Source organism: Ranitomeya variabilis, chromosome 8 (genome assembly GCF_051348905.1).
Source record: "Ranitomeya variabilis isolate aRanVar5 chromosome 8, aRanVar5.hap1, whole genome shotgun sequence".
In the NCBI taxonomy this organism is placed as follows: domain Eukaryota; kingdom Metazoa; phylum Chordata; class Amphibia; order Anura; family Dendrobatidae; genus Ranitomeya; species Ranitomeya variabilis.
The window spans coordinates 68,266,949-68,339,037 of NC_135239.1; the positions used below are offsets into that span (position 1 = coordinate 68,266,949).

At 43.9% G+C, this 72,089-nt stretch overlaps 1 long non-coding RNA gene across 2 annotated transcripts; it reads left to right on the plus strand.

The window, feature by feature from the left end:
* The first annotated feature begins 415 nt into the window (after positions 1–415).
* LOC143788477 (uncharacterized) lies at positions 416–31,122 on the plus strand. 2 transcript variants are annotated; one of them, XR_013218641.1, is made up of 8 exons: positions 416–697; positions 791–858; positions 1,025–1,163; positions 3,829–4,000; positions 5,739–5,797; positions 6,160–6,246; positions 20,292–20,468; positions 26,496–31,122. It is a non-coding gene; the product is annotated as an uncharacterized LOC143788477 (long non-coding RNA). The 2 variants fall into 2 exon arrangements; XR_013218642.1 differs by lacking the exon at positions 20,292–20,468.
* Positions 31,123–72,089: the final 40,967 nt, after the last annotated feature.

Below are 72,089 nucleotides of genomic sequence, written 5' to 3' on the forward strand. Positions count from 1 at the left end.
GCTGGTCGTTTTTAGTATTTGGTGAACATGGTAAAAAAAAAACCACACAATTGTGGAATTGCACTATTTTTGCAATTTCACCATACTTGGAATCTTTTTCCATTTTCCAGTACATTATATGGTAAAATCAATGATGTCATTCAAAAGTACAACTGGTCCCACAAAAACCAAGCCCTCACACAGCCATATTGATATAAAAAATAATGGCTCTGGGAAGAAGATGAGCAAAAAATAGAAATGTAAAAATGGAAAATGGCCCGGGTGGGTGAAGGGGTTAATATATAATAGAATTGACATCACTGGTTCGATTGCTTTAGAGCAGAGAGAACAGATTTCAACCAGTTTAGACTCACCAGCTGTTCTACTGCGACATCACTAAGCTCTGATGACATCACCACTGGGTTCTAAACTGGCACCAACATTCCGACAGTCTCATTTTCTGTGCATACAGAAGGCGTTCACAAGCAGCTTCGTTTGTTAACACAAAACTTCATTCTATTTTCTTCATTTTGTTTGATTTTTTATTTTCTTCATTTTATTTAATTTGTTTATTCTCATTTTATTTGTTGTTCATTTTTCCTCCACTGATGGAGTTGAAAGGCCTACAACTTCTCCCAATACTGTTAGTATTGTGGACAACAGCTGGCCTGGTAATATCATATACGCTTAGATATCTAAGAATCTATACTGGCGTCAGGTAAGTGGAATACAATGTTCAAAGGTATTAATGAATTTAGGTGCAATATGATAGAATAATGTAACATTCACAATATTTTGTATTTTTTTGCAGTTTGCTGGGGAGCTACTTCCCCAGATCCCCTTTCCTAATTGTCACCATGGTTGTATGTGCGATACTATGTAAGTAGAACTGAATTTCATAGACATAGGCATATATTTTGGATTTTTTTTGTGCTCGTGCCACTTTCTTTCCTCCCTATCAGATGTGATGATATGTGGTCTTACATGTTCTCGTTTATGACTCCTGTTTTGGGTCTGAACCAATCGTTTTTGTTTGTTGTTTCAGCCTCTGTCATGGCACTTATTGTATATAAGTACCAGATGCTCCATCCAGAGATTCCAAACACAACACCTGGTACCAGAGGGGACTCCTGGCCATCGGACTCACCGCCTGCCTTGGATTGACCATCACTGTCCTAACTCTGGTTAGTAAATAATAAAAATAACTTTAAAAGAACAGTTATTTAATGCAAAGAATCAGATTTGTTAGGTAAAATGTTTGCATTGGATTGGTTTGCTTCTTAAGGACCATTCAATTCAAACTTCCTGATTTAGGTGTTTTAGTATTTCAGTGACATTTAAAAACTGACTGGTTGCTATGGTAGCTATAGGGGTGCAGAGTTTTAACCCTGTCCCAAAGTGAGACGTACATGTATACTCTGCAGTGCGTACATGTGTGTGTATTTCAGGGCTGAATAAGTGTGTAGCAGGGCTGAGTGTGTAGCAGGGCTGAGTGTGTAGCAGGGCTGAGTGTGTAGCAGGGCTGAGTGTGTAGCAGGGCTGAGTGTGTAGCAGAGCTGAGTGTGTAGCAGGGCTGAGTGTGTAGCAGGGCTGAGTGTGTAGCAGGGCTGAGTGTGTAGCAGGGCTGAGTGTGTAGCAGGGCTGAGTGTGTAGCAGGGCTGAGTGTGTAGCAGGGCTGAGTGTGTGTCAATCAATGATGATTGGGTGTATGGCAGAGCTAAGAGTATAGTAGAGATGAGTGACAATATAGCAAAGATGTCTGTTTGATACTGTATACTGTTCCAGCATTATACCTTGTGGGGGGGCATCATATTGCGTGATGGGGGTTCTGTGGGGGCATCATACAGTGTTTTTGGAATTTGTAGAGAGCATCATACTGAGTGCAGGGGTTTATGATGGCATCATACTGTGAGAATAGGGAGGGCATCATAGAGTGTAGTGAGAAAGTTTGTGGGGGCATTGTGAGCAGGTTGTGGGATACAGTAACAGACAACAGACAGAGCAAAAGTTAACTTGGCTTCCTGGAACAGGGGTATACTTCATGCAGGGAGGAGGTAGGGTAAAACTGGGGTTTAACAGTTTGGTATACGGTGTGGGGTAAAGTGGATAATGGAGATAACAACAGTTCTCAAGAGTTAACTTATCAGTCTGATGGCTTCCTGACTGAAGAGTCTACAATAGGTACAGTGGTCAGCGCGGGATGGATCCGGTATTGTCCTGTACGTGTCCTTGAGTCGAATCCCCATGGCAGCAGCTTATCGTCGACGTCTTTAACTGGCTCCTTGGTGTGGGGTATGCTGCACAGGGTGCAACACAGTCCTCAACACTAATGGAGCCTAACGTAGCACGGGAGATGTATACCGGGGGTTGAGCGCACAGTTGTTGATGAGTCACCCGGTCTTTCCTAGGCGGTGCGCGTATGTTAAGGCCCCGTCTCACATAGCGAGATCGCTAGCGAGATCGCTGCTGAGTCACAAGTTTTGTGACGCAACAGCGACCTCCATAGCGATCTCGCTATGTGTGACACGTACCAGCGATCAGGCCCCTGCTGCGAGATCGCTGGTCGTGTCGGAATGGCCTGGACCTTTTTTTGGTCGTTGAGGCCCCGCTGACATTGCTGAATCGGTGTGTGTGACACCGATCCAGCGATGTCTTCACTGGTAACCAGGGTAAACATCGGGTTACTAAGCGCAGGGCCGCGCTTAGTAACCCGATGTTTACCCTGGTTACCAGCGTAAATGTAAAAAAAAACAAACAGTACATACTCGCCTTTCAGTGTCCAGGTCCCTTGCCGTCTGCTTCCTGCTCTCACTGACTGCCGGCCGTACAGTGAGAAATGAGAGCACAGCAGTGACGTCACCGCTGCGCTCTGCTCTCGCTGTACGGCCGGATCTCAGTCAGAGCAGGAAGCAGACGGCAAGGGACCTGGACACCGAAAGGCGAGTATGTACTGTTTGTTTTTTTTGGTAACCAGGGTAAACATCGGGTTACTAAGCGCGGCCCTGCGCTTAGTAACCCGATGTTTACCCTGGTTACCCGGGTGCTGCAGGGGGACTTCGGCATCGTTGAAGACAGTTTCAACGATGCCGAAGTCGTTCCCCTGATCGTTGGTCGCTGGGGAGAGCGGTCTGTGTGACAGCTCCCCAGCGACCACACAGCGACTTACCAACGATCACGGCCAGGTCATATCGCTGGTCGTGATCGTTGGTAAATCGCTTAGTGAGACGGGGCCTTTACTCACAGGCCCAGAGCGTCTAGCACCTCGGGTCGCAGGAGCCAGCAGGCACACGGCAAGATACTGGTCACAGTATTTGTGAGTTACTGCAGAGAAGCACGAGCGCGTGCCTGTGCTATTCCGGTGCTCAGTAGTCGGAGCACCCTCTTGTCCCTGCCGCGCACTGTCTCTTCCCACCAAGTCTGTCTGCTTATACGTGCGCTCAGGCTTTTTCTTAGTAGCCAAAGGTCATGCAAAGGTCAATCCGGGTCTCTAAGTTCTCCCCCGGACAACAGAGGAGACAGCCCCGACAGTTCCGGACCCGGCACATGACAGGTACCCCCGGTCTGGTACTTCTTCTTACAGCATCATACAGTATGATCGACACTATGGTGGCATTATATTATGTGTGGTACCTTGCTGTATAGGGAGCCCTGTGGGGACAATAAAAGTGGTACAACTTGTTTTAAAAGTTGGTTATGTGGTTTAAGCCCCTAAATGCTTCCAGAATTGTGGGTTTCTGATGGGTCGCAATGGAAGCCATAGATTGCTGCCATTTTTGTCCTCCTGTGAAGCGCTAAGGCTTATGTTTGATTTTCTTTTAATCTAATATACTGTACCTGTTTGTTTTGCAGACAAAATCGCTTCTGATGATTAACCTGCTGGCAGTGACCATAACATATACCTTTGGAGCCATTTACATTCTGTTCCAAGCTATTTGTTTGCTAAGTACATCTTGCAGCTCCAGACATGTTAATGGCGTCAGACTGGTCCTGGCAGTAACATTCAACATTGCGTTACTGTTATGTATCCTTTTTATATAATGCACCTGTACAATGGTATTCTTAGTCAATAGCCACATATCTCCCATGTCCTCCGTCAGGGTAAATGCACACATAATAGAAATGCTGCAGGATACTGTGGGTTCAAAGCATACCCGATTGCAGGGGTGGGCACATAATTATCCCAAAGGGCCACATGACAGACCATGAATGTTGTGGAGGTTGTGGAGGTCCAAACCAATAAACTGAAATTAATTCTGCTCAATATTCATATTAACATATTAATTATGTTATATTAATATTAATTGTATCACTTAATATTGAGCATCATTAAGTATATTGATATCCATCTATATACCCTATGAGCCCACACTTAACCCTCCTATATAATGTATCAGCCCACATATAGCCTCTTATATACAGTATGAGCCCACACATAGCCCCTTATATACAATATTTTGAGTTTTGATATCTAACCGGTTATGGCACGTTTCATGAAAGTGAGTGGGACACATTGTGCGGGAGCAAAGGTGGCTGGCGGGATCTGGACAATCCCAGAGTCTCTACAGTTGGTGGTGATCATCTGCCAGCTGCATTTCCACAGACCTTCAGCTTTGGGCATTAGACATATGCACAATTGCCCTGCATTTACCAGAACTTTCACAATCTTTAGGGTACAAAATTAGGCTGTCTTATGCTAATATGGGGGTGGTTTACATGGGAGGACCCACAGATTTGTGCCCATTCCTGAGCAGGGTTTGGGGGGTGCTACTGAAACATCTATTGTAGATCAACAGTAGTGTTGGTAAGTATACCTATGCCAAGATCATGTGTGATCTGACACTAGTGATCCTCTGAGTAGCATTAAGGCCCCGTCTCACTAAGCGATTTACCAACGATCACGACCAGCGATATGACCTGGCCGTGATCGTTGGTAAGTCGTTGTGTGGTCGCTGGGGAGCTGTCACACAGACCGCTCTCCCCAGCGACCAACGATCAGGGGAACGACTTCGGCATCGTTGAAACTGTCTTCAACGATGCCGAAGTCCCCCTGCAGCACCCGGGTAACCAGGGTAAACATCGGGTTACTAAGCGCAGGGCCGCGCTTAGTAACCCGATGTTTACCCTGGTTACCAAAAAAAACAAACAGTACATACTCGCCTTTCGGTGTCCAGGTCCCTTGCCGTCTGCTTCCTGCTCTGACTGAGATCCGGCCGTACAGCGAGAGCAGAGCGCAGCGGTGACGTCACTGCTGTGCTCTCATTTCTCACTGTACGGCCGGCAGTCAGTGAGAGCAGGAAGCAGACGGCAAGGGACCTGGACACTGAAAGGCGAGTATGTACTGTTTGTTTTTTTTTACATTTACGCTGGTAACCAGGGTAAACATCGGGTTACTAAGCGCGGCCCTGCGCTTAGTAACCCGATGTTTACCCTGGTTACCAGTGAAGACATCGCTGGATCGGTGTCACACACACCGATTCAGCAATGTCAGCGGGGCCTCAACGACCAAAAAAAGGTCCAGGCCATTCCGACACGACCAGCGATCTCGCAGCAGGGGCCTGATCGCTGGTACGTGTCACACATAGCGAGATCGCTATGGAGGTCGCTGTTGCGTCACAAAACTTGTGACTCAGCAGCGATCTCGCTAGCGATCTCGCTATGTGAGACGGGGCCTTTAGTATTGGGTAGGTTTAGTTTAGTCATTAGATAAAGCTCCATAGGTATAGGATGACGTTACTTTTCCTTTATACACCCACATTCAGTTTATTCCATCTCTATGATGCTGCTATTCTCAGTATGTAAAAACCCCAGATGCTCGTTGGTAAGTTTATTTTAATACTGCTATATAATCCATATATGTCTTGTACAGAACTTTTGTATCTAATTTGTGTGACACTGTTTAGTAGCTGCCCGCCGCCACTAGGAGGAGCTCTCTGCATGCAGAATTTTACAGCACCCCATATATGCAGTTAGCTCCTCCTGGTGGTGGCTGCAGGTTGCCACTATTATTTAATTTTTGAAGCTAATAAAACAGATCTTACCAATATAGCTATAATAAAAAATAAAAATGTATTCCTCTAAAACCATTATAAAGCATCCACATTTGTTCCATCCTCCAACCAATAACAAGAATAGCTATGAAGTCCCGTATGTAACTGTATCTACTGTTTTTAAAAATTTTAGATCTTTGATCAAGTTTTAAAATATCTATGGTACATCGCTTTTGGATGTTTTGCGCTGTGTGTGTTAACATTCTATCAAGATTTTCAGGTTAGTTCTCATAAGCTATGTTGATATAGATAATGTATAGTTACTAGTGATGAGTGAACATGCTCGCCACTACTCGTTACTCGCCCGAGTATCACTATGCTCGGTGTACTGGGCGAGCAGCGAGCATTTCCGGGATCATTCAGCGGTAACTGGTGTCTCCACCCAGCATTTTTGGCTGACTTTAGAGACCCAATCACGGTGCAGGGATTTTCTGCCAGGCCATGAAACACCGCAGCCATCTTTGTTGTGGTCGTGCAGTGATTGGCTGGGCTGCACAGCATCATCGCGAGTATAAGAGACCTGGCGCCGCCCTGCTCGCCGCATTCTGTTCCTTTTTCAGCCAGAGTAGGGAGAGCTGGTGTTGAAATAGGGTCAGAATCGTGGTTTTAGAGTTAGTGTAAGGGCTACTTCTCACTTGGGAAAAATAAGTGAGAGTCTCGCATGTTAAAACCAAGCTCTGGCGGCGGCACTCTGGAGCAGAGCGTGCGGCTGCATAGCAACACATGCAAGATCTTGGTTTTAACATGCAAGACTCGCACGTATTTCTCGCAAGTGAGAAGGAGCCCTAAGTCTGCAACTCTTACATCCACAACTCCTGAGAAACCAACAGTCCTTTTTAGAGCTAATTCGTGGGTCCCGATATTACAGCGCTAGGCAGGCAGGGCACAGCATATCCACATCAGTGCAAGGCCTGCAGGCACTGTATGTGCGTCCATTGCTCCCACTGCATCCCTCCCAAAGCTGCATAACTGTCTGCTGCTGCTGCAGCTTCTTTACTATATACCTAGTTGGATTTTTTTTTTTCTTCCAAAGATTCACCCCCCCAAAAAAAAAATATATATACAGTCTGTTCTGTCAGACTGAGGCCCTGACATAGTTTGTCAGGCATACGTAGCATAGTTGTGTGTGCTAGTCTCCTGCCACATTTTTTTTTGTGTTTTAAATTCACCGAAAAAGGGCTCATATATTTGTGTTCTCCAACTTTGGGCATTGTAGGCCAGTGGACCCCTTTTTTTGTTGTCTGTTACTGAAATTATATACAGCACTATTTAGCATAAAAAAATATTAAAAGGGCACATATTTGCCAGTGTGGTACTTCCGTGAGAGCCCTCATATATCTGCATGCTCCAAGTTTGGCCATTGTAGGCCGGGGGACCACTTTTTTTGCTGTCTGTTACTGAAATTATATACAGCACTATTTAGCATTAAAAAAATATATAAAAAGGGCACATATTTGTGTTAGGTGTCGAGTTGCCACCTCTGCACAGGGGAATCTCAAGCTATCTCTGCTGCGGTTTCCTATTCCTCTCCAGCTGCACTGGAACCTGCTCAGCGGAGACATCGGTCCCAGCGTCTGACTCAGGGCTCATTTCCACATGCGAGTCACACGTCCGTATCTCGCATGTGGAAACCAAGCTGTGGAGCCGGCACTGAGGAGCGGAGCGTGCGGCCGCATAGGAACACATGGAGCTGCACAGCTCCGCTCCTGAGTGCCGGCACCAGGGCTTGGTTTCCACAAGTTCCAAAGTTGTGGGACACGTGCCTGTGTAATGCCGGGACGGCACTCCGGTACAAATAGACCCGCATGTTCGGGGCCTCGGGGTGATCCTCGACTCTGCCCTCTCTTTCAAGATACATATCCAAGCCCTTGGCCACTACAACTCAAAAACATTTCCAGGATCCGTACATTCCAAGAAACTGCAAAAATGTTTGCGTACACCCTCATGATCTCCCACCTACACTATTGCAACCTTCTACTCTCTGGCCTCCCCTCTATCACTCTTGCACCACTCCAATCTATCCAAATGTCTGATGCCCGAGTAAAACAACTGTCCCTCTGTTATTCCCCAGCCTCTCCTCTCTGCCAGGCCCTTCATTGCCTTCCATTTGCCCAGAGGCTACAGTTCAAAACCCTAACTATGACAGACAAAGCCTTCCACAACCTGTCTCCATACATCTGCAACATGGTCTCCCAATGTCCGACTGGGTCATGGCTTCCTCTACGCTAATCCAGTGTGCCGTCAGTGAGATGTTCTATCCCTGCCCACATGCACTTGTCCAAGTGTCCGTGTTTAGGTGCACTTTACCTGTAACAGCATTGTAGAGGGCCGGGGTAATGTTGTGGGATATGTGCTTGCTTGTCTAATGTCATGACGGCAGACAGGGAAAAATTGTGGCAGCTGAGTAATGAGTACCTTGTGATGGTAACCACCATAAGGTTACTGAAAGCTTAGGTCTCACACGGGCATAAAATGCAACATTTCGAGTGCAATTAGATGAGAAATGTGTGAATTTAGTACTGTGGCATTGGCTGCTTATTTCCGCTTGCGTTCCAAAGAATGGGGTATGGACAACTGAACGCTGTGCTGGGACAAGGACGTGGGCATGCTTGTTGATGGTGCTAGTTGAGTTTATGTGCAACTGCAGATGCACAGCATGAGGCATCTTTGCATGCACCATGGACCAGGGGATTTGTTTGCAAGCACAACATTGGAAAAAGCAGTGGTATCACCCGCAGACACTGTTCATGGAGCCTTGTGTTCAGCCAACAAAGTCGGGTGCTTTGCTGCCATGTGCCTGATCATGCTTGTGGTGCTGAGGATGGGAGTTTTGCTACCCCTGCTGATGCGGGCCTGGCCATTGGTGCAAATGGCCTTCTTGGGGTTATAGGCATAGTCTTTAAAAAACAACCAGGGTGTTACGGGGACATTCAGTGTCTCCTGTTGTGAGTTCTGCTCTTGGGCTCCTTCCGGTGGTTTTAAGTGGTACTGCTGCTCCTTGGAATTAGCAGTCAGCAGCTGCTTCCACTGATTGTCTTTCTGGCTCGGCTATTTAACCTGGTTCTATCCTTCAGCCTGTGCCAGTTGTCAATGGTTCCTGCTTGGATTCACATCTCTGCTTGGATTTCCCTGATATTCTGACCAGTTCAGCAAAGATAAGTCCTTGCTTTGTTCTTTTGCAGTCCACTTGTTCTGGACTTAATCGTTCTGCACTTTCTATGTTTTTTCTTGTCCAGCTTGCCAGTATGGATTTATTCAGTTAAGCTGGTAGCTCTGGGAAGCAGATTTACCCTCCACACCTTTAGTCAGGTGTGGAGATTTTGTATACTCTGTGGTGGATTTTTCTAGTTTTTTAATACTGACCGCACAGTATTCTGTCCTGTTCTATCTATCTAGCTAGACTGGCCTCCTTTGCTACATCCTGGTTTCATTCTGCGTATGTCATTTCCCTCTCCACTCACAGTCAATATTTGTGGGGGGCTGTCTAATCTGTGGGGAGTTTCTCTGAGGCAAGATAGCTTTCCTGTTTCTATCTTTAGGGGTAGTTAGTCCTCCGGCTGTGACGAGGTGTCTAGGGAGTGACAGAAACATCCCACGGCTACTTCTAGTGTGTGTGTTAAGCTCAGGTAGGCTCAGGTATTGCGGTCAGTACAGGTACCACCTCCTCCAGAGCACGTCCCATGTTGCTCCTAAACCACCAGGTCATAACAGTCTCCCTCTCCCACACCACCTCCTCACCTCGACCACGGTCTTTTCGGTGTTCCCCAAGGCTCAGTTCTAGGACCCCTACTCGTCTCCATCTACACCTTCAGCCTGGGACAGCTGATGTAATGGCATGGTTTGCAATATCATCAGTACACCGATGACATGCAGATCTAACTATCTGTACCTGACATTACGGCCTCACTGACCAAAATCACACATCTTGCCGCTATTTTATCCTTCTTTTATGCTCGCTTTCAAAAAGTGGACATGGACAAAACAGAATACATCATCTTTCAACCATATCAGGCTAAATAGACATGAGAGCTGTGTATGCATCATCCGGTACCACTTTAGTAAGAGGGAAAGTTTTCCCAAGAGAAAATTATTTTCCAGACATTCACGGCCTTTTTATGCACGTTTTTTGCAACTGTGATCTTCATCTTCTTGGTGTGGATGTGGTAAATTAATTTCAAAGTCGTCATCAATACCGTCATCGTCCATATCTTGTAAAGAGGAAATCTGGTGTTTCCCAGGGTCGTGGTTATCTACGCTTAGTGCCATTCCTTTAACAGTGTTCATTACACTACAACAAATAATTTTCGACTGTGACATTTGGATAATATTGGTAATATGTGTGGGTGAAGATAAAGAAGCTTGTGCCACGGGTGTGTTTATAGTTACGGACAGTGCACTCCTCTTTTTTAGAATCAAATCATTTTGTATTCATTTTATGAAAACAGGACCCTTACCCCATAACCAACCCTCCCTCACCCCAGTCCCTTACCCATTATCCAATACAACCAACTGACAACATCACCTCTTGAAAATTGTCCAACAGTACATGTAAAAGTCGCTCCAGAAGCAACTAAACGACCCTCATTCTACTCTGCAATAACTCAGCAGACGCCACGCCTGGGTAATCCATCCATCCGCCCCACACATTTTCAAATTTTGTATTCTGACCTCTCTTGATGTAGATATTCCTTTCCATAAGTAAAATAAAATTAATTTTATTAATAAATTTCTTTTTCCCTGGCAGTTTTTCATCCAACCAGTAAATCGCAATAAGTTTTCTCGCAGCATACAACAATCTTGCAATAATCAACCTTACACATTCATCCGTAGCAATATCATCCATACAACCCAGAAGGCAAGTCAGCGGGTTACACACCACATTTACCCCTGTCACCTCCTGGATCAAGTTAAGCACCTTCACCCAAAAGGGTTGGAGGCGAGCGCACGACCACATCATATGTATCAAATCTGCATCATCCTCAACGCACCTAGGGCATTTTAAGTCACCTCTCAGTCCTGCCTTCCTCATCCATGCCGGGGTACTGTACACCCTATACACAGGTATAACTCCGACACCCTCTTAGCCCCACTCAAGGACACCCTGGGGATGTATTGAAGTATAGACTCCAACTGGGACTCCGACAAAGGACCCACGTCCGCCACCCATTTTTCCTTTAGCCTTAACAGATGTTTCAATAAAAAGATATCCATCAGACCCCTGTACATCAAGGTAATGAACCCCCTCGTACTCCTCTGAGGCCCGATAAGATTCAACAAGCTATCGGACTGCAGAATCACGCGCGACCCCTCCTTTTGACAATTTAAGGCGTATCTCAACTGAAAATATTGAAAGAACATCTTCTGGGACAAAGGAAACTCAGTCCTAAGTGTCTCGAATGTTTTAATAACATCCCCATCAAGCTACTGAGACACAAACCAAATGCCAATGCGCCTCCACTGACTGAACCCCCCCAATCTCATGAGCTCTGCCAACCTAGGATCAAACCAAATCTGCGTATATCTCATAAATTCTGTTACTCCCTTCCAATACTTAATTTTCTGCCAGACTTTCCCCATCATAGCTATTGTTGGGAATTCCTTGGGGTTAATTCTAAATCTGCCTGCTTCCAGAGTGGCTAACAATGTGCCTTTCCCTACCGCATGTTCAATGACTATCCCCGCTTAAGTGCTCTGTTCCGGTTCTCCCCAACCTTCCATATGCTGGCATTGAGATACTATATAGTAAATCCATAGATTGGGGACCGCCAGACCACCCTCATCCTTTGCCCTTTGCAGATGTTCCAATTTGATGCGCGCCAGGCTACCCTTCCAAATTAAGTCCCTAAATAGAGTAATGATCCTATAAAATTTACTCTGAGGCAGCCACACTGGAGCATTATGCAATATGTAGAGGACCTGAGGCATAAGTGTCATTTTGATCAAATTTACTCTTCATGCAACCGACATAAATAGTTTCTTCCAGGCCCCAAATCTTCTGCTAGAACTTCCCAAGCAAGGGAGTCAGGTTGAGCCGCAAATAGTCCTCTATTTTGCCCGAAACCACGATGCCCAGATATTTAAACTCATGTACCACCCTTAAGGGAACCCCAGTGTCTAGTGTCAGAGGAGCCGCCGCGTCCATTGGCAACAACACAGACTTATCCCAATTAATAGATAATCCGGAAAGAGACCCAAATTTTTTAATGCTGTTCATAACAGCCCCCAAAGACTACTGCACATCTTTCATGAACAGTAACACGTCCTCCGCGTACAGGGAAATCTTTTCTTCATAGTTTTCGTATCTAAATCCCTTTATGTCCCTATACCTCCGTATCGCCGCCGCCAAGGGCTCAACAGCCATTGCAAACAAGAGAGGAGACAAGGGGCACCCATGCCGCGTCCCCTATTCAAAGGGAAATCCCTCGACAAGAGCCTATTTACGCATATCCTGGCTCTTGGAGAGGCATATAACAATTGCACCCAAATTATAAATCTCTCGCCAAAACCCATAGCCTTTATAACCACCCACAAATGCCGCCATTCCACACTATCAAAAGCCTTAGTGGCGTATAAAGACACCACAACCCTCTGACCCATATTGTCTGACTTTACCTGCATATTGAGAAACAATCGTCTAAGATTACATGCTGTAGAACTAAACTAAAACCAGACTGATCCCAGTTTATTAGTGTCGTTATCACCTTGTTAAGACGATTAGCCAAGATTTTGGCCAAGATTTTGATATCTATGGTTAATAATGAGATTGGGCGATAAGAAGCCGGATCCGTCGGATCCTTACCCTGTTTTGGCAACACTTCAATTATTGCCTCAGGCATGGACCGCGACAATTCCCCCTCCACCAGACCAGCAGCATACACCTCCAACAAAGCGGGAAGCAATACCTCTTTACATTTTAATTACACCTCCCCTGGGATACCATCCACCCCTGGGGCTTTATCATTAGGCATAAAGACAAGTGCGGCGTCAAGCTCCTCCAAAATCTCTTCAAGAATTCCCTGACAACCGTAGAAAGTCTAGGAAGCTGAACCTCTGCTAGAAAACCATCCACCTCCTCCACCGTTGGTTGTACCAGCGATTTAGAAAGATCCGAATAATACTCCGTCATCACCTCCAAAATTTCCATGCAACCAGTATGCTCAGACCCATCCTTTCCCTTCAAAGCAACTATATATGTGGAGTCTCTCTGTGCCGCCACTATTCTAGAAAGGAGATGACCCGCCTTGTCCCCCTCCTTGTGCACTCCTCTTTAAACATAGTTTTTCACAAGCATTCATAAGTTTGTTTGGTTTTCCTCCAACACTGATCTGCTTTCTATAATTCAGCATATCACGAACATGTTGCACTTTGCCCTTTAAACAGACACATGCGTCTTTTGTTTGCCAACATATTTTTGAACGACTTTTTTTAGGCCGAGTCAAACACGCGCATCTGTTACACCAATCTTCTGATGGGCATGAAATGCATTCTGGTAATTGGTGGTGACTAAACGATTAATCATTGTAGGCTGTATCCTGGATCTCATACCTCCCATAGTCACCGCTGTTATTAATCATGTACGTTCCCATTCCTGTCATCACCATGCCCCTTTTCCTGGTCACTTCCTCCAACGATTCGTCCACCATATTTTTACTACAAACCTGCACCTTCCCAGCAGCAACTGTGTAGGAAACCACTTTACAGTTTTGCAAGGTGTTTATGATGCCTGTAAACAATTTTTTTAGAAAAATCCCCCCCCATGGGGAAATGTTTGTCAGCCCATGCACTTAGTGTTTGGGCATTACAAGTGTAGGAGACACAATCCGTTACATTGGGCCTAGGATTTAATGAGGCCTTCAGCAATGTCTCCTCATATTCCACCACTAGAACACCAGGGTTCACTTGTTCCCTGCTGCTACAGAAAGTCAATTTTTGGGAAAGGGTGTCTAGGATCCACATGAAAATTTTTTAAATAATTAACCACCTATGAGCGAATGCTTATCAGGCCAGGCACTCCTTTACAAGTCTAAGAGACGCACACCCCTACATTGGGCCTATTTCTTAACTCTGTCTCCTACAATGTGTCGTTTACCTGCCACTAGATGACCAGGGTGAACGTGCTCTTGCAGCGCCCCAGAGTCCTGGTCGTTGCAGTAGCATGGTTCAGCCACTAAGGGGGGCCATGCTGCGTTCGATGGCACGGAAGGAGTTCTCTGAGCAGGTATCACAGTCACCAATACATTTCACAGCTGGGCCTCCGGGGGGAGCTAAGGGTGCTATTCATTAGGCCACTCCCCACCATAGTGGGTAAACTGGGGGTCAGGCAGGAAGTTAGGGAGAACGCTGACGGGATTGAACGGAGCAACACCTGGTGGCAGAGGGTGTTGTGAAGGGAGAGACTGTAGGGTCTCTGCCAGGGGTGGGATCCTGGCAGAGGCTTGGCATGGAAAGAACGTAAAGGGACCGTGCCTGCTCAGCATAGCGGCGGTGCCCAAGGAAGGACTAAGAAGCGAGATAGATTGTGCTGAGTGAGAAACGAAATCAAGCGAAAGGAGATACCAGTGAGGGTTGTGCTGAAAGAGGCAGCACCTTACTGAGGCGCACTACCGGTGGCCGGAACGCCGAGGAGGTAAAGAGTTTCAAGCCATACCTCAGACCTACGGCAGGGCAGTTAGCTTGAGGCGGACTGTCTCACGCATCACCCAGGAAGGCAAAGGGGGGTACCAACAGGAGAGGGGCGCAGATAGAGTCCCGGAAGATCTCCGAGCCTCCCCGTCATACGGGTGCGTTCCTACCATAGTATCTGGAGGGACGAGGAAGATCATTGCGAATTAAGTTGTTGTGAGGGAACACGAGAAACAGACACAACAGTTGTGGGGTACTTTCCGTAAGCACAGCAGGGAAGGACTGCAACACATAGCGCTAGAAGGAAGGCACCGATTTCCACCTGCAAGGAGAGCTCTGGAAGTGCCATTGGACCGGCCGGACTTGCGCAGCCTGGTGAGCCGTATTCCGGACTGAGGACCCAGAGAGCTTCAGTAAAGAGGTAAAGAGACTGCAACCTGGTGTCCTCGTTATTTACCGCGACCTGCACCCCACAACTGCACCGCTACAACATCACTTATTGCACCGGACGTCCCCCACTGACAGACAGGGCCACGGACCGGGTCTAGCTACCGTGACAACCCCAGGACTGAGACCTAGAGGCCCGGCTCCGGGTACCCCTCGGCCCTGCGGCGGTGTGGGGGCGCTCCAACTTGGCGTCACGAACAGGATCTACTTAAGCCTGAAGAATCAGGTCATGTGTGCCTAGAGACTGTGATTTACTGTACTTTATTGCAAGATTGTGCTGCGCCATTGGCCGCCAGAAGTTCCCGCCAAAAGGCGCCGCCATTGCTACACCCCAGGAGAAGGAGGGTGTGTTATGGGCGGAGACTCTCAGTGTGGCGCGAGAAATGGCTACCGCCCCCTGCACTTCTGGCTGCAAAGAGATGACCTGCCCCAAAACAGAAGACAACCCCCTGAGATGCAACGGCGGGAAGCGGGTGATGGAGAAGCCCGACCTCAGAGAAATGGCGGAGTCAGGTGCATGCACTGCCACCGACTATCAGGCAGCGATGATGAACGGCGAGTGCCTGAGCGAGGAAGAAGTGGTTCAGGCCTGCCCTTCTTCACCGGAGATGGACCGGAAGCCTGCGGACCCGACAGCGGAGTTACGTTCACCAATCCCGACCTCGGAGTTAGAGGAGGAGGAACCACAGCCAGCGGAGCCGAATCCGAGCATCCCATTGGAGGAGCCCCGGTCCGGGCTGCAGCAGATTCCAGCGTCTTTGTTAACGGACCGGAGCGGCACCGATGGAACCACATCAGGCGCAGGTATGGGCGGCGCCCCTACTCCCCTGGACGGTTCTGCTCTCCCGACCGATCCTCCCCACAACAGTAACCCCGCGTTTACAATCGACCGAGCGGTTCTCACCCCCGGTGCGTTGGGGAAGTTGTTACCACCATTGACAACCAGGTGGGGAGAGCCCATAGAAATGGACCCAGGAGGGGTGATGTTCCGATGGGATGTTCCCTGGGTCGAGCAGGATGGGATTCCAATGGAAGGTCTCACTATTGCGATACTTACCTGGGACCAATACAAACAATGCGTGCTCCAGCATTGGGGACAGCGCACCGAAGTTAAAAGACGGGAACTGCAGAGCAAAAAAATGATCTATGATGGGACGGATGCTGTCAGGCGAGGGACGGTGGCGGCATTCCACCCAAAGAAGGGGTGGGGTTCCATTTGGGAGTCGGGTCTACCTACTGGCATCTTCGTTGCCGGCTACGATGTGGAGACCCCCTGCTGTGATCGAGAAGGTGAACCACTCCGGGAGGGGGATCAGGTGACATATACCCGCCACTGGAACACACAAGGATGGCGTGCCCGGAAAGTTCAGCGATGCGAGTCTGAGAGAATGGCACCTGCGGCCCCAACTGTGGTCAATCCAGGGCTGCCAGATCTTGTTACTGTTTCTACTGTACGCTTTGTAGCAGCTCCTGAACTTGCCGACAGAGTTAGGCTTCAAATTCAGACAGCAGGTGACCAGGTGGTCCCTGCGGAGCTTGCCGCTGGTGTCCGTGCTACAGTGGCCGGGGTTCAGGAGCCCGAGCCACCAGAAAAAGAATAAACCTCGATACCATGGAAAATGTAAATAGTTACTGTTTGTCTTTTATTCCTTTAAGTTGCTGCTAAACCCGCCCAGGGTTAATGGATCCCTCTGTTCACCCGGGATCCTCTTTGTTTGTTTTCCTTTCCTAAAATTTTTGCACAAGTTTAAAGAACTGCAGAAATCATGGACTGTGCATGATTCGAACTTCCCTTGTAAATAGTTTGCACCTTCTTAAAGGTGCTCCCTACTGGTTTTAGCCAAAGACACTTTGCGAAGATATTTGCCCTATTTGTTTGAGCCAAAGACACTTTGCGAAGAAACTGTTCCTACTGGTCCTAGTTAAAGACACTTTGTGAAGATACCGGACCGGAACTTTGCATGGGACTGGTAGGCTGAGAAGACGAGCTACCTTAGAAAGACTTGGTCTCCTCTTAAAGGGGATGTGAGAAACTGAACTTGAGAGAGATACTGTTGCAGAACAGTAATGCCATAATGATGCCTTGAAAAGAAATGTAACTGTTTTACATGCTAAGTTATATGTGTTGAATTTGTTAAAATGTGAAATTTGAATAATGTTTTGAAGACAGGAAAGATGCAGAGAGCCCGTAGGGGTAGAAGTAGAGGTCTGCACAGTTGAAAGTAAGAGAAGTAATAATGAGGGTGAGGATAGAAGGTAAACCCTGCGTCCCCATTGAAAAGTTACTTTATTGCTAAGGACAGAGAGTGAACCCGTAGGGGTTAGAGAGTGAGTCCTTAAAGGGGCCGAGTAGAGCTGGCTCAGAGTTCTTCAACCGAAAGGAATGTTATGTCTATACTGTGTATAGTAGCGAAAGGCAGTAGGCCCTGGCTGAACAGGGCGGTCCTGTAGAAGAAAGGAGAGGCAGTAGGGCTGGTGCCGTAGGGACAGGCGGTCCTGCAGGTTCACAAGAAGGAGAATGTAAAGTTGAAATGCCTTATAATGTGATTATAGGAAGGCCTTTGATAGACTAAGAGTGTGAGTTTCTTAAAGGCAATGTTAAGTTATTATTTCAAAAATTGCACTAAATAGAATACCCGGTTGGGTAACAGAAGTTATTTATACTCTGTAAATTATAAGGTTAATTATGTTTGTAACGTTACAAGTGTCCTCACCTCCCATAAAGGGAAGCCTACTTAAGTATACTTATTGTTATTTGCACTCAACAAAATTGTATGTCTTTTTGCTAACCTGTATTGTTGTTTTTCTTCCCAGTCCCGGAGTACTGTGTTTAACCAGGGGGGAGTGCAGCGCCCCAGAGTCCTGGTCGTTGCAGTAGCATGGTTCAGCCACTAAGGGGGGCCATGCTGCGTTCGATGGCACGGAAGGAGTTCTCTGAGCAGGTATCACAGTCACCAATACATTTCACAGCTGGGCCTCCGGGGGGAGCTAAGGGTGCTATTCATTAGGCCACTCCCCACCATAGTGGGTAAACTGGGGGTCAGGCAGGAAGTTAGGGAGAACGCTGACGGGATTGAACGGAGCAACACCTGGTGGCAGAGGGTGTTGTGAAGGGAGAGACTGTAGGGTCTCTGCCAGGGGTGGGATCCTGGCAGAGGCTTGGCATGGAAAGAACGTAAAGGGACCGTGCCTGCTCAGCATAGCGGCGGTGCCCAAGGAAGGACTAAGAAGCGAGATAGATTGTGCTGAGTGAGAAACGAAATCAAGCGAAAGGAGATACCAGTGAGGGTTGTGCTGAAAGAGGCAGCACCTTACTGAGGCGCACTACCGGTGGCCGGAACGCCGAGGAGGTAAAGAGTTTCAAGCCATACCTCAGACCTACGGCAGGGCAGTTAGCTTGAGGCGGACTGTCTCACGCATCACCCAGGAAGGCAAAGGGGGGTACCAACAGGAGAGGGGCGCAGATAGAGTCCCGGAAGATCTCCGAGCCTCCCCGTCATACGGGTGCGTTCCTACCATAGTATCTGGAGGGACGAGGAAGATCATTGCGAATTAAGTTGTTGTGAGGGAACACGAGAAACAGACACAACAGTTGTGGGGTACTTTCCGTAAGCACAGCAGGGAAGGACTGCAACACATAGCGCTAGAAGGAAGGCACCGATTTCCACCTGCAAGGAGAGCTCTGGAAGTGCCATTGGACCGGCCGGACTTGCGCAGCCTGGTGAGCCGTATTCCGGACTGAGGACCCAGAGAGCTTCAGTAAAGAGGTAAAGAGACTGCAACCTGGTGTCCTCGTTATTTACCGCGACCTGCACCCCACAACTGCACCGCTACAACATCACTTATTGCACCGGATGTCCCCCACTAACAGACAGGGCCACGGACCGGGTCTAGCTACCGTGACAACCCCAGGACTGAGACCTAGAGGCCCGGCTCCGGGTACCCCTCGGCCCTGCGGCGGTGTGGGGGCGCTCCACTCTGTATGGTGAATTTTTGGCACGGGGGCTGTGATGGCACAATTTTTTTTAAATAAAAAACAGGAACCCACTTTGGGGAATTGGGCATGACAATACATTGGGCCTACTTCTTAACTCTGTATCCTGCAATGTCTCTCCTTTAACTGCCACTAGATCACCAGGGTGAACGTGCTCTGTACTGTTATAGGCCGGTGAATCCACTTCACAATATTCATTTTGTACTCCCGTACTCCTTTGTTTTACACATTGGCAGCAAGGCCAGCCCTGCTGCATTGTCATATGCACCCCATTACGCCTTGTAACCCACATACTGGATGGGCCCATGAAAATCCACTCATATTTTTTAATGGTATGATGGTTCCCTCTTTGCAGAATTATTTACAGGAGAATTTGGCAATTTTATTTGCCATGTTTTGAACACTAAGGTTCAGATACGGCTTTAATTAAGGCTAATACTTGCAATACAACGCAATTTTATTGCAAACTACAAAATTCAAGGAATAGTATGATTGAATAGTGTGAGTACACTTTTGTATATGTTAACATACAAAGGTTAATAAGTACATATAAGGATTAAATACATATAGTGATTACGTATATATGAAGATTAACTACATACAGTATACTTAGATCATCACCAAGAGGCTTTTAAACATCATCCGTCTGGAATATCAGAGAAGCAACACCAAGACAGAGAACCCCTGGGAGATTACCTATACTGCATGGACATCCCCAATTATGCAGGTATCAGCACACTGTACATGTACATGTACCCCAGTTTTGGCATCTGTCTTAGTCATGTTTCTCTGGTCTTATATAGTGATTTACACTATGTAGTAACTCTAGTTTCACCCACACCTTTAAGTGGTCAGGTTTCAAGGTTGTATGAAGCTGAGATATCATGGAGTCATCAGAAGAGGGGCCATAAACCCCTAGAAAATAAAAGCCACAAGGATTTAGATCAAACCACCACAGGCAGAGTTTCAGTAAACCTTAATGTTTTACAATGACAAACAGCAAACATATAGAGGCTTAGAACTGTTTGTGAAGTGAATAAACAAACATTTCTCAATATTGTGTCACTATGAGCATTGTCTGTCACATCTGTAAATGTTTTACAAGAAATGCAGCTATGTGATTGTCTGAATGCATTCGGTATACAGTATTTTAATCTGAATTCCAAATCGCCAATTGTATATTCACCATTTGTATATTTTAGGTAGCCAAAGTTATCGTTCTCAAGGAGAGGAACTAATATGGTGGACAAAGCTGTATTTTTAATGAACTACTGAGCCAAACTAACAGCAATGCTTTATCAACTTTATATGAAGTCTATTGTGTCCAATATGAGCAACCAGGCAACACAAAAAGGAGCTTTTCAACTGAGCTCTTTAAGGTACACAAATGTTGTGAAGTCTTTGCCAACAAGGATCTGGTTTCACCAATGGGGGGGTACCTTTTTAAAAAATATACTATTGCCATCACAGCCCTCCTTGCTCAAAATTCTGTGGCCTATAAAAGTACAGAACACATTCACCCAGGTCATGTCGTCGGAAGTAAGGAAGAAATACTGCAGGAAACAGAGTTAAGAAGTAGGCCCAATGTAGGGGTGTGGGTCTCTGAGACTTGTAATGGAGGTTACGAGCTGACAAACAATTCCCCAATTTGGGGTCCTTTTTTTACTAAATAAAATAGTGCCATCACAGCACTCTTGCCCAAAATTCACCGTACAGAGCACGTTCACCCTGGTGATCTAGTGGCAGGTAAAGAAAAGACATTGCAGGAGACAGAGTTAAGAAGTAGGCTCAATGTAATGTAATGCCCAATTCCCCAATGTGGGGTCCTTTTTTTACTAAACAAAATAGTGCCATTACAGCCCCCTTGCCCAAAATTCACCATACAGAGCATGTTCACCCTGGTGATCTAGTATCAGTTAAAGGACACATTGCAGGAGACAGAGTTAAGAAGTAGGCCCAATGTAATGTAATACCCAATTCCCCAATGTGGGGTCCATTTTTTACTAAATAAAATAGTGCCATCACAGCCCCTTCCCCAAAATGCACCGGCCTATAACAGTACAGAGCACGTTCACTCTGGTCATCTAGAGGTTCTGGATGATGAGGATGAGGATAAGGAGGAGGATAACACCAAACAGACCAAATCTGGAAGTGTATACCCATGTGTGGTTGTGAAGAGGTGCATGGGAATACACCTCCCCAAAAGAGAGAATGTGTTTGAGGTTATGTTTTGTTGTTTTCACTTGGTGGTGTACAGAAGTTTTTTCCAATCCAGCCCTTGTTCATTTTTATAAGAGTCAGCTTGTCAGCATTTTCAGTTGACAGGCGGATGCGCTTATCTGTTATAATTCCACCAGCGGCACTAAAAACTCTGACGTCTGCTGCTAGCGTTCTCACATGGGATTTTTCTAAGTAATTCCACTACAATGGCCCTCTGGTACGGCAACATTTTAGTACACCTCTCTGCCTCTGGTAGAAGAGATTGAAAGTTCTCCTTGTAGCGTGAGTCTAGAAGTGTCACCAACCAGTAATGAGTGTCATTCAAAATTTTTATAATACGAGGGTCACGTGAAATGCAGCGCAACATAAAGTCAGCCATGTGTGCCAGACTGCTAACAGGCAAGACTTCCGTGTCCTCACCAACAGGATGACTGACCATGCTGTCCTCCTCCTCTTCATCCTCCTCTTCCCTGTCCTCAGGCCATCCCCGCTGAACAGATGACTTGACACCTGTGTTTGTAGTACCATCTATAGCGTATGAAAGTAGCTCCTGTTCTTCCTCCTCCTCCTCCTCCTCATTGACTACCAATCCACATTGAGAAGACATGAGGCTGAGCTGAGTTTAATTCCTCTGTATGGTTCCTTGCTCTATGTACTCATGCTCTGCCTGCAATGCATCCTCTTTAATTGTGAGCAGAGAGGTTTTCAGAATCCTGAGAAGTGGGATGGTGACACTAATTATGGGGTCATCGCCACTCACTATCTTGGTGCAGTCCTCAAAGTTTTGGAGGATGGTACACATGTCGGACATCCATGTCCACTCCTGAGGTCTTATGTGTGGAGTCTGAACTGAATATCGATGGCCTTGTTGATGTTGGTAGTCAACAACTGCCCTCTTCTGCTCACAAATCCTTTCCAACATTTGCAAAGTAGAGTTCCAGCGTGTGGGGACATCACACACCAGCCGGTGAGCTGGAAGCTGCAATCGCTGCTGAAGCATGGCAAGGGTAGCTGAAGCTGTAGCTGACTTTCTAAAATGGGCAGACAGATGGCGTACTTTCTCTAGCAGATCCGGCAGCTCCAGGTAGCTTTTCAGAAAATGTTGAACCACGAGGTTAAGCACATGGGCCAAGCAAGGTACGTGTGTGAGCTCATCTTGCCTCAGAGCTGCCACCAGGTTAGAGCCATTGTCACACACGACCATGCCTCGCTGTAGGTTCAGCGGTGTCATCCAAACATCTGACTGCTCTTTCAGCGCTGTCCACAACTCTTCTGCATTGTGCAGTTTGTCACTTATGCAGATTAGCTTCAGCACAGCCTGTTGCCGCTTGGCTGAGGCAGTGCTGCAGTGCTTCCAGCTTCTGACAGATGTGTTGATTTCACAGATGGAAGATGAAGATGAGGAGGAAACGGAGGAGGAGGTGCAGGAGCTGTAGACTGTGGGGGTAACCTTGATTGACGTAGGGCCAGCAATCCTCGGCATGGGGAGGATGTGTTCCATCCCAAGGTCCGACTGGGTCCCAGCTTCCACTATGTTAACACAGTATGCCGTCAGTGAGATGTACCGTCACTGCCCACAAGCACTTGTCCATGTGACCGTGGATAGGTGGACTTTCCCTGTAACAGCATTGTTGAGGGCATGGGTAATGTTGTGGGACCCATGCTGGTGTAATGCCGTTACGGCACACCGGGAGAAATAGTGGCGTCTGGGGACCGAGTACCTTGGGATGGCCACCACCATCAGGTTTCAGAAAGCTTTCTGTCTCAACGAGCCTAAAATGCAGCATTTCTAGCACAAGCAGAAGAGAAATATTAGAATTTAGGACTGTGGCCTGTGGGGCGTTGGCTGGGTATTTCCGCTTGCGTTCCAAAGACTGGGTTATAGACAACTGAAGGCCGTGCTGGGACAAGGACATGGACGGGCTTGATGATGGTGCTGCTTGACTGTGGGCCACAACAGGTGCAGGGCTAGGGGCATCTTCACATGCACGGTGTACTGGGGATTGGCTTCAACGCAAAACAGTGGAAGAAGCAGTGGTGTGACCTGCAGGCAGTGGTCCTGGAGCCTGGGGTTCGGCCCACAAAGTCAGGTGCTTTGCCTGCATGTGCCTGATCATGCTGGTGGTGGTCAGGCTGGTTGTTTTGCTACCCCTGCTGATGCGGGCATGGCAGGCACAGCAAATGGCCAGTTTGGGGTTATCAGCAGAGTCTTTAAAAATTAACCAGACTCAGGAAGATCTAACAGTTGGAATGGCAACTGCCCTCATGTTGGTGTTACGGGGAACGGATACACGCCTTCTGTCTGTGGCCACCACACTGCTTCCTGTCTGTTGGGGTGATATGCCTCTTTCCCCATGTGTGCTGCTGCCCTCGCTCTGCATGCCCTCCTGCCAGGTTGGGTCAGTCACATAGTCATCCACCACCTCGTCTTCCACATACGCACCCTGCTCCTCCTTCTGACTTTCTGGCAATTGTGTCTCATCATCTTCCACCTCTTCTGACACTTTCCCACCATCGCCTTCACATGACTGGGGCTGGTCAAAGCTTTGGGCATCTGTACATGCGATCTCATCTGTCCCTACTCCAAGTTCACCGGCCGAGAGTTCTGAATCTTGAAATGGAAAACTGAACAGGTCTTCAGAGTATCAAAGTGTGGAACCAGTTGTCTCAGGGCACTCGGCATGGTGGGAGGAAGGGGGGTCAGGGTGAGGAATATCCGGACCACACTCACGGCTACTCAGACTTGACCGTGTGGAAGCGATGGTGGTGGTGTGGTGACTATGTGACTGTAAGCGTTATCTGCTATCCAACCAACAACCATTTCACACTGCTCTGGCTTCAATAGTGGTGAGCTGTGGTCCCCTAGAAACTGGGACAGGAAGGTCGAGCAAGAAGATGTGGGTCTTTGTTGTTGCCCACTTTCACCTTGGCCACGGCCTCATCCTCTGCATGCACCATCATCATCACGTCCACTTCCCTGTCCCTTGTCCCTTGCCTTGCCCATTTTAAATGGACTACTGCACTATTTCAAATGCTCAACACAAATATATTTATTAGTAGCAAAATAAAATCTGATCAGTATGCCTGCAAATCTACGATTTTTCAAACCCAAACACCAGGCAGGCCTCAGCCTGACATAACAGACTGTTTTCAATTTTTGGGGGCTTTTTTGTGAAGTTAATTAATGCAAAATAGTGCTGTATATAAGTAGAGTAGCAGACAGCATAAGTAGAGTAGCAGACAGCAAAAAAGTGGTCCACCTGCCTACAATGTCCAAACTTAGAGCACGCAGATATATGAGGGCTGTCACGGAAATACCACACTGGCAAATATGTGGCCTTTTTATATTTTTTGAAGCTAAATAGTGCTGTATATAATTAGAGTAACAGACAGCAAAAAAAGAGGTACACCAGCCTACAATGCCCAAACTTGGAGCACACAGATATATGAGGGCTGTCACCAAAAAAAACCACACTGGCAAATACGTGCCCAATTTATATTTTTTATGCTAAATAGTGCTGTATATAGTTAGAGTAACAGACAGCAAAAAAAGTGGTCCACCGGCCTACAATGCCCAAACTTGGATCACGCAGATATATGAGGGCTGTCACGGAAATACCAATCTGGCAAATATGTGGCCCTTTTATATTTTTTTATGCTAAATAGTGCAGTGTATAATTAGTGTAACAGACAGAAAAAAAGGTGGTACACCGGCCTACAATGACCAAACTTGGAGTACACAGATATATGAGAGCTATCACAGAAATACCACACTGGAAAATGTGTCCTTTTTATATTTTTTATGCTAAATAGTGCTGCATACAATTAGAGTAACAGACAGCAAAAAAAAAGGGGTCCTCCGGCCTAAAATGCCCAAACTTGGAGCACGCAGATATATGAGGGCTGTCACGGAAATACCACACTAACAAATATGTGGCCTTTTTATATTTTTTATGCTAAATAGTGCTGTATATAATTAGAGTAACAGACAGCAAAAAAAGTGGTCCACCGACCTACAATGCCCAAACTTGGAGCACGCAGATATATGAGGGATGTCACGGAAATACCACACTCGCAAATATGTGGCCTGTTTTTTTTTAAATGCCAAATAGTGCTGTATATAATTAGAGTAATAGACAGCAAAACAGTGGCAAAACGGCCTAAAATGCCAAAACTTGGAGCACGCAAATATATGAGGCCTTTTTTTTTGGTGAATTTAAAACACACGCACAACTATGCTACATATGCCTGACAAACTATGATTTTTTAACAGGCCTCAGTTTGACAGAAAACACTGTATATTTTTTTGTTGTTGGGGTGAATTTTTGGGAAAAAAAAAGGAATAGGTATATAGTAAAGAAGCTGCAGCAGCAGACAGTTATGGAGCTTTGGGAGGGATGCAGTGGGAGCAATGGACGCACATACAGTGCCTGCAGGCCTTGCATTGATGTGGATATGCTGTGCCCTGCTTACCTAGTGCTGCAATATCGGGACCCACAAATTAGCCCTAAAAAGGACTGTTGGTTTCTCAGGAGTTGTGGATGTAAGAGTTGCAGACCTACACTAACTCTAAAAACCACAATTCTGACCCTATCTCGGCACCAGCTCTCCCTACTCTCGCTGAATCCGGAGAAGAATGCGGCGAGCAGGGCGGCGCCAGGTCTCTTATACTCGGGATGATGCTGTGCGGCCAAGCCAATCACTGCACGACCACAACAAAGATGACTGCGACATTTCATGGCCTGGCAGACAATCCCTGCAGCGTGATTGGGTCTCTAAAGTCTGCCAAAAATACTGGGTGGAGACACCAGTTACCGCCAAATAATCCTGGAAATGCTCGATGCTCGCCGAGTACACTGAGCATAGTGATACTCGGGCGAGTAACGACTAGTGGCGAGCATGTTCACTCATCACTACTTCTTACCTATGTAGCCGGTCACTCTAAGGCTGCAGAGTGTCGGATAAAATAGGCAACAAACTATAGAGCGTTCAAGTAAAATCCCTCCATTCTTGAGAATGGAGAGGATTTTTAATAGTAGGTAAATTGCAACTGCATCTGTTTTTATAAGAACTTTCTAATTTTAGCCATTTAAAAACTTGAGACAACCCCTTTAAGTGTTCCTTCTTTGATAAACCTTATGGCTTAAAAACTCAAAACTAATCTTGTGTATTTATGTTCTTTTCAGACATTACAATTAACCATCTCAAAAAAAGAAATCACCATCAAATTCAGGGAGAGCATCCCAGAAAGCATCATATAACTTACTGTACAAACCAGAAAATAGATATGTATATAGTTTTCCTTATCCACTCCCTTTCCAACTCCCTCTCTCACCTTATCCACTCCGTTTTCAACCCCTACTTTATCCTTTATCCACCTACCTCTTTGTTCAACACCTTTCCAACCTATACTTGATCCCTCCCACTCCTAACCTTGTTTAGTTAGGATTATCCAATACCCTTTTCCCACTATTCATACAAAAAAATATAAAAAAAATATAAAAAAATATTTACAAAAATATATATATAAAAAAAACATTAAACATTTAAAAAATAATATTTTAAAAGGCATGGCCCACCATGATCCTGAACACTTTCAGACACAAGTGTCAACAAGCTCCTCCAGTGTGTGGACATCTGATGAAGACTGATTACCATCTCAAATTATGTAGTATGCTGGCTAATGAAGACCTAGCTAAAGAAAAACAACAAAAATTGATTTATTTTCATAGTCTCCTGGTCATAACCCCTCTGGACACAGCTTTAAACAGGCTTCTATGTTAACATCTGATGAGTACGGAATAACCATCTCTGCCCTATAGCCTGCAGGACAAAAATGTCTTTTATATAGTTATGAAAATCCACATCCGTTTTTCCCACTGTTAACTGTTAAAAAAGCAACCTTAAAACATTAAACATTTAAGAATACTTAATTTAAAAATCAAGACCAACCATGATCCTGCTGGTCATAACCCCTCTGGACACCACTTTAAACCAGCTTCTCTGTTAACATCTCGTGAGTACAGATTAACCATCTCTGCGCTATAGTGTCTGCAGGAAAAAAAAATTACTTGTTTATAGGGGTAAAAATCCACATCCCTTTTCCCTACTGTTAACTACAACGAAAAATTAAAAATATTTAAAAAAAAATTAAAAAAATAGAAAAATATTAAAAATTTAACAACAATTCATTTAAAATCATGGACAACCATGATCCTAAAAATCTTCATACTCAAACATCTGATGAAGACTGATTAGATTACCATCCCAAAATATGTAGAATACTGGCCATTGAAGACCTTGCTAAAAAAAAAAAAAAAAACAGTGATTTATTTGGAAAAGCATAGTCTACTGGTCATAACCTCTCTGGACACAGCTTTAAACAGGCTTCTCTGTCAACATCTCATGAGTGCTATCTCTGCTGCATAGCCTGAAGGATAAAAATAACTTGGATATAGTTATGAAAATCCACATCTCTTTTTTCACTGTTGATTACAAGAAAAATAAAAAAATTAAAAATTAAAAAATTTAAAAAAATTAAAAAAATAGAAAAATATTAAACATTTAACCATAATTCATTTAAAATCATAGACAGCCATGATCCTAAACATCTTCAGACGCAGACATCTGATGAAGACTGATTGCCATCCCAAAATATGTAGAATACTGGCCATTGAAGACCTGGCTAAAAAAAAACAACAAAACAGTGATTTATTTGGAAAAGCATAGTCTACTGGTCATAACCTCTCTGGACACAGCTTTAAACAGGCTTCTCTGTCAACATCTCATGAGTGCTATCTCTGCTGCATAGCCTGAAGGATAAAAATAACTCGGATATGGTTATGAAAATCCACATCTCTTTTTTCACTGTTGATTACAAGAAAAATAAAAATATAAAAAAAGTATAAAAAAATAAATAAAAAATCTTGAATTAAAATAATTTACAAAAAAATTAGTCCTAAGACCTGTGGACTAAAATGTAATTAGTCTTCTCTAATAGGATAACTGATGAGGACTGATTGTCCATCTTAAGTTCTGCAACATACAGGCCAGAGTAAACATGAATATAGTCATAATTCATCACCATTTACCTTCCACTTGTCTTCACCTCTCCCACCTGTGCATTTCCTCGCTGTTGTCACAAAAAAAAAGTAGACCAACATGAAAAAGCCCTTATTAAAAATAGATAAAATATAACCTTTATTAGTATTCCTAAAACAAAGGACAAACAAATACTGCAAACACCACACTAAAAGTGCACACTGTGTTCACCCTGAAACAATCTTTCCCTGACTTAAATGTCTGCCTAGCCTGCGGAGGTTGGCACCCTAGATCCAACCCATACGAGAATGGCGCCCCCGCACCATGATGGCTGACCCTATAGTCCTGTTGTGCCATATAGATAAGTGCCAGCTGATACACTTTCACAACATATGAGGACAGTACCCAATAGGACAGGTAGGAAAACAACAATATATATATAGTCAGGAAAGCGGTGAAACACAATGCCTAATGGATCTATAATATACTCAAGAAATTGTTATGATAAGTATAAAGTATACTCCTCTGATCTGCACCTGCGCTGTACCCTGCCTATACAGCAGAGGTTGGCACCCTACTTGTCAGCGGAAATGGCATCCCCGCTTAACGGTGGCTGACCCTGGGAGACCCTAAATCCATGAACCTTGGGATTCAGTAATTATATTTAAAGGGTGCTTAAAAATCAATGATACCATCAGACATATTGATAATCCATAGTTTCAAATGATGCAGTCATTTAGGTATTCTTGAAGGGTACTTATCATTTTGATGACATGTGACCTCTATGCGTTTCACCACACGGCTCATCAGGAGGCTGGATAAAATGATATTGCATGGTGTTCAAACAGGCTCCGTGTGCCCTACATATAGTGCAACCTCATCAGGGGAAACCTTCCCCCTAATTAAAAAATATAGGCTACATACATATTAATCAATGTCCCACAGAAAAGGATAGGAGCTTTATACAATGTAATGCAGCAAGACTCCTAGAAAATGGCGCCCGAACTACTCACAGGTAGAATTTCAAAGGTCAATATCTCATACAGAGGGGGAGGAAGATCCGGCTTCCATAATGACCTCGTGTGCATGTGTTACAACATGGAACGCACACCGAGGCATATACATCGTCAGGTTTATTGTCCATGACCTGGAAAATACCCAGGATCACCTGACAGGAAGTGATACCTCTATTAACACGCATGCTCTGAAACTGTAACCTGGATCACAAGGACCTCCATACGGCGCATGCGCTACACCCACATTCATGCGCTAGACCTATAAGTGCTCCACATGAAGGAATGCAAGGCTACATCATTGCGCATGCGCTTCCTCCATATTTATAATTCAGGCCATTCACCGTATATATGATACTAGCGCAAATGGCCCATTGCAAATGGCTGACTAAACGCATATTAGAACATGATAATTTGATACACACACACACCATGTAACCATAGTTACTTTAACCAATAAACTGGAATGATAAGAAAGAGCAAGGATAGAGCACACTATGTCAAGATATTTTAGGAGCCAGTGTCTATAAATTAAATTCAAATTAATCATCCCAGCCAAAATAATAATAAAAAGAAAATGGTCACCATAATAAGTGAATATCCCAAAACAGAATACTTAAAGAGCCATGGCTAAATATATTCAAATTAGCGGGCCTTATGACATTGGTTGTTCAGAGAAACAGGCATGAGATTTGTTCATTTAAACCTGAGGGGGTCAATGATCCCATACGAAAGATCCGTTCACTCTACTTCTGAAGTAAATGTCTATGATAATTACCTCCCCTTGGGTTAGGTTTCACCACCTCTAAGATGCAAAAGGAGATCTCGCAACGGGGGTTGTCCCGTTTGTGTCTCTCCAATGTGCCCACCCGCCTTCTAACCTCTCTGCTGGTATTGACCAAATAATGGATTGGGCATGTACACGTGGCCAAATATATCACTCCTGTGCTTTTACAATTAGAAAAATCACGTTGATGAAATATTTTTCCAGATGAAGACCTACAAATGGATTTACACGGATACATCCATTTGCAATTTACACAGTTGCCACACTTAAAAAATCTGCATATTTTTCGATTCAGCCAGGTGCCCTCTGGAGTGTTCCTCCTAAAGAAACTATGCACCACATCGTATCTAATTGACCGCCCCTTTCTATATGTGATCATAGATGTGGGTCCCACCATATATTTCAAATTGGGATCAGCCCTTAAAATGTCCCAATGTCTGTTCAGGACCTTTATGACACATCTGTTTTGACAATCAAAAGTGCCAGTAACACAAATGTGTTCCGGGGCATTTTCAGTGGGTTTAGTACAAGTTTGAAGCAGTCTCACCACAGCCTCAACATAGCCTCTGTAACCTTTGTGCCATTCCTAGATTGCACCACGGCCTCTGATTTCTCCTGAGCTTCGTTACAGCCTCTGCCTTGCCTGGGCCATACTACAGCCTCTGCAGCCTTTATCCTTTCCTAAGCCATGCTACAGCCCTTACAGCCAACAGCTTTTCCTGGGCCACCCTACAGCCTTTGACATGTCCAAATTCAAACTACAGCCTCTACAGCATAAGGCTTTTTCCTGACCTTCCTTTGAGCCTTCACAGTCTCACCATAGCCTCATCTCAGCCTCTGCAGCCTTCAGTCACTAAAGCCTCTGCAGCCCATTGTCTTTCTTGGACACATCACAGCTCCTGCACCTACAGCCTGTCCTCATCCACACTACTGTCCCTTCCCTTATACCTGTTCTACAACCCTTCCTTTCACTTCTACTGTTAAATTATCAAATTAAATATAAATAAAGAAAAAAATGTAGTTTTTTTTTTCAGTTTGGATCAAAAAGGAAAATGTAGCTTCATCATTATGAACTGCAGTGCTGTAGATGTATTGACATATCCTATTGTGAGATAGTAACTTACCATTGGACAGGTAGGGTACAATATGATCCCTTTCTAAAAGTATGTTCACACTAAGATCATACATTTTTGAGAAATCTAAGAGAGATGTGACAGTTATAGTTCATAAGGGCAGACTGTATGGAGATTATAGTTCATAAGGACGCTCAGTGTGGAGGTGGAGATGAGCAGAAAGTTTGAAATTTGAAATTGCAAATTTTCTCAAAAGAAACAATTTGTATCGAGTGCATTTTCTGCAAATCACAATACTGGAAAGTGACGAGAGAGAGTGAGAAAGCAGCAAGCAGCACCGACCATTGCAGAGCAACCAGTGGAAACAGCAATGCCAGTAAGGTGGATTGTGACAGAAAGGATGAATCCAGAACCACAATAGGGGATTACTCAGGTGATTCTGATTCCTCCTCCTAATACGGTACTCGTAAGTGGAGAGTGACTACCATGAAAGTTCATTTTGCAAAGGTTTTTTTTTTCATTTTCCCTGTTATGTAATCAGAAAAACAAAGGAGAAAATGGAATAGCCATGAACCACCAATTAAATAATTAAAAAATATATTTATTTAGTCAAACAACTGCCTTAAATAAGTTACAACAAATTTCAAATATATTAATTAAGGAGGGATAAAGGTGGAGAGCAGCAAACAGATCCAGCATATCAAACAGCACTCAATGTGCAGAGCCTATACACCTCCCCTTGAGAAAGCTATACTTGAAACGCGCGTCGGAGCAGTGGTGGCAGGCTAAACTGATCCTCCCCTACCTTGGGTAAGCAGCATAATTTATAACCTATTTTCTCTGTCTCATGCTATGTCTATGGCTATTTTGCTCTTCATTATACATGGTGGTTGAGACTGGTTGTATAGGTGTTCTGCACATTAAGTGCTGTTTGAAATGCTGGATCTATTTGCTGCTCTCCATCCTTACTCCTCCTTATCTGACATATTTGTAATTTGTGGTAACTATTTTTAAATGAATTGTTTCAAAAATTGTTTTTCTTATTTCATTGGTGATTTATGGCTACTCCATTTTTTTCTTTTGTATTGCTCATTATGTTCGGAGTACTCCACCACCTGATTCTGCGGTATTTACTATGGGAGGAAGCTAAACTCTACTCTTTTACTTTAATAATGATGATGTGCATTTGTCAGTTAATCCTCCTGATTCAGGTCCTGGAGGATAGAGTAATTTTAACCCATTTACTTCCCAGCATGTTTTCACCTTTATGACCAGGCCAATTTTTTCAATTCTAACCAGTGACCAGAACGCTTCAATGGATCCCAGCGATTCTGAGACTGTTTTTTTCATAACATATTATACTTAATGTTAGTGGTACATTTAGGATCATATTTTTTGTGTTTATTTGTGAAAATTTTGTAAATCTAACATACATTTTGAAAATTTCACAATTTTCAAACTTTGAATTTTTATGCCCTTAAAGGGAGTCTGTCACCTACTTTTTTGTATATAAGCTTCGGCCACCGCCATCAGGGGCTTATTTACAGCATTCTGTAATGCTGTAGATAAGCCCCAGATGTAACCTGAAAGATAAGAAAAGCAAGTTAAATTATACTCACCTGGGGGGGTTTGGTGCGGTCCGGTCCTATGGGCGTCACGGTCCGGCATCTCCCATCTTCATGCGATGATGTCCTCTTCCTTGCTTCCTTTCCCAGCTCCTGCGCAGGTGTACTTTATCTGCCCTGTTGAGGGCAGCATAAAGTTCTAAGAGCGCAGGGGTTGGGCTTCTCAGACCGTTCCCGTCGCCTGCGCACTGCAGTACTTTGCTCTGCCCTCGACAGGGCAGATAAAGTACGCCTGCGCAGGAGCTGCGCCGTTAAGCAAGGAAGAGGACATCATTGCATGAAGATGGGAGGCGCCGGACCTGGACCGCGATGCCCATTGGACCGGACCGCCCCCCCAGGTGAGTATAATCTAACTTCTTTTTCTTATCTTCAGGATGCATCGGAGGCTGATCTACAGCATTACAGAATGCTGTAAATAAGCCCCTGATGGCAGTAGCCGAAGCTTACATACGAAAAGGTAGGTGACAGATTCCTTTTAAACCAGTTATGTCACACAAAATAGTTCATAAATAAAATAACATTTAACACATGTCTGTCTGCTTTACATCAGCAAAATTTTTGAAACATAACTTTTTTGTAAGGAAGTTAGAAGTGTTAAAAGTTGATCAGCAATTTCTCATTTTTCCAACCAAATTTACAAAATCTTTTTTAGAGACCACTTTTGAAGTGACTTTTCCCCACAAAAATGTTGTTTTAGCTTCAAATTTTGCATTTTCATAAGGTTAACAGGAGAAATTGCACTATACAATTTGCTGTGCAATTTGTCCTGAGTACTCCGTTACACCATATGTGGTTGAAAATTACTGTTTGGGCACACGACATGGCTTGGAAGGGAAGGAGCAGCATTTAAATTTTGGTGCGCAAAATTGTCTGGAATAAATAGCAGAAGCCATGTCATGTTTGCAGCGCGCTTGATGTTCCTAAACAGTAGAAACCCCCATAAGTCACCCATTTTGGATACTAAACTCCTCAAGGAATTTATTTAGATATAACATAAGCACCTTGAACCCCTAATGCTTCACAGAATTTTTTAACGTTGAGCCGAGAAAATAAAAAATCATATTTTTCCCACAAAAAAGTTGTTTTAGACCAAAATTTTGCATTTTTAGTAGGGTAACAGGAGAAATAGCAAAATACAATTTGTTGCGTAATTTCTCCTGAATACACTAATACCGCATACATGGTGGAAAACTACTGTTTTGATGCACGGCAAGGCTCTAAAAGGAAGTGTGACATTTTGGAATGCACATTTTGATGGAATGGTCTGCGGGCATCATGTCATGTTTGGAGAGCCCCTGATTAGTGATGGGTGAACCCAAACGGGGTCCATATCGAACACCATACTGAACACTTTGATTTCGTGCTTGGACCCCAAAAGTGGACTTTTCCAGGAATGTTCTGATTTGGCAGCCCAAACATTGGGTGTTTCCCACGCTATCATCTGTGTGACAACATGAGAAACACCAGTTTTGATCAGTGGTAAGTTTGTTACCACCAGTCAGAGCACTGCAGTTCCCATGCTGTCATATAGATGACAGCGTGTGAGGCATCACTTGCTGTGACTGGCTGTAAGAAGGTTACCACCGGTCACAGGTGTTGGCTGATGAGAGTATTGCTTTCATCGTCCTATGCCTGCTCTCGAGGTGTACAATGATGGGAGTATTCACCAGGCGAAGCCAGTGCGATAAATTTAAAAAAATGGCATGGGGTCTCCTCTATTTTTGACAACAAGCCCAGATAAAACCAACAGCTGCAGTCTGCAGCCCTCAGCTGTAGACGTTTTATTGGCTGATTATCAAAAATAGAGATGAGCAAACCACAGATTGCAATAACGCAAGATCAATGTAGTGTCATAACACTAAAAACAACACCATTGCCTAATCTGCCCAATCTACGACTGGGGTGTAACAGTCTTGGGATATCCATTACTTGTTCAGTTTAATGAAAGTTAGGCGGTGTACACTTTAAAGGGACAGCTGGATGCACTTATTCATCAAGACACCAGCAGCAGTGCTGAAGACACGATCTGAGAGAACCCTGGCTGCCGGGCATGACAAAACATCCAAAGTGTAACAGGCGAGCTCAGGCCACTCTTCCATTTTTGAAGACCAAAATGTAAAAGGGTCCAAACCCCCCCCAATAGCATTGATATTGAGCTTCAGATACTCCTGCACCGTCCCCTCCATTCATTCACAACGTGACAGACTTCCACTCTGTTCTGCTGGTGCACGGGCTGGTCTAAAAAATGTGTTAAGCGACTCACAGAAATTGCTTATGTCACTTACACTGCTGCTGCTGCTAATGTTTTGACGATGACGTCTTGATGTTCCCGGGGTTGTACATCTACAACTGGAATGCACACTATGCCTCACTGCTGTCTTTTGGAAATCCACTCTTAAGATTGTCTACAAGCGTATTTCGATACTCCAGCATGCGCGCATTCCTTTCCGGGAGGGGGGGAGCATCTGGCTATATTTACTCTTGTACCGTGCATCTAACAGAGTGGCAACCCAGTAGTCAGTATTATTTCTAACCCTAAAAATATGGACATGGTGTTGAAGATGCTGTGTTGGTGGTGGGGTCACATTCAAGGTTGCTTCCTCTGTCCCCTCCCACCAACCACAGAAAATAGAGAGCATATCATTATTCTTTTCATCTCCTTACTGTTGAACGTCTATCACCTTGTCCTCCTCAATTTGTTCCATTGCTCCTGTATCTTCATTAACACTTTGTCTGGTATATTGAGCCCCCCTTGATAGCTGTAAGCCACTCTCCTATGGCACGTACCTGTGCGACGACAGTCCAGAAATTTGAGGTATTGTTTTCCCTTTTACATCCTTTTCTGATCCCAACTCTTCCCCTGGGACCATCACCTCCTTACACAGACTATTTAAAGTGTGCTCCAGCATGCAGATGACCGTAATAGTGATGGTGATGATGGCATCATCAGCACTAACCATCTTGGCAGCCATTTCAAAACTGTGCAGAAGGGTGCAGAGGTCCTTCATCTGTGCCAACTGCGCAAACTTGTTTTGCACCATGTCCGGACTGCGTTGGCCCAGGCTATGCAAAAGGACATACTGCATCAGAGCTCTTTGCTGCTGCCACAGCAGCTGCAACATGTGAAAAGTGGCATTCCACCATGTCGGAACATCGCTAATCAAATGGTTAATCGATAGGGCGAAAGACCTCTGTAGAGATGCAAGTCGATGACCTGTGGGGTGCGATCGTCGGAGGTGAGCACACAGCGACCATTCTTTTGCATCAGCGCCTCCAGGCTGGGATACTGGTGGAGAAATTGCTGTATCACCAGGTTGAGGACGTGAGCCGTGTAACGCACGTGTGTGAGGTTGCCACAGCTTGGACCGCCACCAGGTTTGCACCATTAAGGAACACGGCCTTCCCTGGCTCCAGGTTCAGTGGAGACAGCCATTGATCTAACTCGACCTGGATACCTGTCCTCAACTCTTGAGCTGTGTGAATGCGATCTCCAAGGCATATTAATTTAAACACTGCCCGATTGTGGTGAGCCTTGGCTGCACAGTACAGAGGTGGGTGAGATTCTATCTTCACTGTTGGAATGATATATTATTATGACCCTCACAGTGAAAACAGGTGTCACTGCATAGACACCACCCCATAAGGCCTGATGACACATGCCCCATTGATGCTACAGGTAATCAACTACCACCAATATATTACTTACTTATTAATCCTTTCATCTGAAGCCTATTGCCTTATATGAGGTACCAGCTCATTCCCAGCGTATCTTTACTGCAACTCACTCAAGCCTGATGCATTTTGGAAACAAGTCAGACAGATGAGGTTAAAATAGAACTCTTTGGTCACAATGATCAAAGGTATGTGTGGCAAAAGAAGGGCACAGAATGTTAGGAAAAGAATATCTCGCCAACCATTAAGGATGGGGGTGTATCAATCACGCTTTGGGAGTTGAGTTGCAGCCAATGGCATGGGGAACATTTCACGAGTAGAGAGAAGAATGGAGTATTTGAAATTTCAACAAATTCTTGATACAAACATAACACCATCTGTAAAAAAGCTGAAGTTGAAATGAGGATGGCTTCTACAAATGGATAATGTTCGCAAAGACACATCAAAATCCACAATAGACTACCTTAAAAGACGTACGCTGAAGGTTTTACAATGACCCTCACAGTTCCTTTAACTTTTTTTCCTAAAATAAAAAGGAAATGTGTCATCTTTAAATTTAAGCCTTTTACAGATCATTTCATCTTCAACAGTAATTTTGACCAGCGGTGCCACCAAAGCTTTCACATGTCACTGTATATGTTCACTTTTGGAATTTGTTTTGTAGTTTAACTAGAGAACAAGTTAATACATAATCAATACCTAAATTTGAGTAACTTTTGCAATACATTGAAATACTGTCATTGTACTGATCATGAGGTTTTCACTTTTAGGCTAGTTTCACCTCAGGTTAACACACTAACATAGTAACATAGTTAGTAAGGCCGAAAAAAGACATTTGTCCATCCAGTTCAGCCTATATTCCATCAGAATAAATCCCCAGATCTACATCCTTCTAAAGAACCTAATAACTGTAAGATATAATATTGTTACGCTCCAGGAAGACACCAAGGCTTCTCTTGAATCCCTTGACTGAGTTCGCTATCACCACCTCCTCAGGCAAGGAATTCCAGATTCTCACTGCCCTAACAGTAAAGAATCCACTTCTATGTTGGTGGAAAAACCTTCTCTCCTCCAGACACAGAGAATGCCCCCTTGTGACTGTCACCTTCCTTGGTATAAACAGATCCTTGGAGAGATATTTGTATTGTCCCCTTATATACTTATACATGGTTATTAAATCGCCCCTCAGTCATCTTTTTTCTAGACTAAATAACCCTAATTTTGCTTATATCTCTGGATATTGTAGTTCCCCATCCCCTTTATTAATTTTGCTGCCCTCCTTTGTACTCGCTCTAGTTCCATTATATCCTTCCTGAGCACCGGTGCCCAAAACTGTTCACAGTACTCCATATGCTGTCTAACCAGGGATTGGTACAGAGGCAGTATAATGCTCTCGCGGGCAGGGTCCTCTCTCCTCCTGTACCAGTCATGACTTGTATTGTTTAAGATTACTGTACTTGTTTTTATTATATATACCCCTCCTCACATGTAAAGCGCCATGGAATAATAATAATGTCAGATTTACCCAGGTGTTTCCAGTTCAGTGTGTAATGGTGATATTGATTCCTTCTTCAGGTTCCTTTTTCCTTTAATCAGGGTCTTCTGTCTGAAGCCCAAAAATACATTATTCAGACAGAATCCCAACTAAACCATTGAGTATAATGAGGCAACTGAGTCCAAAGTCTATAGTTTACTGCACTATTCTGTCTGGCATAAATGACCGGCACTCTTGAAAAAAATGTCAAGCAGAATCCAAAGTTGAAGATTTTGGATTCAGTCTTCTCCATCACACTCAATGCCTCTGTTGGGGGGTCTGTTTGAATCCCATTTTTCTGGGGTTTAGATGGAATCCCCCAACAGAGGCAGTAAATGGGTTTGAAACATAGTATGAAATTTGCCTTATTATAGCCCTTAGCTCCATTTAAAATTCTGCTGATTGTTAGTGGGCACTCTGTAGCCGTTGCTCAGCTGCTTTCTTGGAAGTTTTTGGCATGCTCAGTAAAATAACATCTTACTCCGAAGGGTGGAAGTTGAATTTAGCATCTTACCACAGGTAAGAACCCTGCAATGTCTCGGAGGGAATGGCACTGTGGCAAGAAGCCAAAGGCAGATGTCCCCTTTGTGACTATTAAAACCATCCCTCTGTAGAAGCTGTATGGCACTAGTTACATAGACCCTTAATAGAAGGCAATGACAGCCTGCTGCTTAGTCTTACAGAACCAGAACACATATTTGAAAAGAGGGGCTGTCAACACTAGGGTTGAGCGACCTTGACTTTTTTAGGGTCGAGTCATGTTTCGCGAAACCCGACTTTTGGAAAAGTCGAGTCGGGCGAAATCGGCCGATTACTGCGCAAAGTCGAGGATCGGCCGGAACACGAAACCCTATGCATGTCAATGGGTATTTTTTTTTTTTTTCTCTCTCTCTCTCTCTCTCTCCTCCGTCCCAGCACAGAGAATTTCGTTTTACACATTCCAAATCGCTACTGCGCACAAGCGATAAAATAATGATAGGCGTGCACGCCCTAACCCCTATGTCATCACCCTGCCCACGCTCCTTCATTGGCTGAAAAAATGGCGCTAAATGCGTCATACGAAACGCGACTTTGGCGCCAAGATCGCGTACCGCATGGCCGACCCCACACAGGGATCGGGTCAAGTTTCATGAGACGCCGACTTTACCAAAAGTCGGCGACTTATGAAAATGAACGATCCGTTTCGCTCAACCCTAGTCAACACTAAATAATGAGGAGAGACCCAAAGCCTGGAACAAAGGCAACCCACTCCATACTCCCTTGAGAAAGCACATACACCAGAAGCGAAACACGCGTTGGGGGTCTCTCTTTGCCACGGTTCCAGCCCAGTGTGTGTCTCTGCCCATCCTTCAAGTGGTAAGCACTGCTCAATGTTTTCTAACACCCTATTTAGGACTGCTGACTGTTTGTAGCAGCTGCCACTATGAACTATTTTACATTGGCAGCTTTACGTTCTCTGATCGGCTTATAGATAGGGCTTTGTGCACACCTGGGGATACCTGTCCTTTTTAATCATCCTTATGCACCCTATACTTCTTGAACTTTTGTATTTATTTATATTATGTATTAATGCTTTGTGTACTTAAATAAAATATTATCTTTTTAACCCAATTTACTCCTTTTTCTCCTTGCATTATTCTGCTTCTTAGTCTGTAGCAACACCCTATGCTATGGTCTCTTTGCCTCACCTGCTAGAAAATTGTCACGGCTTGCCTTCTGTTGACTAAGAGCAAGGGTATCCCCTCACACCAAAGACCAATGTCTCTAAACTGGTAAAAGGAGCAGGTTGCCACATTTCACCTTTTTAGGGCTTCAGTGTTCAGAGCCTTGCAGGTCATGGCTGATGTTAACAGTTACAGAAGGGACATCTGCCCGTGGTACTGCCACACAGCTGGCCATGGTTGCCGCATTGCTGTAAATTATCTCATGGTGGATGCTGCCCTAGAGTCTGAAGTTATGCTCCTGGGCATGCTGACATTTCCTATGAGGTTGCCTTCTATTGACTTTGGAAAGAAGACATTATAAATTGCATTTTTTCTTTCATTTTTAATTACTTATAAATTCACAGATTATATTACTTTTTATTAGATATCATTATGTTTAGATGTTTTGGTGATAATTCTACTTTACACAATAGGACCCCAATACAGCTTCACAGAGTAGCCATTCCACCAATATCGAGAGTCTTCATGTCCACTGTCCACAACCTTCTAAGTCAGACAATTGGGAGAAGCACATTGCAGTTTGGTAATCATTTCCTAGTAGTTTGAGGTTGCTGATGCTTGTTATCTTTTATGAGCATTGTCTCTTACCACCTTTTCCCTATCATAGCCTGGAACATCTAATTGGCAGTGATTGAAGCAGAAATCAGTTTATACAATGCAAATTCAATGTATGAGAACCAGAGTTCTGGATAGAAAGAAATGAGACATCTGTCATTCTTCAGTAAATGGCACCAGGACGTAAAGCAGACAGTCATGAATGGTGAACCTTTATGTTACTCATTGAACTGTGGGTGAGAAGCAGTGTGACTTCTTATCGTTCAGTTGTACAGTAGTTTCACACATCATATTTATTCTTTATTTATTAGCATTCAGTATGTTCCCAGTATTTCTCTTCCAGTAAAGCCAACTATATTTACAATATTAATCAAAGCTCGGAGAAGTCTGATGTGCCTAGACTTTCTTCTTTTCTTGTTTATAGATTGTATTATTATACCGAAATTTTCAAGTCTTACTAGCCATGTAATAAATAAAGGCACCATTTTATATTGTCTTGGAATTAGTATGATATATAAAATGGGTAATAAAATGTTATTGTTATAATACAAAATCAGCTACGAGAAAGAATAGGCACAGAGGTGCCAATGGAGAAGGCCTGAAAGGAATCTTGGGGTAACATTTCTCCTTGTGGAGATTAAGGCTTGCATTCCAGTGCAAGGAAGCTTATACGCCTTGCAATGCTCCTCTGGGAAATTAAATATTCAAATTGCCTGTTCAGGGAGGAAGAGGACTAGAACTCTAGTGCCACCTACTGGAAGTAGCAATCTTAAAAGTCAATATCCAACCTTTAACGAGTATTGCCACATGACATAGGATAAAATAAGTCATGTGACAAGGCTCGTTAAAGGGTCACTATTGACTTTTAGGATTGTTACTTCCAATATGTGGTGCTGGAGTTCATGTCCTCTTCCTCTCTGAAGAGGCAATTTGCATAAAGGTAATCTTTACATTTTATTGTTATTCAATTTTTAGGTCCGAAATGTAATTATTAATACATCCTAATCATGGTCAGATTTTGTTTTCCTAAACATATATTTTAATCCCCTGCATTGACATAGTTGTAAAGGATTATGTTCTTGACTCCATTCAACAACCTTTAGCTCAAGGAGGATGCAGGCGGCCAAGACATTAAGGACCAACATTGTCTAATTTTTATACAGTGTTACCTTAGACAAGAAATTCTAAAAATAAATCAAAATTATCAAAGCCGCTCAATCTGTTTGATACATTGGTTCATCTTTCTGTCTAGTCTAAGTTTTCACGTACTAAAAGTTGGCCTACTTTTGGCCAATATACAAAAACACTGGCGTAGCATTTAGGGGCACAGGACTGGTTGCCCTGGGTGTCAAGTTCTAATGTATTGCAAATGTTTTCCGCACTCGCTCATCCTCGCAACCAAATGAGCCAGGACTCCACTGGACTGAGACGCTTCTTCTTGGAGCAGCACCCTGGAATTATATCAACAAAACTCTCAATATAATAAAACGAGCCTCGTCATCTTTGTTGCTGACTATGTAGAGTTTAACCGAAAAAAGGAGAATAGGTGACAGGGCAAAATTAAACAAATAATGAGCTAAAAAAAATGTTTAAACTTTATTGAATTCAATTGATAAAACAGCAGTACTTAAGTAAACCTGGCAATGCAGGCAAGGATAAAATTGGTGTTTGAGCACCTGTGGGAACCAATAAATGCAAAATAAGTTGCGTAGAATGCAGTTAAATAGTGAGTAACAATACATGTTAAATACTAACATATATAAATATTCAAACGATAATAATATTACACCATAAATAGGTTTCAATACCATACAATGCAATTATTACGCAAAGGGAGGTAACACAGATAGTAGTTAGTTAGGCTAAGCTCAAACACCCAACACACATTTCACAAATGCTTCGTCAAGGGTTGACCAAAAGCCAAGTGATCTGCCGAATTTGAATATTCAAGGTCCCACACGGCTTCTTCATCTGGAGTTTTTGTCCTGATGAAGAGGTCATGTGGTATTTTGAAACGCGTTGACCTGTAAACCAATAAAACTCCTTTGATTTTATCCAGCCATCGAGCTGTTATCAGCAGCGCATTGAATGACCCTTCCTGCTCTTCATTTTCTCTGGGTCCATTTGTGACCAGTGTCCCGCAGCAGCTGTAATACATGCTTATCTCATGTTGCTGAATTGCAACCATACCAGGTGAGTGGTCTCACTTTTCTCACTCTTCCGTATCATCGGATAAAACCCTATTGCGCTCTTTTGTCTCCTAGTTCATTCCTTTCCTCCCTATACATACACAGCCTGGCATGCTCCATAGACACCAGCAGACAGTGAGTGCATCGGCTACCTGGAGTAGTAGTACGATGTCCGATAGAAGACCGTAGCTTCAATGTTCAGGGTCACATGACCTGGACCATGATAAATATATATAAATTAACACATTAACAGACCAAATAACCAACCAACCACGTAACAAATACAAAATGTTGATTGATGGAGATTAATTAATATATTTCTGACCTGGTGATTAAAATTATGGACAGGAAAGACTTCCCGAACAGCACAGAAAACATTATATTAAAGTAATGTTCTATGTTCTGTAAGATATATAATAATAAGATAAATATACAAACTAAAAACACATAAAATCTACTCGGTATAGAACTATTAAAGTTGTGCAGTCATAAAAGGGTTTGTTCAAAAACACTGCTGCCTTCAGCACTAATTGGTGCCATTCTATAGTGGTGTCTAGTATTGCAGCATATCCTTAGAGGAAACTGAACTGCAATGCTAGATACAGCCTACAGATATTTCAAAATGGCCATTCCATTATGTTTTCTCTTACAACCTATAGCCCATTCCACTTGTTACTTGGGGTATCATGACGCTTGTTCTTTGCTACAGTCTTGAATATGGAGTAGAGCCTGGACAATTAAACTGTATCTTATTTCTTCCTTCTTAATTTCACCAAACCACAAGTTGCATTTAGTATGTCTAAGTCTGCAACAAACAATTAGTTTATTAAATCCACCTGGGATTTGCTTGAGACTTCAGACCGTGCTTTCGAAACCGCATGTAATATAATAGCGCAAAAGATAAACTTTGGGACTGGCAATAAAGCGAGGGAATGTTTAGTTTGTGTGTCTTCCAAAAGTAATTAGATTTAAAAACAAAAATAACAATCTTCAAGCAAAAAAAACAAATGACTTTGAATCCTTTAATAATATACTGCATAATGCTCGCAAAACTCAGGGGTTCAAAGTGTAGTACTGATTAAAGCCGAAGGTTTGTAATTATTGTGTGTGATTGTTAGAGTATCCAAGATGCATTCTCCAAATCAAGAGATTTAGCTGATACATTAGATGATACACGTGCCCCAGTGTCTAAACTTGCAAGTGATTATGAACGAGCAATTTAAGAAATATAAAATTACAAAACATGAAGAAAGATATCTTAAAACCCTTGAAACGTCAGTGATTTTCCTCATGCTTTACATCGGTATTTTGGATCTGATTTTCATCACTGGTTGGTCAGTGTTTCAGTTTTGAGTTCCGGAAATCACATATTTGTGGATTAGTTTTTATGTCTTTTATTATAGTTACACAGTTAGACAACTATATAGGTTGAAAAAAGACTCAGGTCCAACTTACTCCTGCAGTTATACGTTCTCTATCGCGATTATTTCTAATAACCCACCATGCTATTGGCTGTGATGAAAAAAACATTTAGCCATTTTTTAAAAGCTCTTATAGTGTCTGCTATTACTACCTCTTTTGGTCGGGCGTTCCACAGTCTGACTGCTCTAACTGTAAAGAACTCTTTCCTATTTAGCTGCCGGAATCGCCTTTTCTCAACCATAAATTAATGGCTCTAGGTCCTTTGTGAGGTCTTTGGAAGCAATAAGTCATGTGCCTGTCCTTTGTACTGACCACACATGTATTTATACATATAAATGAGATCTTCTCCGAGACATATTTTTTCTAAGCTAAACAAACCCAACTTTAACAGTCTTTCATTATATGAGGGGCCTTCATCCCTTGTAATAATCTAGTTGCCCATCTTTGAATTGATCCTCACCTCTGAATATCCTTTTTTAAAATATGATCCCATATTCTAGATGTATCCTTACAGGTGATCTATAGAAGGTTAATAAAACTACATTTTATCTTTCTTTTTCTACACCCTAAAATCTTGTTTGCTTTTGCAGCTGCTGCTTGACATTGAGTACTGCTGCTTAGCTTACTTGTAACCAGTATAAAGCCACATAAAGAGTTCATATTTTGTATTTCTATCTATTAGCAGTTTGTGCACTTTTTCTGAATAGAATTTCTTGAGATTTATGGAAGTAGAAAGGTGAATAATTCAATAATAATACTAAAATATATCACCACAACGTATTGACTAAGTTCCAGTTCATTCATAGGCCTAACTAATACCATACAATACTTAAATAATATCACCATACAAAACCACAATAAAGTGCAATATATGTATGCAGTGAAAAGGTGACCAAATTTTACCCTTATACAAAGTGCTCTAAATCATGTACCATACTGTATAAAATCCATCTTACATTGCAAAAGAGTGCCTGAATGATGTAGAGCTCAAAATATCTTTCTGTAATTTACCTCGATAAGGCATCAAATCAAGATATAACACTTTGATGTGATTTCTTCCAGTGTTTTCCTGAACTGTCAATGGGTTATATTGGTGGTGTTCCACTGCTAGGAAGATATGGCCTCTTCCTCAGAAGGTCATTTTGCTTCAATTCCCTTTTTTGTGCAAGCTCCATCAATTTACTAGGAGAGGACACGCATGGCTACAAATTTAGCCTACTTTGTAATACCATAGTAAGCCATATAGTAAATATAAGGGCAAATCAACTCTCATATCTGTTTGTCCTACTTTCTCTTCATTGACGCTGTCATTTCACTCCCATTCCTTTCAATAATGGTGTAATTTTGTGAAGAATAATCATTCTATCACTACTTAAAGGGAACCTGTCAGCAGGATTTTGCTCAGTAAACTACAGACAGTGTCAGGTTGGCACCATTATGCTGATTAAAATGATACCTGGTGATGAAATCTGTCTTGTGGTTGTTGTTTAATCTTTATTTGCAGTTTTCAGTTAATGATAAGCTCGTACTTTGGGATGGGGCTGTGGTGGCTGTGGGGGTCTGCGGGCGGGGCATTATGTGGTTCTGCTTATGCAGCGCCCCAGAGTCCTGGTCGTTGCAGTACTGATGCTCCGCCGCTAAGGGGGGTATTGGTACGTCTGATGGCACTGAAGGAGTTCACCTGACCAGGTATCACAGACACCAATACACTTCACAGTCTGACCTCCAGGGGGAGCTAAGGGTGCTATGTATTAGGCCACTCCTCACAATCTGGTAAAACTGGGGGTTAGAGAGGAAGTTAGAGAGAAAGCTGACTTGGTTGGAACCAGGCAACATCCTGTGGCAGAGGGTGTTGCAGGGGAAGATTCAGGGGGGTCCCTGTCAGGGGTGGGATCCTAACAGAGGCCTAGCTAACAGAAAGAACGTTACGGGACCACGCCTGCACTTCATTGCGGCGGTACCCCAAGAAAGGACAAGAAGCGAGGTTTATTGTGAAGAGTGAGAAACGAGATCAACGCAACAAGGAGATAACACCAGTAGGAGTCGTGCCGTAAGACGAGGCAACATCCTACTGAGGCGCGTAGCTGGTGGCCGGAACGCCGAGGAAGTATTGAGCTCCAAGCCTTACTTCAAACCAACGGCAGGACAGTCAGTTATAGGCGGGCTGTCTCACCTAAATCACCTAAGCAGACATAGGGGGCAACAGTGGGAGAGGGGCGACTCTAGGGTCCTGGAAGAACTCCAGGCCTACCCGTCATACGGGTGCGTCCTAGCCATATCATCTGGGGGACGGAGAAGAACATCAGAATCAGTTGTGAGGGAACATCAGAAACAGACACAACAGTTGTGAGGACTATCCCGTGGTGCTCAGCAGGGAAGGACTACAACACACAAGCGCTAGAAGGAAGGCACAGATTTCCACCTGCAAAGGGAACTCTGGAGGTGCCATCAGACCGGCCGGTCTCAGACAGCCCTGTTAACCATACTCTGGATTGAGGATCCTGAAGCCTTCAGTAAAGAGGTAAAGAGACTGCAACCTTGTGTCCTCGTTATTCATCACACCCTGCACCACACATCATCACTCTCAACTTTCACTGGACACCCCTCAGCAGGGTCACGGACCGGGTCTAGCCACCGTGACACTCCCAGAACCAAGACAGAGAGGCCCGGTACCGGGTACCCCTCGGCCCTGCGACTGTGGGGGCGCCCCACTTACATATTCATCTGTATGGACTTATGACAGGTCACTGATCCCTCAATATTATACTGCATATAATATTAATTACTGTTGAAAATATTCTTGATATGCAATATTGTTGATAATACCTACAATATTGTGGCTATTGTGAGGCTTAGAAAAAAAAATTAAATTCAGAAAAATGGTACCAGCAGTGACACCTGTGCAGGAGCATCTATCTCTTATTGATAGAAGCTACTGTGCAAGTGTAGCAAGGTGGCACGGGGTGGTAGTCGTAGGCCAGTCAGTGAGCCCCCCAACACCTTGAACATGAAGGGATGAATTCTCACTTTGTCTGCTGGAATCCTAGTCCCATGAAGCACCACAAAGTCATAGCCTTCGTTTCAAAGGTTAAACTTTACTAAACAGCAGCATATTCATCTCACAGACAGCACAATTCAAACACAGAGACACCTTCTTATCTTTCCCTGCCGTCCAGGCAGACTCGATTCTTCCTGTCAACTATGTCTATATCCTTGGTCAATCGCTGACCCACTATTGGACAATCCCTGGCAGTCTTCTGGACAATCTCTGCCCCACTCGTGCTCCAAGCCCACCAGCTTCCTACCATTTCCATGTTCCTGCTGCGAGTTATAGGGTAACAGGCTCGCAGACTCAGCTACCTCCTAATCCCAGACGCTAGGTTCGGATCCTTCCTTGGAACGGTTCTTCTCTAAGCTGGTGACCACCTGCACGACTCTCAGCCTTTGGCCCCTAACTGAAACAGCTTTATCCCCATGGCCTGTAATACTCTGCTCACTATATCTTGCCCTTGGGCAAGGTGCCTGGGCGTCTGTCTATAATCAGGAAGTGCCTTTCCTATACCTATCTGCTCTGTGCTGCTCTACTCTGTAACTCCTCCGATCTGCTTAAACCCTATGGTCCTGCACTACTTACTAATCTATCCCTATGCTAAAGCACAATACATCATTTTACAGTACATGACAAATACATTACAGTGCACACCATAGCAAAACATTAGTAAAGCATCAGAGTGCCTCATGTGACTCAGATGAACAGCATTAAGGAGAGAGAAGGTATAGGAGGGTCCCTGCCACCTCCTTACACAAGCGCCGCAGACACTATTTTGTTTTTGTTTGGCTGCAGCAAGATGGCAGCGGCGATTGTGCAGTAGCATCTATTGTCCTCGCCCCCTGCCTGCCCTCTGCATACTCATTAGCTGGTAGTAACTGTCTCAGCACTGACCACTGTTATTCATCCCAACATTGGAAGTGACAGACAAACAATTCCATGTGCTCATCTGTAGTGCAATAATCTACCTCACATCACATTCACAGTGGTGACAAAGCCACCACATGTCCCCACATCACCCTTGACAAAGGGATGCTGTAAGGTGAAAAGTGTGTGTGTTTGCAAGAGTGTATGTATATGTGTGTGTGTACAGTATGTGCTTATATACATGTATATGCAGGGGTGTCGCTAGGAACTCAAGCACCAGTATTGCACCGAATCTCCAGTATTTTTTGTTAAACTAAAGTAAACTTTATTGCACAACTTGAACACAGGCATCCTTGTTTTGGCAGAACAGACTCAACGTGCATAGTTGGTACTTGTTTTGGCAGAAAAGACTCAACGTGCATAGTTGGTACCTAAGTGGCTCCTCCTTCCGGTTCCCCAGTCCTCCCTTCAGGTGCTAGTGACAGTTTTTGAACAAGGGGCAGCAAAGAAATGTGGAGGCTGGTGAAGCCATGGAGGATATCATCCCTGTCTTGTGGACAGCCCTGCCTCACTTCTGCCCCAAACAGCAGGAGAGCTGCAGACAGCTGAGGAGCTGGGAAACCTCTGGGTTGATGAGGGGAGGAGCCTAATCACTGAGGGGCCCAGGAACTGGTGCTGTATGTACTGAGGTAGGTATCTTCCTATAGGTGTGACTATACTATGTTTGTGTGTAGTGTGTGTATATACTGTGTGGGTACTGTACAGCGTCGGACTGGAGCACCTTGGGCCCACCAGAGCAAATCATTCTTGGGGCCTACTATGTAGCTACATAGAAATAAGTACAAGACCACCAATTGTGTGGTAAAACACGCTAATATCAGGGTATAATATAAGGTAGTACACATCTTAATTACGTAGCAGGGGTTGGGGTAGCCCCCTCATAGAATATAAAGTAGCCCCCTCAAAGGTTATAAAGTAGCCCCACTCATAGAATATAATGTAGCCTCCCTCATAGAATATAATGCAGCCCCCTCATAGAATATAATGCAGCCCCCTATAGGGTATAATGCAAACCCCTCAGAAGGTATAATGCAGCCCCCCAAAGAATATAATGTAACCCCCTCATAGGGTATAATGCAGCCCCCTCATATAGTATAACGCAGCCCCTCCACAGAATATAATGCAGCCCCCACAGAATATAATGTAGCCCCCTCATAAAGTATAACGGAGCCCCCTCATATAGTATAATGCAGCCCACCTCATATAGTATAATGCAACACCCCTCATAGGGTATAATGCAGCCCTCCTCATAGGGTATAATGCTGCCCCCTCATAGGGTATAATGCTGCCCCCTCACAGGGTATAATGCTGCCCCCCTCATAGGGTATAATGCAGCCCCCTCATAGGGTATAATGCAGCCCCCTTATATAGTATAATGCAGCAACCATCATAGATTATAGTGCAGCCCCCCTCCACCTCCATCATTGTTCTCCCCCTCTACCCCATCATTGTCCTCATCACCACCTCCATCATTGCCTTCTCACACACCACCCCTATCATTGCCCTTTCCACCACCTCCATCATTGCTATCTCCCTGACCACCCCCATCATTTCCCATTCCACCACCTCCAACATTGCCTCCTCCCCCACCACCACCATTGTCCTTTCCACACTACCATCATTGTCCTTTTCACCACAACCATCATTGCCTTCTCCCCCACCACCCCATAATTGCCTTCTCACCAACCACCCCATCATTGCCCTTTCCACCACCTCTATCATTCCCTTCTCCACCACCACCCCATCATTGCCTATTCCACCACCTCCATCATTGCTTCCCCCCTCCACTCCCATTGTTTCCCATTTCAACACCTCCATCATTGCCTCCACACCACCACCACTATCATTGTCCTTTCCACCACAACCATCATTGCCTACTCTCCCACCACCTCCATCTTCCTTTCCACCACCACCAATATTGCCTTCTCCCCCACCATCCCATCACTGCTCTCCATCGCCCACATCATTGCCCTCTCCAATACACACAGCACAGCACCACTCTCACACAGACACACACACAGGACCGCACCACTATCACTCACACACACAGCAGCGCACCACATACACACACGCACGCAGACAGATACACAGCACCACTCACATCTACGCATGTTCCCCACAGCAGCAGCACATCCTGCAGCATCTTCATCGCTGGCAGCTTTCTCTCTGAAACAGCTGCGTGCTGAATGATGGTGTCATCCAGCTGCTGTGTCAGACCGGAAGCACTGGGCAGGAAGTAAGACGGCATTGGATCCCTGCAGCTCCACTCCGCTGCCATTGCCCGCCGATTGCCGCTCTGGCTTTACATGCAGGCAGTGTTAGCCTCAGCCTGCGGCTCACACTGCCCGCTATTAAAGTGAACTGAATGGTCACTCCTCTGCACACCCATGGGGGCATGGGGAAGCGTGAATATTCATTTCTCTTTAGCAGCGGGGACAGGCTGCACTGGCACCAGGTGGGCCCCCCTAACCCATGGGCCCCATAGCAGCTGGGTGTGCTGCTATTAGTGACACACCACTGACTGGGGGCCCCTGGAGCAGCGGAGGCCCTAGGCAGCTGCCGGCCCTGTATGCCAGGAGGTGTAAGTGCCTGGGCCATCTGGAGAATTCTCCAGTTCCCCAGTGGGCCAGTCCAACCCTGGTGCTGTATATATATGTATATATATATATATATATATATATACACACACTCACCGGCCACTTTATTAGGTACACCTGTCCAACTTCTTGTTAACACTTAATTTCTAATCAGCCAATCACATGGCGGCAACTCAGTGCATTTAGGCATGTAGACATGGTCAAGACAATCTCCTGCAGTTCAAACCGAGCATCAGTATGGGGAAGAAAGGTGATTTGAGTGCCTTTGAACGTGGCATGGTTGTTGGTGCCAGAAGGGCTGGTCTGAGTATTTCAGAAACTGCTGATCTACTGGGATTTTCACGCACAACCATCTCTAGGGTTTACAGAGAATGGTCCGAAAAAGAAAAAAAATCCAGTGAGCGGCAGTTCTGTGGGCGGAAATGCCTTGTTGATGCCAGAGGTCAGAGGAGAATGGGCAGACTGGTTCGAGCTGATAGAAAGGCAACAGTGACTCAAATCGCCACCCGTTACAACCAAGGTAGGCCTAAGAGCATCTCTGAACGCACAGTGCGTCGAACTTTGAGGCAGATGGGCTACAGCAGCAGAAGACCACACCGGGTACCACTCCTTTCAGCTAAGAACAGGAAACTGAGGCTACAATTTGTACAAGCTCATCGAAATTGGACAGTAGAAGATTGGAAAAACGTTGCTTGGTCTGATGAGTCTCGATTTCTGCTGCGACATTCGGATGGTAGGGTCAGAATTTGGCATAAACAACATGAAAGCATGGATCCATCCTGCCTTGTATGGAGCATCTTTGGGATGTGCAGCCGACAAATCTGCGGCAACTGTGTGATGCCATCATGTCAATATGGACCAAAATCTCTGAGGAATGCTTCCAGCACCTTGTTGAATCTATGCCACGAAGAATTGAGGCAGTTCTGAAGGCAAAAGGGGGTCCAACCCGTTACTAGCATGGTGTACCTAATAAAGTGGCCGGTGAGTGTATATATATATATATATATATATATATATATATATATATATATATATATACAGTGCCTTGCGAAAGTATTTGTCTCCCTGGAACTTTTCAACCTTTTCCCACATATCATGCTTCAAACATAAAGATACCAAATGTAACTTTTTGGTGAAGAATCAACAACAAGTGGAACACAATTGCGAAGTTGAACGAAATTTATTGGTTATTTAATAATTTTGTGGAAAATCAAAAACTGAAAAGTGAGGCGTGCAATATTATTTGGCCCCTTTAACTTAATACTTTGTTTCGCCACCTTTTGCTGCGATTACAGCTGCAAGTCGTTTGGGGTATGTCTCTATCAGTTTTGTACATCGAGAGACTGAAATTCTTGCCCATTCTTCCTTGGCAAACAGCTCGAGCTCAGTGAGGTTTGATGGAGATCGTTTGTGAACAGCAGTTTCCAGCTCTTTCCACAGATTCTCGATTAGATTGAGGTCTGGACTTTGACTTGGCCATTCTAACACCTGGATACATTTATTTGTGAACCATTCCATTGTAGATTTTGCTTTATGTTTGTGGTCATTGTCTGGTTGGAAGACAAATCTCCGCCCCAGTCTCATGTCTTTTGCAGACTCCAACAGGTTTTCTTCAAGAATGGTCCTGTATTTGGCTCCATCCATCTTCCCATCAATATGAACCATCTTCCCTGTCCCTGCTGAAGAAAAGCAGGCCCAAACCATGATGCTGCCACCACCATGTTTGACAGTGGGGATGGTGTGTTCAGGGTGATGAGCTGTGTTGCTTTTAAGCCAAACATATCGTTTGGCATTGTTGCCAAAAAGTTCCATTTTGGTTTCATCTGACCAGAGCACTTTCTTCCACATGTTTGGTGTGTCTCCCAGGTGGCTTGTTGCAAACTTTAAACTACACTTTTTATGGATATCTTTGAGATATGGCTTTCTTCTTGCCACTCTTCCATAAAGGACAGATTTGTGCAGTGTACGACTGACTGTTTTCCTATGGACAGACTGTCCCACCTCAGCTGTAGATCTCTGCAGTTCATCCAGAGTGATCATGGGCCTCTTGGCTGCATCTCTGATCAGTCTTCTCCTTGTTTGAGATGAAAGTTTAGCGGGACGGCCGGGTCTTGGTAGATTTGCAGTGGTATGATACTCCTTCCATTTCAATATGATCGCTTGCAGTGCTCCTTGGGATGTTTAAAGTTTTGGAAATCATTTTGTGTCCAAATCCGGCTTTAAACTTCTCCACAACATTATCACAAACCTGCCTGTTGTGTTCCTTGTCTTCATGATGCTCTCTGTGCTTCAAACAGAACCCTGAGACTATCACAGAGCAGGTGCATTTATACGGAGACTTGATTACACACAGGTGGATTATATTTATCATCATTAGGCATTTAGGACAACATTGGATCATTCAGAGATCCACAATGAACTTCTGGAGTGAGTTTGCTGCACTGAAAGTAAAGGGGCCGAATAATATTGCACGCCCCACTTTTCAGTTTTTGAATTTCCACAAAAATAGAAAATAACCAATAAATTTCGTTCAACTTCACAATTGTGTTCCACTTGTTGTTGATTCATCACCAAAAATTTACATTTGGTATCTTCTTTATGTTTGAAGCATGATATGTGGGAAAAGGTTGAAAAGTTCCAGGGAGCCGAATACTTTTGCAAGGCACTGTATGTACAGGTCCTTCTCAAAAAATTAGCATATAGTGTTAAATTTCATTATTTACCATAATGTAATGATTACAATTAAACTTTCATATATTATAGATTCATTATCCACCAACTGAAATTTGTCAGGTCTTTTATTGTTTTAATACTGATGATTTTGGCCTACAACTCCTGATAACCCAAAAAACCTGTCTCAATAAATTAGCATATTTCACCCGACCAATCAAATAAAAGTGTTTTTTAATACCAAACAAAAAAAACATCAAATAATAATGTTCAGTTATGCACTCAATACTTGGTCGGGAATCCTTTGGCAGAAATGACTGCTTCAATGCGGCGTGGCATGGAGGCAATCAGCCTGTGACACTGCTGAGATGTTATGGAGGCCCAGGATGCTTCAATAGCGGCCTTAAGCTCATCCAGAGTGTTGGGTCTTGCGTCTCTCAACTTTCTCTTCACAATATCCCACAGATTCTCTATGGGGTTCAGGTCAGGAGAGTTGGCAGGCCAATTGAGCACAGTAATACCATGGTCAGTAAACCATTTACCAGTGGTTTTGGCACTGTGAGCAGGTGCCAGGTCGTGTTGAAAAATGAAATCTTCATCTCCATAAAGCATTTCAGCCGATGGAAGCATGAAGTGCTCCAAAATCTCCTGATAGCTAGCTGCATTGACCCTGCCCTTGATGAAACACAGTGGACCAACACCAGCAGCTGACATGGCACCCCACACCATCACTGACTGTGGGTACTTGACACTGGACTTCAGGCATTTTGGCATTTCCTTCTCCCCAGTCTTCCTCCAGACTCTGGCACCTTGATTTCCGAATGACATGCAAAATTTGCTTTCATCAGAAAAAAGTACTTGGGACCACTTAGCAACAGTCCAGTGCTGCTTCTCTGTAGCCCAGGTCAGGCGCTTCTGCCGCTGTTTATGGTTCAAAAGTGGCTTTACCTGGGGAATGCGGCACCTGTAGCCCATTTCCTGCACACGCCTGTGCACGGTGGCTCTGGATGTTTCCACACCAGACTCAGTCCACTGCTTCCTCAGGTTCCCCAAGGTCTGGAATCGGTCCTTCTCCACAATCTTCCTCAGGGTCCGGTCACCTCTTCTCGTTGTACAGCGTTTTCTGCCACATTGTTTCCTTCCAACAGACTTACCATTGAGGTGCCTTGATACAGCACTCTGGGAACAGCCTATTTGTTGAGAAATTTCTTTCTGGGTCTTACCCTCTTGCTTGAGGGTGTCAATGATGGCCTTCTTGACATCTGTCAGGTCGCTAGTCTTACCCATGATGGGGGTTTTGAGTAATGAACCAGGCAGGGAGTTTTTAAAAGCCTCAGGTATCTTTTGCATGTGTTTAGAGTTAATTAGTTGATTCAGAAGATTAGGGTAATAGGTCATTTAGAGAACCTTTTCTTGATATGCTAATTTATTGAGACAGGTTTTTTGGGTTATCAGGAGTTGTATGCCAAAATCATCAGTATTAAAACAATAAAAGACCTGACAAATTTCAGTTGGTGGATAATGAATCTATAATATATGAAAGTTTAATTGTAATCATAACATTATGGTAAATAATGAAATTTAACACTATATGCTAATTTTTTGAGAAGGGCCTGTATATGTATATATATATATACTGTATGTGTGTGTTTATAAATACCCTGTGCAGGTAGTACTGTACATTCTTATATGCCGTGTATACTTTATATACTGTGCGGGTACTGTATATATTGTAAGTGTGACGTTTATAAATGTTTCAGCTTTCATATAGCTTGTATTTGAGGTGTCAATGTATATGTGTGCTTTATTATGTTTTTGATATGGTTGTGGGTCATGAAGAAATACATAATTTATTTATAGTAAAGAGGTGACTGTGTGAGATTTGTATATGTAGGGATGGGGTATATAGTATTTTCCTATAAATATACAGCTCTGGCAAAAATTAAGAGACCACCACATCAAAACCCTGTCATGGGCAGCCCAATCTCCAGACCTGAACCCCATTGAAAACCTTTGGAATGTAATCAAGAGAATGATGGATAGTCACAAGCCATCAAACAAAGAAGAACTGCTTACTAGTGATGAGTAGTGTTGAGCATTCCGATACCGCAAGTATCGGGTATCGGCCGATATTTGCTGTATCGGAATTCCGATACCGGTATTCCGATACTTTTGTGGTATCGGGTATCGGTATCGAAACAACATTAATGTGTAAAATAAAGAATTAAAATAAAAAATATTGCTATACTCACCTCTCCGACGCAGCCTGCACCTTACCGAGGGAACCGGCAGCGTTGTTTGCTTAAAATTCGCGCTTTAACTTCCTTACGCGAAGTCCCGGCTTGTGATTGGTCGCGCGCCGCCCATGTGGCCGGGACGCAACCAATCACAGCAAGCCGTGACGTAATTTCAGGTCCTTAAGGATTTTAAAATTACGTTCCGGCGTTGTGATTGGTTGCGTCGCAGTCACATGGGCGACACAACCAATCACAAGCCGTGACGTCACGGGAGGCAGGAGACGCGCGCATTTTAAAATGCGCGCGTCTCCTGCCTCCCGTGATGTCACGGCTTGTGATTGGTTGCGTCGCCCATGTGACTGCGACGCAACCAATCACAATGCCGAAACGTAATTTTAAAATCCTGAAGGACCTGAAATTATGTCACGGCTTGCTGTGATTGGTTGCGTCCCGGCCACATGGGCGGCGCGCGACCAATCACAAGCCGGGACTTCGCGTAAGGAAGTTAAAGCGCGAATTTTAAGCAAACAACGCTGCCGGTTCCCTCGGTAAGGTGCAGGCTGCGTCGGAGAGGTGAGTATAGCAATATTTTTTATTTTAATTCTTTATTTTACACATTAATATGGTTCCCAGGGCCTGAAGGAGAGTTTCCTCTCCTTCAGACCCTGGGAACCATCAGGGATACCGTCCGATACATGAGTCCCATTGACTTGTATTGGTATCGGGTATCGGTATCGGATTGGATCCGATACTTTGGCGGTATCGGCCGATACTTTCCGATACCGATACTTTCAAGTATCGGACGGTATCGCTCAACACTAGTGATGAGCGAATATACTCGGTACTCGAGATTTCCCGAGCACACTCGGGTGTCCTTCGAGTATTTGTAAGTACTTGGAGATTTAGTTTTCAGCGCCGCAGCTGAATGATTTACATCTGTTAGCCAGCTTGATTACACGTGGGGGTTCCCTAGCAAAAAGGCAACGCCAACATGTACTTATGCTGGCTAACAGATGTAAATCGTTCAGCTGCGGCGCTGAAAACTAAATCTCCGAGTACTTACAAATACTTGAAGGACAATCGAGCATGCTAGGGAAATCTCGAGTAACGAGTATATTCACTCATCACTACTGCTTATGTTTTTGCGCCAGAAGCAGTGTGAAAGACTGGTGGAAAGCATGCCAAGGCGCAGTAAAGCTGTGATTAAAAATCATGGTTATTCCACAAATAATTGATTTCTGAACTCTTTCTGAGATAAAACATTAGTATTGTTGTTTCTAAATGATTATGAACTTGTTTTCTTTGCATAATTTGAGGTCTGAAAGCACTGTTTTTTTTTTTTATTTTGACCATTTTTCTTTGTCAGAAAAAAAAAAATCTATTGCTTGAAAATTCGGAGATATGTTGTCAGAAGTTTATAGAATAAAAGAACAATTTACATTTTACTCAAAAATATACCTATAGAGAGAAAAATCAGACAAACTGAACATTTTACAGTGGTCTCTTAATTTTTGCCAGAGCTGTAAATACAATAATGTAAATTTTTTGGTATACTGAAATTTCCTTATAAAAGTGGTAATTGCCACAAATGTTTATGAAATACTTTACAATCTTAGACACATCCTTACAACCAGGTGGCATAGCCGGTTTTAGACAAATTGGGGCCCTGGGGCCCCAAATACTCATATATTGCATCATCACACAGAAACGTTTCTGTTGTATTTACCTACGCTGAGTTCAGGCCGTTAAACAAACGTGATCGACATATTGTAGTCGTTCGATGCTTGTTCTCGAGTTTCTTTATACCAGCTGAGGAAGAATGATGGGGATAGATAATCCTCGATATAATATAATGTAAGTCCCATACAGTATAATACAGCTTCCATACAGTATAATGCACTCCCCATGGTCCTTGATAGAATACTTTGCAGCCCACCTCATAGAGTATACTGCAGCCCCACTCACACAGTATAATGCAGCCCCCTCAGAATATAATGCAGCCCCTCAGGGTATAATGCAGCCCGCTCAGGGTATATTGCAGCCCCCGTCAGTGTATTATGCAGCCCCTTTCGGAGTATAATGCAGCCCCCTCAGAGTATACTGCAGCCCCCTCAGAGTATATTGCAGCCCCCACACACAGTATAATGCAGCCCTCCACTCAAAGTATAATGCAGTCCCCCCACACTCACAGTATAATGCAGCCCCCCACACACAGTGTAATGCAGCCTTCCACCCACAGTATAATGCAGGCCCCCACTCAAAGTAAAATGCAGCCTTCCACCCACAGTATAATGCAGGCCCCCACTCAAAGTATAATGCAGCCCTCACACACAAAGTATAATGCAGTCCCCCACACGCATAGTATTATGTAGCCCCCATACACACAGTATAATGCAACCCCCACACACACAGTTTAATGCAGCCCCCACACACACATGGTATAATCCCCCACAGTACACATATACATATATATACACATACATACACTACCGTTCAAAATTTTAGGGTCACTTAGAAATTTCCTTATTTTTGAAAGAAAAGCACTGTTTTTTTCCACTAAAACTAATATTAAATGATTCAAAAATACACTCTATACATTGGTAATGTGGTGATTGACTATTGTAGCTGCAAATGTCTGGTTTGTAATGCAATATCTTCATAGGTGTATATAGAGGCCCATTTCCAACAACCATCACTCCAGTATTCTTATGGCACTGTCATTCTGCTGCAGTGCAGTATAGCGCAACCTCCACCAGGGGGAGCTTGTGAGGGAAGTGAGGCTGGACACAGAGTAGCACCACAGAGCAGCAGCACAGGTGCCACCAAGTGGCGAAAGGGTGGTCAGACAAGCCGAGTCAAAAACCAGTCAGAAGCAGAAGTACCAGAGGTTGCAGCAGTACACATGGTCAGGAACAAGCCAGGGGGTTCAGCAATGGTCGGAAGTGGATAAGACAAAGACAGAAGGCAGAACCGAGTCCGAATACAAGCCAAGTCAAAACCAGGGAATCAAACAAACGTACAGGAAACACTGGGAAAGCGCAGACAGATGGAGTCAACAGACACGGGGCAAATCAGGGATCACAGCAGGACAAATCAAGATCTACCAGAGTCAGGTACACACGCCGAAGGCGGAACTATAGCTGACACTGCCAGCAGGATGCACTGGAGCTAAAAAGCAAACCTGAACCCAGAATGAGGCAGAGCAAAGTTAACCCTTGACATGATCCGCCCGGAAAACGGGCAGACAGGACAAATCCCAAACCCCGGAACAGATCATGACAGGTGCTTTGTGTTTGCTAACTGTGTAAGAAGGCTAATGAATGGTTAGAATACCCTTGAAAACCCTTGTGCAAGTATGTTAACACAGCTGAAAACAGTTTGGCAGATTAGAGAACCTATAAACCTGGCCTTCCTTTAAGCTAGTTGAGAATCTGGAGCATTACATTTTTTGGTTCCATTAAACTCTCAAAATGGCCAGAAAAGAAGAACTTTCATGTGAAACTCGACAGCATATCCTTGTTCTTAGAAATGAAGGCTATTCCATGCCAGAAATTGCCAAGAAACTGAAGATTTCCTACAACGGTGTGTACTACTCCTTTCAGAGGAGAACACAAACAGGCTCTAACCAGAGTAGAAAGAGAAGTGGGAAGCCCCGCTGCACAACTGAGCAACAAGACAAGTACATTAGAGTCTATAGTTTGAGAAATCGATGCCTCACAGGTAGTGTTGAGCGATACCTTCCGATACTCAAAGGTATCGGTATCGGATGGTATCGGCCAATATCCGAAAAATATCGGATATCGCCGATATCGATACCCGATACCAATGCAAGTCAATGGGACACAAGTATCGGAAGGTATCCTGGATGGTTCCCAGGGTCTGAAGGAGAGGAAACTCTCCTTCAGGCCCTGGGATCCATATTTATGTAAAAAATAAAGAATTAAAATAAAAAATATGGATATACTCACCCCTCCGGCGGACCCTGGACCTTACCGATGTAACCGGCAGCCTCCGTTCCTAAGAATGAGGAGTGAAGGACCTTCGATGACATCGCGGCTTGTGATTGGTCGCGTGACCGCTCATGTGACCGCTCATGCGACCAATCACAAGCCGCGACGTCATCGCAGGTCCTACACTCACTGCATTCTTAGGAACGGAGGCTGCCGGTTACATCGGTAAGGTCCAGGGGCCGCCGGAGGGGTGAGTATATCCATATATTGCCATCTCCGTGTGCGGTTCCACCATTACTCCCAAGCAACATGCCCGCTGCCTTGGGGTCATCCTTGATTCCGAGCTTTCATTCACCCCCCACATCCGATCACTGGCTCGCTCTTCTTATCTGCATCTCAAAAATATTTCTAGAATTCGCCCGTTTATTACTTTCGACTCTGCAAAAACTCTTACTGTCTCACTTATTCATTCTCGTCTGGACTATTCTAACTCTCTACTAATCGGCCTCCCTCTTACCAAACGCTCCCCGCTCCAATCTGTCCTGAATGCTGCTGCCAGGATCATATTCCTCACCAACCGTTACACCGATGCCTCTACCTTGTGCCAGTCATTACACTGGCTACCCATCCACTCCAGAATCCAGTACAAAACTACTACCCTCATCCACAAAGCACTCCATGGCTCAGCACCACCCTACATCTCCTCTCTGGTCTCAGTCTACCACCCTACCCGTGCCCTCCACTCCGCTAATGACCTCAGGTTAGCATCCTCAATAATCAGAACCTCCCACTCCCGTCTCCAAGACTTAACACGTGCTGCGCCGATTCTTTGGAATGCACTACCTAGGTTAATACGATTAATCCCCAATCCCCACAGTTTTAAGCGTGCCCTAAAAACGCATTTGTTCAGACTGGCCTACCGCCTCAACGCATTAACCTAACTATCCCTGTGTGGCCTAATAAAAATTTAAAAAAAAACACAATCAGGTTCCTCGCATCATGTTCTCATACACTTTATTCAGTCAATAGCCTCTGTGTCTGTACTGCTACAAACTTAGGCTGTTACCTGGTTCATGCAGCTTTACATGAACACCCGAGCCTTACACTATGGCTGGTCCAAATAACTAAAGCAATTGTTACCATCCACCTCTCGTGTCTCCCCTTTTCCTCATAGTTTGTAAGCTTGCGAGCAGGGCCCTCATTCCTCCTGTATTCTGTTTTGAACTGTGATTTCTGTTATGCTGTAATGTCTATTGTCTGTACAAGTCCCCTCTATAAGTTGTAAAGCGCTGCGGAATATGTTGGCGCTATATAAATAAAATTATTATTATTATTATTATTATATTTTTTATTTTAATTCTTTATTTTTTACATGAATATGGATCCCAGGGCCTGAAGGAGAGTTTCCTCTCCTCCAGACCCTGGGAACCATACACTGGGAACTTCCGATTCCGATTTCCGATATCACAAAAATATCGGAACTCGGTATCGGAATTCCGATACAGCAAATATCGTCCGATACCCGATACTTGCGGTATCGGAATGCTCAACACTACTCACAGGTCCTCAACTGGCAGCTTCATTAAATAGTACAAGCAAAACCCCAGTGTCAATGTCTACAGTGAAGAGGTGACTCCGGGATGCTGAAAGAGGCAAAGAAAAAGCCATATCTGAGACGGGCTAATAAAAGGGAAAGATTAATATGGTCAGAAGAACACAGACATTGGACAGAGGAAGATTGGAAAAAACTGTTATGGACAGACGAATCCAAGTTTGAGGTGTTTGGATCACACAGAAGAACATTTGTGAGACACAGAACAACTGAAAAGATGCTGGAAGAGTGCCTGACGCCATCTGTCAAGCATGGTGGAGGCAATGTGATGGTCTGGGGTTGCTTTGGTGCTGGTAAAGAGGGAGATTTGTACAAGGTAAAAGGGATATTGAATAAGGAAGACTATCACTCCTGTCAGGACTCTGAACATTTTTTACCTTTTGTGCATTACTGCCCTTTTCCAAGATGGCGTCTTTGGTCTCATGTGCACTGTGTCTCCTGCTATAAAACTCCACCCCAGCCTTCAGTCTGTGCTAGAGTATTCTGCCTTGCATCCAGTTCCTGACCTCTGATTACTCCCTGGCTGTACACCTGCTCCTGTGAACCTGTGTGGTGATCCTGCTGCTCTGCTCTGAGTTCCTGCTGCATACACCAGTTCCAGTAATCCTCCTTCATCTGCTGCTCGTGTTTACTTCCATATGCATTTGCTGGTCATCTAAGCTGTTGCTGCTTTGCAATAACCTGAGACTATTAACCAGGCCTCCCTGGTTGAGCTAAGATATGATTTGAACTGCCTAATAAGCATATCTATCTGTGCCTGGACTAAGACAAGGATTTATTCGTGTCAAGTATCCTCAAGAATAACTGTGCTTCATAGACTTTCTGCTTGATTGCATTTTACTCTGAAGTTTCCTATAGACTGCTAAGCTGCGTTTATTATTTGCACCAAGTGTTGTGGACTTGAGTTTCTCTCTGCACCTGTTTGAATCACCGTGTGATAATATAGACTTTACCACTTATAAAACTGTGTCCTGTAGTTGTCTTGTTCCACGCAAAGAGTCTCCTGAGTTATCCCCTATAATTATTACAACTCCATTTTGCAACGCCATGCCATACCCTGTGGACAGCGCTTGATTGGAGCCAATTTCATCCTACAACAGGACAATGATCCAAAGCACACCTCCAAATTATGCAAGAACTATTTAGGGAAGAAGCAGGCACCTGGTATTCTTTCTGTAATGGAGTGGTCAGTGCAGTCACCAGATCTCAACCCCATTGAGCTGTTGTGGGAGCAGCTTAACCGTGTTGTACGCAAAAAGTGCCCATCAAGCCAAACCAACTTGTGAGAGGGGCTTCTCGAAGCATGGGGTGAAATTTCTCCAGATTACCTCAGCAAATTAACTGCTAGAATGCCAAAGGTCTGCAATGCTGGAATTGCTGCAAAGGGAGCATTCTTTGACGAAAGCAAAGTTTGAAAGAGAAAATTATTATTTCAAATAAAAATCTTTTTTTCGAACCTTGTCAATGTCTAGACTAGATTTTCAATTAATTTGGCATCTCATTTGATTAACAACAATATAAGTTTTCAAGGAAAACAAAAAATTGTCTGGATGACCCTAAACTTTTAAACGGTAGTGTATACTCACAAACAGTACACATACATACACATATACAATACTCACCCCTCCTCCTTGTTCCCCATGCTTCTCCAGGCTCTGCTCCTGTCTCGTCAACTTCACTGCTGGCACAACGTCACATCATCGTGTGCCCTCTGAGTCAGAAGCAGAGGGAGAGTGATGAGAGAGGCAGCGTCAGCTGACGCTCTCTCCTTTGTCACTTTCAACTGTATCGGTGCCAATAATTTGAATGCACGATGCGGGGGGTGCAGCGCTGGGCCCCAGAGCAGCTGCGTGGTGTGCCGCTATTAGCGGCACACCACTGGCTGGGGACCCCTGGAAGAGCGGTGGCCCTAGGCAGCTGCCTGGTCTCCCTGCCACTAATGCTGGCCCTGCGAGGTGCCCTGCTACTTAATGACCTTGGACTTATGGATACGTATGGATCTTTAACGAGGCGTCGCATTAGAATTCCATCTTACCGCAGGCCACATGGAGTTGATGTCTCGGGGGGAAGTCGACGCCCCCCACAACTATGATCATTGTGATTGACTGTTCAATTTCCTTAAATGAAAATTGGCACAAATATTTATGAAAGAGGTTGTCCACTTTCATTTGTTTTTTAGGGGCCAGAATTGATTGATTATGTTACTGACACTGACTCTGCTCCGAGTTTGGTCAGAGTGTCAGAGTGTGATCCGATTCTCTCACACTGTAAGGAGGAGATGGAGAACAAAATGTCTCAATCTTGTCCATTGTGTGAGTCTGCGGAAATCAGACTGCACTCAGATGTCATCGAAGTACAGTCCGATGATTTCCACGCACTCATAGACTTTAATGGGTAAGTGACATCCGATTTAAGAGTGAAATCGCATCATCCTGCAATTTTTTTTCACTGATTTTTTTCAAACCTCCCTCTATTCCACCTTCTTATTATTTGGATGGTATAGTTCCCAGTCAATCACTCTACTGTCTATCCCAACCAATGCTCAGATCAGTTATGTCATGTATCTAGACTCACCTCCTGCATTACAGACCGGTGTCTGCTCATGTCCTCATACTTTGGGGGGAATTTATCAAGACTGCCATTCCATATGCTAGTCTTGATCCTGAGTCCACTAGGGTAAGATGCACCAAATAATCAATTTGGTGTGTCCTTAGGCAGCCCATGCACCAGCACCAGAAAATGTACTCCAGTTAACAGTAATTGATTAATAAATAATATTTCTGCAGCAATTCGGATCGCCCTGTGTCAGCGCTCTTTTCTGATAGTTCCCACACGGCAATCAGTTCTGATGAAAGTCTAAACGGACAGAAACGCTAAATTGTGAATTGCCAATAAATCTGTTATACGTTCAAACTCTCCTGAGTACCAGGTTTATTGCAACTACTGTAAGTCCCATACAAGTCATCTGTAATCTGCATGGGCTAATAGTCCAGGAGTAAAGATCACTATTGTAATGACCGCCGCCTTTCCTGTTCACATGTTGGCTTGTCTTAGCTCCCATTGATCTGAGATGGAAATAGCCTTGTTTTCTGTCCTAGAATTATTTTGGATGTTTAATTTCTTTGGACTGTGAGTAAAGAACATATTTCCAATAACAAACCACTGGAACGGTACTAATGAAGATATAACGACCTGGGAAAGCATGTGCAAAATATGGTTTGGCACAATCCGTAAGTGAATCGGCAGCATTAAACTATGTGAGGAATTCAGATGATTATTCAAGGCAAGTGAGATTGGAAGTGGGCAAGTGTTCAGGATGATAAGAGTCGTTTTGTAACTACATAGCATCAGCTTAAAAGAGCACAAATATGACCTGTGCTGCAGACCAATGATAAATTCATAGGACGCAGGAAGGACAAAGGGAATGTGTGTTGTGTCAAGGTGTTACTGGAGTTATTAGGTGCCAAGAACAATATAGGATAGAATTCGTAAGTACAGGGAATAGTGATAAAAAAGTATATTTTTAGAAATAGTATTAAAATGAGGTGAAATTGAATAAAATGTATTACTGGGGATTTAATGTTTTTTTAGAGGATTTTTTTACTATGTATTATATTTAAAATAAAAAATAAGCATTGCTTACCATTTGAATCCTCTGACCCTCACCAATATCTGAAACAATGGCATCCAGTGGCCTGACCATTGGAGCCAGTCACTGCCCTTAGTGGTCACATCCACTATGGTGGATGAAGCATTACTACTTCTGGTACCAGCAGGAACCATAGGGGTAGTAAGAGGTTAAAGGGTAACGTAATGCTTTGTTTTCTTTATTTTGAATTCTTTTACATTCTGCGGGAAAAAAAACTGGGAAATTCTTTAAGAGTAAAAAAGGAAAACAAGTGGAAATTAAGCCCCTCAAAGAGAAATACAGTAATTACCGTACTAAATAAAAAAATAGCCATGAATAAGACAAATCTGGAAAACTTTGGTAAATTAATTTTTCAATTATTTGCATGAAGAAGTTCAATAATGTCATATCTGGAAGAACAACTTGAGGGCTAAATGTCGCTCAAAGAACCTATTGAATAGCTCCTTGAAAAGTGCGGTTTAGTAGACTTTTCTCGAAGACTGAGTTGCATGACGAGTTATAAGCTCTTAGAGTGCAAATAGGTGAGACCGTGCACATAATAAATGCTATACAGCTCTTTTGCAGTGTCCGATGTATTGAAGGAAGCTCTAATGATAGGTCAACTTGAGTTTTCTAAAAGTAATATTAACAATTAGCACAAGTACACCATGGATTGTGCAAATAATTTGGCATAACATCAGAAATGACAACCTGTCATAGTCTACTAAACTAGCCAGTCCGTTATTTGGTATGTTCAGGTGGTGAGTATTGCTCCCAATGTTGTTTTGTAGAGCAGGGGTGCACGAGATGCTTTTCTGTGTGGCCCCCAACCATATGGACAGAAAAATGCTTTGAATGATTGGACAACGATATGTGAGCAGCCAAACACAGAAGAGTAGTGGGATTGGCAAGTACTAATGGTGCCCTTTGTAGACGTCTCTAGATGCCTCATACATCAGGAGAACGGGGTCTCCGAACCTCATTTATCACTTCAGAAAGTAGTGCATTAATTAGCCAGGTGGCCGTGACTGTGCCTTGCTCCACTGTAGTTTATGGAAGCTTTGAATCATTAGGCAGTAAGCAAAATGCTCATGATCTGTTACAAAGAGCACATACATGACCTATTTATCTTTTGGGGCTTATTCACAGAGTTTTTTTTATAAGGATTTAGAATAGGATTTTTATTCTAGATCCACATTAAAAATATTCAAATACTTTCTATTAGTTTCACTGCGAAATGTTTAAAAAAGTGAAAAACAAAAAAGCACCATTGTGGGCATTAAGGTGCTCTTCATATTCAAACCAGTTAGAAACTTTTCAAAGAGTATATGACCCCATTTATTATATGGACTTAGGAGCAGAAACTATTTCTAAATCCTCATCAAAAAACTCAGCATGAACATACTGTTACAGTGCTGATTTTTGGAAGTAAGAATGCTCTAAATAGAATTTCTACCTATCAGACAATTATAGTCAGGGTCAGAGTGGTCTGGTGGGGTACCGGTGAAATGCTCCGAGGGCCCAGGAGAGAGAAGAAGGGAAAAAAAAGTTTTTAGGGGCATGGGCTCTTTAAAAGCACACACAGGGGTGTGCACACACAGACCTGACCTGCCACAATGACCAGGGCTGACGTCACCACCCTATGCCCTGAGGTAATTGTCAGGACCCTGGATGAACGGGGGGGGGGTGCCCTTTTACCATTGGGGACAAAGGGCCCCCACTCAAATACTCACCTCTCCTCATTCCCTGCAGCTCCAGTGTCTCCAGTGTCTTCAGCCTATGTGACGTCTCAGGGCAGAGGGCGCACTGACGTCACTACATTGCAGTGTCTTGAGCATTGCAGCGTCAGAAGTTACTCAGCAGACCGGACCTGCAGGGAACAGGAGAGGTGAATATTTGAATTTTTTGAATGTATGGAGCATTATATGGGGCCTATTATACTATATGAAGCATTATATGGGGCCCATTATACTGTATGGAGCATTGTATGGGGCCATTATACCATATGGAGCATGCTATATAAATAAATAATAATAATATATGGGACCCATTATACTATATGGAGAATTAAATGGGGCCATTATACTGTAAAGTGCAATATAGGGGACCCATTATACTGAATGGAGCATTATATGGGGCCCATTATACTGTATGGAGAATTATATTGGACCATTATACTGTATGGAGCAATATATGGGGCCATTATACATTATATGCAGCAATATATGGGGCCAATATACTGTATGGAGCGATATATGGGGCCAATATATTGTATGGAGCATTATCTGGGCCCATTATAGTGTATGGAGTATTACATGGGACCAGGGCTGGACTGGCAATTCTGGCAAATGCCAGAAGGGCCTGTCTGGTCATGGGCTGCCTTGTCTGCTACGTTGTTAACAGAATCGGTGTTCTCAAGATACCCATACTGTTAAAAGTTGTGATGGAGCACAAAGTTGCTGACTCCATCACTTACCCCAGCAGGCCACTGGTAGCAGTAGAAATATTGGTCTTGTAGAAAATCTTCCTTTCCTCCATCCAGGGTAATGTTAGTAATATATCCCATCTGTTTTTTGGGGATGGGGACAACATGGGCCGGTGTGACTTCAAATGCCAGGACTGAATTTGAGTCCCAGTCCGTACCTGCATGAGACTCATTATACTGTATGGAGAAATATATGGGCCCATTATAATGTATGGAGGATTATATGGACCCATCATACTGTATGGAGCATTATATGGAGGCCAGTATATACTGTATGGAGCATTATGTGGGGCCCATTGTACTGTATGGAACATTATATGGACCCATTATACTGTATGCAGCATTATACGGGGCCCATTATACTGCATGGAGAATTATACAGGGTCCATCATACCCTATCAAGCAATATATGGGGCCCATTATACTGTATGGAGCAATAAATTGGGCCCATTATACTGTATGGAGCACTATGTGATGCCCATTATACTGTATGGAGCCATATATGGGCCCATAATACTGTATGGAGGACTATGTGGTTCCCATAATACTGTATGGAGGATTATGTTCTGCTCATAATTCTTTATGGAGGACAATATGGTGCACATCATTATGTACGGTGGACCATGTGGTGCCCATAATAGGATATAGAGGACTATACAGTCTGGTCTAAAATGATGAGTCTGCAGTCACTCTGTGTGCTGTGAGCTGTGAGGATTCACCGATTTCTAAGCTATTGTATATTTTAAAATAGATATCACTTATGAAATGTAAGAAGTAAATGAAATCTTTGGCATTATACTATACCTATATTTCTTATCTCTGCATCATGAATCATAGTATGTGTTAAAGAGGCCCACTGAGACTCTTTTGCCAGGGGCCCACGAAAACCTGGAGCCGGTCTTGACATCAACGCACATCAAGATGTACGCCTACTGCAGCTGTGGCAGGGCACTGTGCTCTGTGATAGGCCACGACATGACCTCACATAGCAGTAAGAATGAAAGGCCGCCGGCCTATCAAAGCCCGCAGGCGTCAGCGTGCAGCCTCTGATAGGGCAGTGGCCATTGAACTATAGAGAAAAAGAAAATGAAGAACGGCTTCACAGGAGCGCCAAGCTGGTGTTAGGGGAGGTTAAAACGGAAGATATGCTGCAGCTCCAGCTGGATGCCTCGCAAGAGTATAAAACAAGAAGAGACAAAACAACGGTCATAGGAGCGCATGGGAGACAGTGAGTTGATATAAAATCTTCGTTTATTAGTTTCCACAACGCGTTTCAACGGAATAGCTCCGTCTTCCTCAGGTGGCAGTTCCAACTGTCTCGCAAGCGCTCCTATGACCGTTTTTTTGTCCCTTCTAGTGGCCATTGAACGTCACTGCTATCAGAGGCCGCACGCTGACGCCCGTGACTTTTGATAGGGCGATGGCCTTTCAATGTTACTAACTGTGTCTTATTTTCTGCAGAGATGAGTCCTGGCTGGAAGAAGTGATCGCGGTCTGCACTTGATGATGAACACATTCGAAGATGAATTACTTCAACTACAGCAGACGTCACTAGTGAGTCAGTGTGTTACCTGTACACTGACACTATACACTGTATACTATATAAAGTGCTGCCGTGTATAATGTCACTGGTGATCACTGCTTTACCTGTACACTGCACTACATACAGAGCTCCTGTGTATAATATCACCAGTAATCACAGTATTACCTGTACACTGACACTATATGCAAAGCTTCTGTGTATAATGTCACTGGTGATCACTGTGTACACTGACACTATATACAGAGCTCCTGTGTATAATGTCACTAGTGATCCCTGTATTACTTGTACACTGCACACTATATGCAGAGCTCCTGTGTATAATGTCACTGGTGACCAGTGTTTTACCTGTACACTGATACAATGTACTGTATACTATATACAGAGTTCCTGTATATAATGTAACTGGTTAGTCACTGTATTATCTTTACACTGATACTATATACTGTATACTATGTACAGAGTTCCTGTGTGTAATTTCACTGGTGATCACTGCGTTACCTGTACACTGAAACTATATACAAAGCTCCTGTGTATAATGTCACCAATTGTAATATTAGTGTTATTAGTATTGTGTTTTTATTAATTATCAGTATTTTTCCCCCTTGTATGTGGCATTATTTGGTCACTATGAGGTGGTAATATGTGGTCTGGTCATGGTGTGACTGTATTTATGCCCTGTATTTGGTATTTTTCAGTCACTATGTGGTGGTAACATGTGGTCTGGTCACAGTGTGGTGGTATTTGTTCCTTGTATGTGGAATTATTCGGTTGCTACATGGTGATAACATATGGTCTGGTCATGGTGATGATGTAATGATATTTATCCTCTGTATGTGCATTATTTGGTCACAGGGCGGTAGTAATATGTGTTTTGGTCATGGTGTGATGGTATTTGTTCCTTGTATGTGGTATTATTTGATCACTATGTGGTGGTAATATGTGGTCTGGTCATGGTGTAGCAATATTTATCCCCTAGGTGTAGCATTATTTGGTCACTGTGTGGTGATAAATGTAGTCTGGTCATGGTGTGGTGGTATTTATTTCTGGTATGTGGCATTATTGGTCTTGGTACAGTTAATTGTGTTGTGTATGGAGGTCACTTGCTCTCACTTTAATCTTCATTGGACTTTCTTTTACTCCAAGTCTAACATGCAAGTTAAATAGTAAAGTAATGTGAATGAAGTACAACTATGCCTTGGCTGGTATATAAAACTCATCTGTCCGTCTGAGCCTTTGAAGTTGTACAAACATACAATAAAAAGTACTGGATCACTTAGTGTAACACGCTCATAGTATGACTACAAATGATTTGCATTGAGATTTTGTATTTATATAGATTACACATCTTTGGCTGGTATGTAATTCATGACCTCAGAACCATAAACCGTGGAACAGTTCTGGGTAAACACAGTAAGGGCTCACTGAACGACTCAACAAAATAATTCAAGAATTCAATGCAAGGAGAAGGCGCTAAATAAACTTTCCAACAGACATATTAGACACTCTGTGGGTGGTTGAAAAATGAAATGCTGAAATAATGTCATACAAAGAGACCTCTATGGAACATTTAGGCTATTAATATTACAAGCAAAACTTGGCTATTTTCAGAACTCCAATAGAATTTGTGGAGACATGAAGGTCAGTGGGGGCTCTCATCCACTGGCCCGTCTGTCTTTATAAAGACTGCATGGATCAGGGCTCATGCCACTGAACGTCTGCTCTCTCTCCCCGGGGGCAGAACACTGCTCAGAGAACATAGGGTGAGGGTAAAACAGTGTGGCAATAATTTATTGAACCACCAACACACAATAGCATATAGAGCAGTCCCAGCAAATACCCAAGATGGTGTAAATTACAGAGTCTCACCATTCCACTGACTCGCCAAGATTAGAGTTGCTTCCATTGCCCAATACCCCCACCATTGGCTCCTCACTTTTGACCGGCCCCCGCAGCGAGGAAATAATAACGAGCTTAGGAAACTAACCGAGAGCAGTGAGGTATGTGGCCAGGTGACCCGATTGTCCCAACCTGAATTCTTTAAGACGTCTTTGGGGTTTCAGTGATGGTCAATGAAGCAGTCCTGTGTTCTTCCAGCTGGGCACGTAGTCCCATAAGCTGATCTGTAGAGTCACACCGACTAGAAGTTCACAACTGCTCTTCAACCAGCATCCAGAGGTCAGAGAGATGTGAATGAGGCCAACCTGCTTTGCCAACAAACTGTCTAGCATGGACATCATTGTTCAGTGGCCATGCATTACTGTTTTGCAAAGATAACAGAAAATAAACTGTAGGAGATAATACTGTAGTAGAGGTAAATATTCGTCCTACAAGAAGAGTCAATACTTCAGACAACAGTTTGATTCTGCGCTTGTAAAATTTATGTCTGGCATAATTAAGAAGAAATGCTGTGTCATCACAGAAGTGGATAAAGAGAGAAGCACATGTGGCCAACTCTCTAATCATAGTGGTGTGAGATGGGGCCCCGTTCTTGAGATGTGCAAATTCCAGAGATGAGACTCACAGCAGCTATTGGACATTTATGCTACATGCTAACTAGAGACAAAAAAGCTGTGCAGCAGCACACTATGGACACGAAGATAGATGCAAATATTGATTTTTAAACTGCATTCCTGCCATAAAATCGATGTACTTAGTGCATAAATTAGTCAATTTGGGTGTGCCCACAGGGACAGCTCGTTGTCACGTGACCGTAAGTATGAAAATCGCATATGAGTGCAGTCAGGGCTGTATTTAGAGTTTCTGCTGCCCTAGGCACTTTTAGTGCTGCCTCCCCCATTGGTGAGTATGACACTATCGGCAGTGACTTTGGCAAGAATCACTGATGTGAAAGTCGCCTTTTGCAACAGATCCGGCAGTTTTTCCACATTTGCCGCGTAACGGATCACTTAACACTGCGTTCGGCCTCATTCATTCCCTATGGGATTTGCGGCACTTGCCGTAATCTAGCAAATGCGGTATTATACCTCCCAACTTTTGAAGAAGGGAAAGAGGTATAAAGTTTGCAACGTGCGTAGTGCACCGCAGCAAATTTTAGGCTAACCCTCTGACCACACCCATTTCACAACTAGTCACACCCATATCCACATCCCAACCACACCCATTTAGCACTGCTGATCACACTGTTTCATATACAATAATTATAACCAAAAAAAATATGGCCACACAGTGCTCCATACTGTATAATGGCCACACATGATGCTCCATACTGTATAATGGCCACACATGATGCTCAATACTGTATAATGACAGAAAAAAGACTCGCACATCCTAACTAGTGTGAATAGGTGCATACCAGGAGCAGCTACCTCCATACATAAATATACAAAAAAGGTTGCACTCTATCGTGCCAAAGCAAATGGCTTTTGAACATTAGAAAATTATTTAAGAGACGCTTAGCACAGAATTTGATATAATCAAATAGTGTGT